This window comes from Hemicordylus capensis, chromosome 11 (assembly GCF_027244095.1).
Source record: "Hemicordylus capensis ecotype Gifberg chromosome 11, rHemCap1.1.pri, whole genome shotgun sequence".
NCBI lineage: Eukaryota > Metazoa > Chordata > Lepidosauria > Squamata > Cordylidae > Hemicordylus > Hemicordylus capensis.
In genome coordinates, this window is record NC_069667.1 from 9,878,231 (window position 1) to 9,942,066 (window position 63,836).

The 63,836-nt window shown below is 46.0% G+C and overlaps 2 protein-coding genes across 2 annotated transcripts; both read left to right on the forward strand.

Moving 5' to 3' along the window:
• Positions 1-5,440: 5,440 nt before the first annotated feature.
• Positions 5,441-34,390, forward strand: LOC128335626 (putative P2Y purinoceptor 10). Its single transcript, XM_053274212.1, has 3 exons — positions 5,441-5,500; positions 14,280-14,518; positions 33,069-34,390. Exons 2-3 carry the CDS (start codon positions 14,514-14,516, stop codon positions 34,099-34,101), a joined length of 1,038 nt encoding a protein of 345 aa, XP_053130187.1. The 5' UTR covers positions 5,441-5,500; positions 14,280-14,513; the 3' UTR covers positions 34,102-34,390.
• Positions 34,391-44,543: 10,153 nt separating this feature from the next.
• LOC128335591 (putative P2Y purinoceptor 10) lies at positions 44,544-55,753 on the forward strand. The gene is made up of 2 exons (XM_053274134.1): positions 44,544-44,596; positions 54,614-55,753. The coding sequence occupies exon 2, from the start codon at positions 54,656-54,658 to the stop codon at positions 55,751-55,753; it is 1,098 nt and encodes a 365-aa protein (XP_053130109.1). The 5' UTR covers positions 44,544-44,596; positions 54,614-54,655.
• Positions 55,754-63,836: the final 8,083 nt, after the last annotated feature.

The following is a 63,836-nucleotide window of genomic DNA, read 5'->3' on the forward strand; positions in this document are numbered from 1 at the left end:
AGGTTAGTGGAGTGAGCGCTCCGCTAACCCAGGTTTCCTGGTTGTGTCCTGCCACCGTGTGGCTCCGTGCCATGGCGACGCATGAAACCCCCTTCAGGGAGAGGTCAGTTGACCTGCTCTCCCTGCAGACCCACTGGAAGCTCTCGCCGATCGTGAGAAGAGCTTCTGTGTCTTTTGGGGTGCAGAATGTGCAGGCCCTTTTAGGCAAAGTTTGACTTGGGCCTAAAAGGCGGGCTTTTTGTAGCAAGCATGTATTGCCTTCTTTGCTAAGCAGAGTCCAGCCTGGTTTGCATTTGAATGGGAGACTCCATGTGTGAGCACTGTAAGATATTCCCCTTAGGGGATGGGGCCACTCTGGGAAGAGCACCTGCATGGTTGCATGCAGAAGGCTCAAAGTTCCCTCCCCAGCATCTCCAGATAGGGCTTGGAGAGTTTCCAGCCTGCAACCTTGGAGAAGCCACTGCTGCTAGTCTGTGTTGACAATACTGAGCTAGATGGACCAAGGGTCTGACTCAGTATATGGCAGCTTCCTATGTTCCTATGTTCATCTTTGTTTCCTTGACTGCAGCCACGCTAACTGTTGCATGTGCAACTTACTTCCTATCTGGGGTCTGGGAACTTGGGGACTAGGATGGAGGTTCCTGCCTGAGCAACTGCAGCAATAACAGAGCAGAGGGAGGTGTGTGGGGAGGGCATCACATGCTGAAGGGAGAAGAGGAGGAAAGCAAGCCAGAAACAGGTTAGGAGATGGACCTTGCCCAAACAACTTCCAACCAGAGAGCTGTGGCACCCCCAAGAACTGGTGTCCTAGACGACCACCTAGGTCTGCTTAGTGGATAGCCCCAACCTGCTTGCTTACTCAACGCTTTTTGATATAGAGCATTCATATATTCAGCTGCCATTCATTAAGCATAGACAGTCCAGCACAGAGTAGTCAGGTGTGGATTTCCTTATGCTTTATAAAGTAAAGTTGTGCTGTCGAGTCGGTGTCGACTCCTGGCGCCCACAGAGCCCTGTGGTTGTCTTTGGTGGAATACAGGAGGGGTTGACCATTGCTGTCTCCCGCGCAATATGAGATGATGATGCCTTTCAGCATCTTCCTATATTTCTGCTGCCCGATATAGGAGTTTCCCATAGTCTGGGAGACACACCAGCAGGGATTCAAACCGGCAACCTCTGGCTTACTAATCAAGTCATTTCCCTGCTGTGCCATATAGATAACCCCTAATTCCTGTGCCCGTCATTTGTGTATTCACAGTCAATTGGGTATTCTGTTTATGCGTCAACTGCATGACTCCGCTACGTAGAACAAAAGCCATCGGCCAGCAACAGCCCACTGAATAGATGTGCACACGAAACGGAGCAAATCCCCCTTGCTCAAAATAAAACAGAGCCCAGCTGCCGTTTCCTATCTGATTTCCTGCAAAGACCTTGAGGCAATTGTCTGGCCGTGAATCCATGTCATGGAAGATGCTACTTGGTTCTGCCGTTGGGTGCGGAAATGTAACTAAGGAAGCAAAGAGAGAAGTTCCTGTTTGGGGGAGGAAACCATAACATAAAAACGGAGCGGTGAAAGGTTCAGAATGTCTCTGGCCCCACAAAGCAGCCTCAGAATAAATTCGTTACAAACCAAATAGCTCCTCCTCCCTCTGCATATCAGTCTTGCTTCCCTTCCCTTCTTGGCAGGACATGGTTTAAAGAAAGAAACATCTGCTGGAGACACAGGGGTTTAATCAGGCAAAGAGACACACACATGTCTGCGAGACCCTTCCTGAAGAAGTACCAGGATGCTAGGATGTCTGATGAGTGCTGTCAAGTATACATCTGTCACAGCAGCAGGAGTTCAACCCGAGAGGGCGCTTCAGGGTACAGGCAGAAGACTATCAGCTGTCCCTCCAGTAACATAGGCTCTGTGTTTACCAGGAAAAGGGCCTGTTTTCTGGAAGCCATCCCTAGTAAATCACTAGGCTGGTTCTCACGACCGACAGCTGGCTAGGAGGGAGAAACAGCTGGCTAGGTGAGGAGAACTGGTCTTGTGGAAGCAAGCAGGAGTGTAGGGAGGCTGGCAGTGGCCCGTTTGCAGCCGCGATCCCCTGGCCCCACGCCCCATGTCTGATGTCAGACTCGGGGCCCAGCTAGCCACACCCCTGCATATGATGTCAGATGCAGGGGATGTGGTCTTCCTCCCAAATGGGGCCCCGTGGCCCCGTTTGGAAGGGAGATTGGCCCATGCTGTGTTGGGCAGCATGGGCCGGAGTGACTCTCCCTGCCTTAAAGGCCATTTGGGACCGAAATAACACCCCCACATCTGACGTCAGACACGGGGGCGTGTCTGGGGCCGCACTTGTGGCCCCTAATTGGTGGTGGCCCGGGTTCTTTGAACCTGTTGGCCCAATGGTGGCCCTACGCCTGGGAGTAAGCATGAATTGTCCCCTTTGCTGAGCAGGGCCCACCCTGGTTTGCATTTGAATGGGAGACTTGATGTGTGAGCACTGCAAGATATTCTCCTTAGGGGATGGGGCCGCTCTGGGAAGAACAGAAAGTTCCAAGTTCCTTCCCTGGCAGCATCTCCAGATAGGGCTGAAAGAGACCCCTGCCTGTAACCTTGGAGAAGCTGCTTCCAGTCTGTGTAGACAATATTGAGCAAGATACTGTGTAGACAAGGCAGAGCTGTGTAGGCAATAGTAGTCAGCTAGTGCACCTGCTGCGTCCCTTTCTCGAGAAGGCAGATCTGGCCACAGTTACCCACACCTTAGTCTTGTCATGGCTGGATTACTGTAAGGCACTCTACGTGGGGCTGCCCTTGAAGAATATTCAGAAACTGCAGCTAGTGCAAAATTATTATTATTATTATTATTATTATTATTATTATTATTATTATTAATTCGATTTCTATACCACCCTTCCAAATATGGCTCAGGGCGGTTTACACAGAGAAATAATCTGGCTACAGTTAAAATGCAGCAGCTTGGGTTTTATCTGGAGCTGCCTGCTGGGATCACATCACACCCATTTTGAAAGAGCTGCACTGGCTGCCAGTGGGTTTCCAGGTACAATTCAAGGTGCTGTTTTTGACCTTTAAAGCCCTTAACGGTTTGGGCCTGGGGATACCTGAGGGACTGCCTGCTCCCAAGGGTCGCTGCCCGCTTGACGAGGTCATCTGAGGGGGCTCTGCTCCGGGTGCCAACAATGAGGGAGGTTCGGCTGTTGTGCACGCAGGACAGGGCCTTCTCTGTTGCTGCCCCCAGACTCTGGAATGCTCTCCTGGTGACTATTCGATCCTTGCTCTCCGTCACAGCTTTTAGAAAGCATGCGAAAACTTGGCTTTTAACCCAGGCTTTTATGTGATTGTCTCCTCCGCTGCTGCTTTGTATTTTCTATGGTATTTTCATAATAAAATTATGCATGTATTTTAAAATCTTTTCAGTTAGATCTCTGTTTTTTTTTTAAAGCTTAATATGTTAATTGTGTGATTTTTATAGTCTTGTTTTAATTTTTCTATGTGAGCTACCTTGGGATTGTTTTCATGAAAGGCGGCATACAAATTTAACAATAAATAAAAGAATACAATAAATAAATAAAATACCGGAGTGGTCTGTCTTGATAGAAAGCCGCTTCCTATGTCTCTATGCGCCTTGGAGGAGAATCCAGCCAGGCTCTAGGTCCCATGTGCACCCTTGAGAAATGGTCATGTGTTGGCAAAAATCAAGGAGGGGGAGAGGAAAATAATCATGTTCCAGCACAATCTGGGTCGGGCAGTAGTAGCCCTCTCACCTCCTGTACCCAGTGCTCCATCGATAGTGGAGGAAAAGCATGCCCTGTCCTGTCCTGCCTAGATTGCGGCTAGCATACGGTCACTTCCCCCTCCTTGATTTTTCTTGATTTTTTGCTGACAAAAAAATATATATTTTTGCTGTTTTTCGGAGCCTGGCTGGAACCACTCAAATCAAATCTTTATTGTTACGGTCATTTGACCAGCAAAACACAAAGTACAAAGGCTTTACGTAAAAGTGAGCTTTACATAAAAACGAACTTGGCCAAATAAAATAATAAACTGGAACAACTGGACAACTTGTCAGTCCTGAAATCCAGCTCATTGTCCCGATTTTGACCCTCTTTTTGCCTCTCGGGGATGCCATCTTCAGGGTTTTCTTTGCACATGAGTTGCGAAAGTCGTTCTTCAAGATTCAGTTCCCTGAATCGACCCCCATGGGATTTTTGCCCATGGGATTTGTCTGCAATCCTGTGCATGCTTTCCTGCAAGTAGCTTCATGATTTACTTCCAAGTGTGTCTGCATCACTGTTGTTATGACCACAATTGCTTACTTTAAAAAAAAATTGTTTTATTTTTGCTCTTGTGCTCTTCCAATTGCTGGGGGAAGGGTAAAATAAGTGATAGAGTGCAAAAACGGTGTATATAGTATAGTCTATAATGGAACTTCACTAGAATACTTGTAGCTGGTTTGTTTCTCGTCCAAACCGGATGAAAACCAGATGCATGATGGACTTCTTTGAGGCCATTATGCCATCCAAATTCCAGAAACATCGATGGGAGAGTTTTTCTGCACACACACTTTGACATTTAGAGGCTTGACTTGCCATTTCAGTCACTGCAATCACCATGATCTCAGGGGAATGAGAAAGAGACAATGAGGCTATTCTCACGATCGCCCAAAAGTGGGCTAAGGGAGGCTAGCCCACTTTGGGGCGATCGTGTGCTGCAACGGGAGCTGTGCTGCTCTGGCAGCAAACCTCGCTAAGTACCCCTCCCCTCCCCTTAGACGAGATTAATGGAGTGAGCAGTCCATTGTCCTGCCCTGATTGCATTTGAATGGGAGAGCAATGTAAGGTATTCCCCTCAGGGGGTGGAGCCGCTCTGGGAAGAGCATCTAGGTTCCAAATCCCCTCCCTGGCAGCATCTCCAAGATAGGGCTGAGAGAGACACTCCTGCCTGCAACCTTGGAGAAGCCGCTGCCAGTCTGGGTAGACAATACTGAGCTAGATAGACCAATGGTCTGACTCAGTATATGGCAGCTTCCTATGTTCCTATGACAAGTGCCCGCCTGACACTGGGGGTTCATCACAATGCACCACACACTTATGCAGTGCACTGTGGGATTTCTGGGGGCTGGGACAATATGTCCCAGCCCCCGCACCTCCCTGGGACAGCGGCAGACCATCTGGGCATGCGTTGTTCATGCCCAGACAGTCCTTGGAGGTTGTTTGCAGGGAAAGTGGCCTTCGGCAGTCGTCCCCACCACCTGACCTCCACTCCGCCTGCTCAATTGTGAGAATGGCCTCTGGATTTAAAACAGGAATAAGGTGTGGCCAAGACTGCATCGGGTGAGAAGCTCCCTTGAAGAGCTTCTGGGATTTAAAGGATATTTTTATAGTTTTAATGGGAGATTTTAACAAGGGTTTTAAGCTGGAGATGACTACACCGAGATGTGCTTGAATATGAAACAGGCATTTGAAAGTTTAGAAGCAGACTATTAAGAAGGTGAGTATTGCCATCTTGTGGCCAAAGGTAAGAAATGTGCCATGTGAATTTTAAAGGCAAAGTGTGCCGTCGAGTCGGTGTCGACTCCTGGCGATCAAAGAGCCCTGTGGCTGTCTATGGTAGCATACAGGAAGCGTTTCCTATTGCCTCCTCCTGCACACTATGAGATGATGCCTTTCAGCATCTTCCTATATTGCTGCTGCCCGATACAGACATTTCCCACAGTCTTGGAAACAAACCAGCGAGGATTCGAACTGGCAACCATTGGCTTGCTAGTCAAGTTATTTCCCTGCTGCGCCATTAGGTGGCTACACATGTGAATTTAGTACCATATTTATCTGAATCCACGACTAGGCTTTGATGTTAGCAATTGAGGGAGGCGTCTTAAATTAAGAGTCCTCTTAGGTAAATACAGGTACAGCCCGTATTTAACCTGTATTTTTAAAAGGGGGTCGTATTAAATTCAGAGCCGTCTTCTATTTGGGTAAATAAAGCAGGTAAGTTTTTTTCTATTTTTGCAGGGGTTCCATTTGGGGAAATTCCTGCCAGTGGTGAATCCGTGGTATTTGAGTGCTTAACCTAACCCCTCCAAATGGGGTTAGGTTTAACACTCAGGTGGTGCAAGTGTGCCAGAGACAAAGAGTGCCCCGATCACTCGTGCCACTGCTACTTCTTTAAGACTCTCTTAGCCCCAGATGAGAAGCAGGGAGAGCGGCCATATAAATGGCCAATCTCCCCATTTCCCAGCTGGTACCTAGGGAGGCTTAAGAGGGGGTGAATGGCCGAAAGCCCTCCTCGCCACCGCTCTATGCCCAAGGCAGCTTAGGAAGGCAGTGAGGGGGCACCCAGGCACTCACATTGCTTCTTAAAGTCTCCCTGTGCAAGTGGAGAGGCTTTTAGAAGCAGTGTGAGTGGCCGAGGGTAGGGATGGGCAAACAGGTTCGACCGGTCGGGGTTGAACCGGACCATCCCCTGTTCGGTCCAACCCTGGACCGATCCTCCCCCACTTTTTAATTTTTTTAAAAACTTACCCCCTTGGGAGAGTCGTTGGAAGCAGTGGGGTCTTGTCTGCAGAGGTTCCCCCTCCCCCCGCTGGCCTCCCTTTCTGCCTCCACTGGCCATTCAGCTGGATCATTGGCCAGTTCGGGCCTTCCCTTTCTGGCACGGTGGCCATTTTGGAGGCCGCCCTGCATGTGCAATTGGCCTCTGCATGGCCTGGGTCCCCGCCGTGCCCCCTAGTCCTGCCCCCTGCATCAGCATCTGACATCAGACGCAGGGAGCAGTTGCGTCTGACGTCAGACGTGGTGGGTGTAGTTCAGCTCCCAAACGGGGCTGCACAGCCCCATTTTCGGAGCTAAATCCAGCCAGCACTGCATTTGCAGTGTGGCCAGGAAGGGCTCTCCCTGCGGCCCTGTTTGGGAGCTAAACCACGCCCCACGCACCTGATGTCAGGTGCAGGAGCATGTCTGGAGCACAAGGCACAGCCCCTGAAGGGTGGTGGCCCGGGTTCTTTGAACCCGTTCACTCAGTGGTGGCTCCACCTCTGCTGGCCACCATTCTAAGCCTCAGAAGGCTTAAAGAAGTGGTGAGGAAGGCACCCAGTCACTCATCCCCCACTTTAAGCCTCCTGGCATGCCCACTGGGCATCACAGAGAGTGGTCATTTCCCTCCCCAGCGGGTACGCCAGGAGGCTTAAAGAGGGGCACGAGCAGCTGGAAATTCAGTTCTGTGGTGCAAATAACTGCAAATAGGTGGAACTACCCCCCGTTCCAATAACTGAACGAGTATGGGGGCCGCAAATAGGTGAATCCGCAAAGGGAGAACTCACAGAAAACTAGGATCTCCTGTCTTAACACATTTAAGGAAGAGAGCAGAGTGCTGGGCTAGAATATCAACATTTCAAGTAGAATAACAATGAAATAGCAGACTGCTATCTGCGCTAGTTTGTCGCCGCGCTTTCCTTCCCCTCCTTTCCCTTTCCCTCCCTGCCCGCCGGCAACCTTCTGGGCCAGTTTGCTCTCCCTCGGGTCTCCCTCCACCTCTCGCTTGCTTCTCCCCCTGCCTCCATCTCACTTGCCCCCGCCGCTGCCTTGCCACCCGCCCTTCAACGTCCTGGGCCAGTTGACTCCTCCCCCTGCCTCTCCGCGAGACTTCCTTGCGAGACTTCCGCTGCTCTCTCCTTCAGAGAGTAGCATGGACTATTTTAGTGAAATAAATATATGGATGAATGGAAAGGTCAAACATACTCCCAGTGCGAAGCTTAGTAAAAATGAGTCTTACGAAACTTCAACCATTTCTTAATATTTGGCCCAGACTCTGAACATAGATGAGATCGATCAGATCCACGCTGGCTGCTTGAATCGGTAGTTCCTCAGAGCTACATCCTGTAGTTCCTCAACAGCTATGCCCCAAAACCTCTGGAAATGGCCAACAAATTTCCCAATTGGACTGGTTTGCGGTGTGTGGGATTGAACCAGTTATTTGTGTGAGAATCATTCTTCATTGTTACACAGCTGGGGGGTTGGGCAGGAATTATTGGAAAAGAGAATCAAGCTCTTTTGAGTGTCCAGTTCATTGAAACATAGGAAGTTGCCTTATACCAAATCAGACCCTTGGACCATCTAGCTCATTATTGTCCACACTGACTGGCAGCAGCTTTTCCAAGGTTACAGGCAGGTTACCTACCTTGGGATGCTGTCAGGGATTGAAACTGGGACCTTCTGCACTTAAGTAGATATTCTACCACTGAGCTGCAGCCCCATCCCCTAAGAGGAATATTGTACAGCAGGCAATGCTCACATGTGGTTACCCATCCAAATGCATACCAAGGCAGGCCCTGCTTAGCAGAGGGGACAACTCAGGCTTGCTATCACAAGACCAGCTCTCCTCCTCATTTGAGACCATCTCTAACCTAAAGTGGTGAGGGAAGAATAAAAATGTTTGTCATTCTATGAATGCTAGGAATATACATACATACATACATACAGTATATATATTTATTTCAGAGTTCAATTATCTAATCGTTGGTCTTGAGCCTTCCTTTTCTTTATTTCAGCAGAGGGAAGGTGTGTAACCACAGGCTGAATTCCGTTGCATGTCTGTGCATACATCTCTACTGTCTCCGACCGCAATGTCATGGTTTCCTAAGAACTTTGTTTCTTTTTCTAAACATTCTAAACAGTCAAGGGGGCAATTGTAAAATGTTGTTTTTGCAGTGCTTTCTCTGTTGCCAGGGTTACAAAAGTGTTGCAGATAGGTCTCTCAGCAAGTGGAGGTGCTTCTGCAGGCCTTCTCATTGTGTGGAAAAATACTTTGGCAACAGTCCCAATGGGCATTTTCAGCAGTGAATGGATTTCACTTTGTTAAAGGTGGCTCTCAACACTGCGTTTCCAAAGTAAACGTTAGTAGGTAATAGTTTAGCTTCCCCCCCGCCCCAACACAGGAGTTCCTAAGAGTGGGGTAGAACCCTCAGTACTTGAAAGGCTCCCAGGGGGTTCTCACAGCCCTCCCTGCCTCCCCACACCACAACTGCGCTATTTACTCCACATCTGAGGATTACTGGATTGAAACTGATGCATCCTCGGCTATAGGTCTACTGCAGAAGGGGAGGGAGGAGGCTTAAGACCCTCCTCCTCTGCTCCTGATTGGCTGGCTACAAGCTGAAGCTCAGCATGCCCCTCCCCTCAGCCTGACTAACGGGTTTCAGACAATTAGCACTCAGTACTCAGAAAAGTACTTTTGGATAGGGATGTGTGAAACAATTCGGGTACAATGGCTGATTCGGGTGATTTGTAGACAAAACAAATCACCCCTGTGCTCAATTGCCCAGATTCGAGTACAAAACAAATGACTTCCGATTTGGACCCCAAAAATTGTGTCAGGTGGTAGTGCCCCAAAGGGCGCCTGCTAACACCCAGATTTCAAATAAATTGGTAAAAGGGGTGATTATTAATTTTTTTCTGAAGTTTCCATGTCTTTAAGCTTTCCCCCCATAGGGAATAATGGGGAATTTCAGCAGCCACATAAATCCACTTGGGGGACACCAGGGTGGCCAAGAGTGGGTGGTGGTGTAGTGCACATAGGGTGCCAACAGCTCCCAGGACAACAAGCCCATGGGACACTGGGTTTTGTTGTTTCTGAGGTGTTCTGAGAGTAGATTCTCTGGTAGGAAGTGAGAGAAATGACAGGTCAAGTTTCCAGGCATCAGAGTGATCATGAATGCCTACAAGAATCCTGAGGACAGCTTATGACAGAAAGAGTACCCCTGTTAAAGGTTGTCGGCACCTGCCCTAACAAATACATGAAATTACTATAACATATATCAGAGCCAGATAGATGTCTTACACATTAAAATCTGGGCCAGGGTGGGGAGGGGGTGTCATACCAATGTTTTAAGCAGATAGCAATGCATGCACTAAAGCTCAAATGTATTTAAAACCTCCTCCTTACAACAAACAGCATTAATGGTTGAAGACGCACTTACACATACACTGTGGTTAAGGCTACATAATCTGAAGAGAGGCTATGTGCCACAAGCACACCGGAAATATTTTGATTGCGTGACCAAACTTGCCCACTTGAAAGAGATAAAGGGAAACGTATTCTTCTGTTGCTGTGCAGAAGCACCAGAAGCACCATTTCTGTCAGGCATGGAGTCACGCCCCAACATTTCCAGAGCAGTTTATGGAAGGACAGAAACAAAACCTTAAAAAACAAAGAATCCTGGCTCCGAAACTAACCTGGCCCCTATTCACCAAAAAAATACTTTAGAGCTCCATGAAGCCTTTGGCACACATCCCTTGTTCCTTTAGTAAACTGAAGTGTGTATACGTGAAAGAATCTCAGATCCGTCTCCGGTTTGTCCACGTCTCAGCTTTCCTCTCCTGGAGGCTTTACACACACGGCTTTTGGTTCGACTCTCCTTCGGGATGGAGCGAGTGAGTCCACATATCAGCTGCCTTTACTTCAAAGTCCCTTCGGGCTATCAGGGACCAGTACAGACAGCACTCTATTTTCCCCTGAATGGAGGCTACGCATTCTGGCTTAGGCCAATTTATGTCCGACTTAAAATAATCCTCTGTTTCTAGCAGCTTTTGGAAAAAAAGCCTGTTAGGCCCTGCCACTTTCCCTTGATGTGTGGAGTGGCATTTTTCAAAATTCAGCATTTTTCAAGTGCGGGTCTTAACATAGGCTTTAGATATGCAGAATGGAGACTACAGCCTGATGTAACAACCTGAGCCCTTTTTCTTTGTTTGAGCTGATTCGCAGGGGCAGAGCCCCCATTGGGCGAACGGGTTCAAAGAACCTGGGCCGCCAACAATCGGGGCTGCGAGCGCAGCCCCAGACATGCCCCCTGCATCTGACGTCAGATGCAGGGAGCGTTATTTCAGTCCCAATCGGGGCCGTGTGGCACCATTTGGAACCAAAATCAGCCCTTGCTGCCTTGGCAGCGTGACCCGAGTTACTCTCCCTGCCTTAAAGGCAGGGAGAGCTGCTTCTAGTCTTGCTGCCAACGCAGCAGGCTGATTGACCTCCCTCCCAAACAGGGCCGCACAGCCCTGTTTAGGAGAGAGAATGGCCCGTGCTGCATTAACAGTGCAGCCGGAACAGTTCAACCTGCCTTTAAGGCAGGGAGAATTGCTCCTGGCCATGCTGCCCAACGCAGCACGGGCCGATCTCCCATCCAAACAGGGCCGCACAGCCCTGTTTGGGAGGGAGACATCATCCCTCATGTCTGACATCAGATGTGGGGGCATGCCTAGCCGGGTCCTTGCGTCTGATGTCAGGTGAGGGGGCGAGGCCATGGCAGCCACACATGGGCCGCCGCCAGCCTCCCTACATTGCTGTTGATTCGCCTGCATTTTTCTTAATGACAGAGAAAGCAATGGTTTCTACTTTAGACTTCCCTGCCTCTGGGGTGTGTGTGTGTGTGGGTGGGTGCATGAGGTGATGAAGGCATTCACTCACAAAGGCAAGTTCATTCTAAAAATCAGCAAAGATTTGGGTCTGATTTGGCAGGCTCGGGTTAAGCGTTTGGCAGTTTGATCCCTTGGCAACCCGTCACGCTGTTCTTCCGCAAGGCGGTCAAAATAACCAAACAAAACAAAAGGTCTCTCACCTCCTCCTCTGTGAGGATTGGCTGGAGGAAAAACCCAGAACCAGCTGGTGTGAATGCACAGGAAAAAGATCTGCCAGGGATTACGGAGAGGAGCTGACACTATGCGAACTGTCCATTTAGTGCCCCGAATTAAACATCAGATACTCTAAGGCATAAAGCCATGTGTGAACAAACTCCTGGGGCATCCTCTCATGGTGTGTCATAGCTCAGTAGTACAGCACCCACTTTACATGCAGAAGGTCCTCAGTTCAATCCCTGACAGCATTTCCAGGTAGGACTTGGGAAGGTTCCTGCCTGAAACCATAGAGTCCTGCTGCTAGTCAGTGCGGACAATACTCAGCCAAATGGATCCATGTCTGACTCAGTATAAGGCAGCTTCCTAGATTCCTGTCCTGCCACAAGAAAACCTTCCCCTGTTCCTTTTAGAAGACGCATCTGCACACAGCCTTAAAAGCATGAGCAATCTGCATTGCCGGATGCCAATATGGCCAACATTTTTGGTCCATCATTTGGATAGATTTGGAGGACAGAAGCTGTGCGGAAAAGTGTAGAACATAGGAAACTGCCATATACCGAGTCGGACCATTGGTTCATCTAGCTCAGTATTGTCTACACAGATTGGCAGCAACTTCTCCAAAGTTGCAGGCAGGAGTCTCTCTCAGCCTTAGCATCGAGATGCCAGGGAGGGAACTTGGGGCCTTCTGCATGCAAGAATCCAGGTGTTCTTCCTAGTGCGGGAAGCACATCCCCTAAGGGGAATATCTTACCCATGTAGTCTCCCAACCAAATGCAAACCAGGGTAGACCCTGCTTAGCAAAGGGGATGATTCATGCTTGCTGCCACAAGACCAGCTCTCCTCGCTGACTGGAAACTGCCAGATGTAGATGCTTGTGCTGCTCAGGTGTGTTGGTGCCTGACTCTTTACAGCTTATAGAAGACGGTGGCTTTCTACTGTTGCTTATTCGATGCCCATGTCTAGTTGGTGCCTGAGGAGGAAACTGTCAGCAAGGTGGAAGGCTCTGTTCTGAGTCATAAACTGTTATCTGTCTTACCCCTCACCAGCTGTGCACACGAAATTTGCATGCGCCTGTGACAAGAACCGCCTGAGACGGAATACCACAAAGTCTAGTTAGGCAAGGTGGTAAGATGGAGGATTCATCCCACAGCAGCTCTGACATGAATGTGGGATGTGGGCCCCAAGTGGGCCAGGTCCCTGTCGATAAAAGAAGGCACCCAGCGTCGTGACTGGATTGACTAAGCATCAAATGGCACTGGTCTGTTGAAGCGCTTGTCCCAATAAATAAGACCCACCTAATTGAAACCCACAAGCAAATATATCCTGAATGAGTGAATGGACTTGCAAAGGTAATGAGGCTGCAGATCAGGGGTAGAGTATCTGTTCTGAGTGCAGAAGGTCTCAGGTTCAATCCCTGGCAGCATCTCCAAGTTGGGCGGGGAGAGACACCTGCCTAAATCCTTGGAGAGCCACTGCCAGTCAGTGTAGACCAGGTGTAAGAACATCCCTGCTGGATCAGGCCCAAGGAGGCCCTTCTAGTCCAGCATCCTGTTTCCCACAGTGGCCCACCAGATGCCTCTGGGAAGCCCACAGGCAAGAGCTAAAGGCTTTCCTTCTCTCTTGCTGTTGCTCCCCTGCAACTGGTATTCAGAGGCATTGTGCCTCTGAGGATGGAGGTGGCCCAAAGCCACCAGACTAGTAACCATTGATAGGCCTGTCCTCCATGAATCTGTCTAAGCCCCTTTTAAAGCCACCCAAGCTGGTGGCCATCACCACATCCCATGGCAAGGAATTCCATAGATTAATTATGCGCTGTGTGAAAAAGTACTTCCGCTTGTTGGTCCTAAATTTCCCAACCCTCAGTTTCATGGGGTGACCCCTGGTTCTAGTGTTGTGAGAGAGGGAGAAAAATGGCTCTCTGTCTACCCTCTCCACTCCATGCATAATTTTATACACATCTATCATGTCTCCCCTTAGTCGCCTCTTTTCCAAGGTAAAGAGCCCCAGATGCTGTAGCCTTGCCTCCTAAGAAAGGTGCTCCAGGCTCCTGATCATCTTGGTTGCCCTCCGGCCAGGTCATGACCTGGCCTCACAAATGGCCCTTCAGAGGAGGAGGAGGAGGCCGGCAGGGGGAGGGGGGACCCCCGAGGATGCCAAACCTGGTGGTGAATTAAAAAGAATTAAAACAATTTCCCAAATGTAGAACCCCGAACTGGCTCGAATTCAAGCCGAGCCAGGCCCCTCATTCAGAGTAACAAAACTAAACATGCCTGGTCTGAGTATTCAAGGTTTGTGCACACCCCTACCTGGAGATGCCAAGGATTGAACCTGGAACCTTCTGGAGGCCACACAGATGCTCTACCACTGAGCTACAGCCCCACTCCCTCCCGGGAACATCTGACCGCAGCCTCTGTTCACATATAGCCACCCATCCAAATGCAAACCAGGGCAGCCCCTGCTTAGCAACGGGGGCAATTCACACTTGCTACCACAAGAGAAAATGTTGCCTAACTTCCTGGAGAAGCTCTTAATGCAGTGAGAAAAGCAGTATTCAAAGTTTGGGGTTTTAAAGGCATAACACTTGTTGGGAGGGTTTTTTGGGGGTGGGGAGTGAACCTGGCCCTGTCTTCATTTCCACCTTACAGAAAGCCACCTCAGCTGTGTCACCATGATTCAGATTGCTCCTTTCACATGTAAACAAGATCTCTGTGGTCGAAGCAAGCCAGTAGAAGCCCTTTCCTTCCTGTTAACTGAACCTGACTCTGGAGTCCTCGACTGGTTCCTGCTTCTTCTCTGGCAACACATGAGTTCTACAACTACTAGATTCTGAAGGCTGCATTTTTCCAAGGAGTCACTTTTGCCGATGCCGGAAAGTTCCAATGAGGTAAGGCTTTCAGTTCGCAACCTCAGACTCCCATTTAGAAAGATTTCCAGTGAATCTCACAGTGTTTTGAATGAGGGTGAGATTTTTATATTTTTGAGAAGGACATTATGTGTAGCTACTTCTTGGTCAATACATTTTCAATTCATGCCCACAGTGCTGAAAATGAGAAATTGCTGTGATACATGTCAGTGTCAAGATGCATTGGTATGCTTCGATTACATTTTTCCTTTCTTGATCCTGTTGTTAGGCGGTCAACTGTCTAAAGTTCTGTACGTTAACCAGCTGCCCTTCAAACAACTGACCGATTGACTGATTATATTTCAATAAATGTGCATATTTCCACCACTTTCATATAAGGAGCCCTTTGTGAGGTGTGCTATTTTGAGAAAATAAATGGTAATGCATAGTGTAATAAGCTTAACATCTTTATCAGCCTTTAAAAGAGCCCTTAAGAAGCATTTTTTTAAAAAGCCTGGCTTTTAGTAATTGCTGAATGTTTTAAATGGTTTACGATCGTTGCTGTTTTAAGAGTTTGTTTTATTTTGGCTTGCTTTTTTATTTATTTGATATATCTACCGCCCTTCCAAAAATGGCTCAGGGCAGTTTACATCAAAATATTATTTTGATGTAAACTGCCTAAATTTATTGTTGTGAGATGCCTAGAGCCTTAGAGTCAGGTGGTATATAAATTAAGTAAACAAACGAACAGAAGTTACTATTCTGCTGTCTCCGGATATAGTAACAAATTAGAATCCACGCAGAATCAAGATAATGAATCTGCACCCTCCCAAATTAAAATTGGCCCCGCAGATACAAGCTTGAAAGAGATAGAGTTGGTCATGTGGTAGCTGACATGGCTAAGCAGGGCCTGCCTTGGTTTGCATTTGCATGGGTGACCACACTGGGTGAGCACTGTAAGATATCCCCCTTGGGGAATGGAGCTGAGTGGAATGCTCAGTGGAAGAAATGCTCAGTGGAAGAGCATCTGCATGCTTGCATGCAGAAGATCCAAGGTTCAGTCTTTGGCATCTCCAGGTAGGGCCCAGAGGGACTCCTGCCAGAAAACCCAGAGAGTCACTGCCAGGAGAGGAGAGCTGGTCTTGTGGTAGCAAGCATGACTTGTCTCCTTAGCTAAGCAGGGTCTACCCTGGTTGCCTATGAAAGGGAGACTTGATGTGCAAGCACTGTAAGATATCCCCCTTAGGGGATGGAGCCGCTCTGGAAGAGCATCTAGGCTCCAAGTTCCCTCCCTGGCTTCTCCAAGGTAGGGCTGAGAGAGACTCCTACCTGCAACCTTGGAGAAGCCGCTGCTAGTCTGTGAAGATGATACTGAGCGAGATAGACCTATGGTCTGACTCTCTATATGGCAGCTTCCTATGTTCCTATGTTCCAGTCTGTGCAGACAATACTGAACCAGACGGACCAAGGGTCTGACTCAATATTAGGCAGCTTCCGATGTTCCTAAGCTTTAGCTGCTTAATCCAGTGCCCTCAAGACTGCAGCACTAAGCAGGAGTTGTCAATTTGTTCCTAACATGGCTTCTGGATTAGTGCCCTCTTTCTGTCCGTTTCTGAGCGCCATCCTTATACTGCAGGCGAAACCTCCACAAACTGCTCTTTCTTCTGACGATGCATTTGAAAGAGGTTTTGTACAATGCTGCTTTTGCTTTTTCATGTGTGTGTTTCGCAGGAAAAGCTGCTGTCACCCACCTGTCCCAATACTGCACGAGCTGACCACAGTGGTGGTCCGAAGGATTGTGGCACCCGAGGCAAGGCTCCAAATGTTGCCTTGGCCCCATGTCATGCCCGGTGGTGGTCAGCCCCCTTTCAAAAGTAGCCTTGGCAAGTTTTGAAAGCGGCATGGAGGACGGGGAGGAGGGGGTGTTGACTGACAGCCTCGTCTTTGATCCTCCTGCTCCCTTTGATCCTCATCCTCTGTGCGGACTTTGCCAGGCTCAGATCTGTCCCAACGGGCTGTTCCAATGGTGGCAACTGGAGATTCTTGCCACCCTGTTGCTGCTCCAATGATCTGCCTCCCCAGTCTGACCGCCTGGGAAAGGCTCTCCAAGCTCCCTATCTGAGACTATTTTTATTCAAAATGTGGAGCTGAAATAAGCATTCCGTAGGAACATAGGAAGCTGCCGTATACCGAGTCAGTATCAAACAAGTTATAGGTTTTTGTTGTTGTTTTTTAAATGCAATTCAACATATCTTTAATGTATGGCACTAATGTTACAAAATACAATATGCATAACTATAAGCAAGATGAATTCACCAATAGATCTTGTCTAGAGAGAAATTCTTCTCCCTCTCCCATAACACTAGAACCAGGGGTCATCCCATGAAACTGATTGCCAGGAAATCTAGGATCAACAAACGGAAGTACTTTTTCACACAACGCACAATCAACTTGTGGAATTCTCTGCCACGAGATGTGGTGACAGCCAACAACCTGAATGACTTGAAGAGGGGTTTGGATAACTTCATGGAGGAGAGGTCTATCAACGGCTACTAGTCGGAGGGCTATAGGCCACCTCGAGCCTCAAAGGCAGGATGCCTTTGAGTCCCAGTTGCAGGGGAGTAACAGCCGGAGAGAGGGCATGCCCTCAACTCCCACCTGTAGGCTCCCAATGGCATCTGGTGGGCCACTGTGAGAAACAGGAGGCTGGACTAGATGGGCCTTGGGCGTGATCCAGCAGGGCTGTTCTTATGTTCTTATGTCATGAGCACAAAATGTATAAATCCTCAATTGATTGACTGACTGACTGACTGACTGATTGATTGCTTAAGTGCCGTCAAGTCGGTGTTGACTCTTAGTGACTCCATACAGTCCTTTAATTTCTGTATCAGGGACCGTACTGGAGATGTATACATTTTGTGCTCATGCCAAGATCTATTGGTGGATTCAGCTTGCTTATAGGTATGCATATTGTGTTTTGTATCTGTAAAGGTAAAGTGTGCCGTCGAGTCGGTGTCGATTCCTGGCGACCACAGAGCCCTGTGGTTGTCTTTGGTAGAATATAGGAGGGTGGGTTTTTTTTTTTGTTGTTTTTTACAAGAAATGAACTATGGACCAGGAGACCTGAGTTCAAATCCCCATTCAACCATGATATTTGCTGGGTGACTCTGGGCCAGTCACTTCTCTCTCAGCCTAACCTCCTTCACAGGGTTGTTGTGAGGAGAAACTTAAGTATGTAGTACACCGCTCTGGGCACCTTGGAGGAAGAGCTAAATATAATTTTTTAAAATAATAATAATAATAATAATAATAATAATAATACCCCCAGTGAGGCACTACCTTGGTGTGGTTGTGGGGCTTATGTGCTCTGAGGAAGGTGAGAGCTATGCCAGAGGTCCAACCATACTGGACAGGACTCACCAGAGGAGCCAGACAAAGAGTGCCTCTCCCATCAACAATATGGTGAGACGTAACTTTAATAAATCTATACCGGATCGGTCATTGCCCGGGTCAACAAGGACCGCACCAGGTGCTACAGTCCCTGGACATCTGGTGGCAAGTGGGCAACAGGACTCAGGATCTTCAGTTGAGCAACCAGGGCTGGAGACAGCAAAGTTACTGGAAGAAACGTCGCTTAACCGAAAAAAATATACGAAAAATGCCAACAAGGAAATAATGATCTGCTATTACAAGTCTAGTCCAACTAGAAGAGGTTATTTAAAAAGAATGTACCAAATTTGGAAAGAGAAGCATCCAGATACAGAAATAACAGAACAAAGGCTAGCAGACCAGAGAAGATTCATAATAAGAAATAAAGTATTCACAGGAGTTGAGCTGGAAGAACTGCAAAGAGCAACACAGGCTCAAGATATGGAAGAAGAATTACCACCAACTGAAGAAGTTGCTCAGGCGCAGGTGGAGGAGGTGTTGGAAATCGAGGATGCCACTGTTGCTGAACTGTTTCAAAATCAAAACCAGGCAACCTCCCCTTTGCCTTCACCTCAAAAACCCAAATGCTGTAACAGAAAAGCAACAAGAACTAAAGCAAAAAATAACTGAGCACATGAACCAAACAACCACCAGGGTTCGACTTCCAGCTCTAAAAACAGTTGCCAAAAAACAACTTGCTCAGGCATTAAAAGATGTCAATGCTGCACTTGCAGAAATAACAACCAAGAATTTGCAAGAAACAAACCAACTAATGTACAGTGCAGCAACAATAACAACACAAGAGCTCGGATATAAGATCAATGGACCTGTAAAAAAAGAAAGTAGTACATCACCTAAATGGAAGATTTGATTAGAAAATAAAATCTCCAGGCTTAGATCAGATGCTAGTAAATTGAAAAATATGAAAGACAAGAAGCTGAAGAATGAAAACACCAAACAGTATCTGATCCAAAAATACCACCTAGATTCAAGGAAAATTAGAGAAGTCCTGGAAATAATAAAGCAGCAAATAACAGCAGTGTCAAAGAAGATTAGCAGATATGAAGCCAGAATTACACAACACAGGCAGAATCTCCGATTCCAGTCGAATCAGAGACGTTTCTACCAAAGTATAGAAGGAGAAACTGCAAGAAATGTAGAAACACCAAATAAAGAAGAAACAGTGCAATTCTGGGGGAAATTATGGGACAATCCAATAGATTATAATAAAAAAACAGGCTGGATGAAAGAGGTCAAAAAATGTAACCAACAAATGCAAGATCTAATAATAACACCAGAATTAATAAGTGAAACAGCAAAGAAAATTAAAAATTGGACTGCGCCAGGCGACAATGAACTGCATGGCTTTTGGCTTAAACACCTAACAAGCCTTCATAAACAACTATCAAAACAGTTCAATCACATTTTGCAAGGCGGTGATGTTGAACAATGGCTAACAACTGGGAAAACTCATCTCATCATGAAAGACCCAGCAAAAGGTGCATTTCCAAGTAATTCTAGACCGATCACCTGCCTTCCAACCATGTTCAAATTATTAACTGGAATAATAGCAGGTGAAGTGATACAACACTTATTAACTAACAAACAGCTTCCAGTTGAACAGAAAGGAAATTGCCCGAACACCAGAGGCACAAAAGACCAGCTGCTGATTGACAAAACGATTTTAGAAAACTGCAAGAGAAGAAAAACAAATCTAAGTGTTGCATGGATTGACTACAAAAAAGCCTTTGATTCATTGCCTCACCCATGGATACTAAAATGTTTAGAAACAACTGGTGTCAGCAAAAACATTCAGATATTTATTTTTAAAAAGCCATGAGCATGTGGAGTACACAGTTAACAATCAATGGTGAGGCACTTGGACAGATTAGCATTAGAAGAGGCATTTTCCAAGGGGACTCACTATCCCCTCTATTGTTTGTAATCGCCATGACCCCACTTTCACAAATACTAAACAAAACAGGCCTCAGATACCAAACATCTAAAACATCAAGTAAAATCAACCATCTGCTGTACATGGATGATCTGAAGTTGTATGGAAAGTCCCAGTCAGAAATTGAATCACTGCTAAACACTGTCCGTATATTCAGTAGCGATATAGCAATGGAGTTTGGACTAGACAAGTGTGCTGCATTAATAATGAAGAGAGGAAAAATAAGAAAAACAGAAGGAATAGAACTGCCCAATGGAAGCAAGATCAAGAACCTGGAAGAGAAAGAACATTACAAATACTTGGGCATTCTCCAGGCTGATAACATCGCACACACTGAAATTAAAAGAAAAATTGGAAGTGAATACATCAGGAGAGTTAGAAAAATCCTCAAGTCCAAACTCAATGGCGGGAACACCATACATGCCATAAACACCTGGGCTATTCCTGTTATCAGATACACTGCAGGAATAATAGACTGGACCCAGGCAGAGCTAGAGACGCTGGATCGTAAGACCAGGAAAATAATGACCATCAATCATGCTCTGCACCCCTGCAGTGATCTAGATAGGCTATACCTCCCTCACAGCTCAGGTGGAGGAGGAATGCTGCAAGTCCATCAAACAGTAGAGGAGGAGAAAAGAGGCCTTGCAGAATATATCAAGGACAGTGAAGAAGATGCACTTCAAATGGTCAATAACACGAAACTATTCAACACCGATGAAAGAAAGCAGGCCTACAAGAAAGAACAAGTCAAGAACCGAGCAGAAAAATGGAGAAATAAGTCACTGCATGGTCAATATTTGCACAATATAAGTGGAAAATCAGACATCACCAAGACCTGGCAATGGCTTAATAATGGCAACTTGAAGAAAGAAACAGAGGGTTTAATACTGGCTGCGCAAGAACAGGCACTAAGAACAAATGCAATAAGAGCAAAAGTCGAAAAATCCACAACAAACAGCAAGTGCCGCCTTTGTAAAGAAGCAGATGAAACAGTGGACCACCTAATCAGCTGTTGTCTAAAGATCGCACAGACTGACTACAAACAAAGGCATGACAAGATAGCAGGGATGATACACTGGAACATCTGCAAAAAATACAAGCTACCTGTAGCCAAAAATTGGTGGGACCATAAAATTGAAAAAGTTGAAGAAAATGAAGATGTAAAAATATTATGGGACTTCCGACTACAAACAGACAAACATCTGCCCCACAATACACCAGATATCACTGTAGTCGAGAAGAAAGAAAAACAAGTTAAAATAATCGACATAGCAATACCAGGGGATAGCCGAATAGAAGAAAAAGAAATAGGAAAAAATCACCAAATACAAAGATCTACAAATTGAAATTGAAAGGCTGTGGCAGAAGAAGACCCAAATAATCCCAGTGGTAATTGTCATCCTGGGTGCAGTTTCAAAAGACCTTGAAGAGCACCTCAACACCATCGGGGCCACAGAAATCACCATCAGCCAGTTACAAAAAGCAGCTTTACTGGGAACAGCCTATATTCTGTGACGATATCTATAACAATTGACAATAAAATTCAGCCATCCCAGGTCCTTGGGAAGGACTCGATGTCTGGATAAAACAAACCAGTCATTAACACCTGTCTGACTGTGTAAACAAGAAATAATAATAATAATAATAATAATAATAATAATAATAATACTGCCCCTTGCACACAAGACCTGCATGCTTTAAAAACACAATCTACTTTGTGGGTCCTGCCTCATTTATGGCTCAAAGCTATTGTTGGGTGAAGGAGGTGATAAACATTTGACAAAGAAAACTATCAGCACCTTTAACATGCACAGAAGATAAGCGATCTACTCTTCAACTGGCTCACAGGCAAATGACTCTTATGTGTGGTTTAAAAGGCTGTTAAAGAGAAACTTTATTTAGAACCCCCAGGCTTCTAGCCGAAGAGCTGCTCCTAAGAACGCCACTGCCAACAACAGCCACTGGAGGGATGTTGTGCTGGGGCTGGATAGGGCCAGTTGCTCTCCTACTGTTAAATATAAGAGAACCACCACTTTGAAAGGTGCCTCTTTGCTTGATTAGCAGAGGTGACTTCTAAATGCACCCGGATAACAAGATGCTGTAACAGTGAAAAGCACTAAAAGAATACCAACAATGCTTGATTGCTGTTTTTTAATTAATTGTTTGATTGATGGAGTGCCGTCAAGTCGGTGTCAACTCTTAGCAACTACATAGATAGATTATCTCCAGGCTGATCTGTGTTTTGCGCAGTATAAGAATGTGTTCAATCAATCAATCAATCAATCAATCAATCTTTCTTCAGCTTTTTAAAATAGTGACAGATAAAAGTGGAAAGCCTCATATTGAAACTGAAAGTGGAAATCTTTACTGGAGAATACAGTCTCCAGGCTGTTTAAGCACATCACCATAAAAAGTCGAATGGAAACCTCTTTGCTCCCAAAGAGGGCAATACCCTCTTCCTCCACCCCCATTTTCTAAGCCATTTTCTATTCCCCTACTGAGAGTCATTTTGAAACTGCCCTACTTCTTCTTCTGCTTCTTACTGGTGTTTCTCTCAACCCTTTCTTTTATGCTGCGAACATGAGAACATTTGGTTGAAAAGCAGTATGTAGATCATCATAATAGTAACAGGAATTCTGCCAATGTTGACGTGGCCCTGATGAAACTGACGTGATGCTTTTGTTGTTGTTGTTGTGCTCCCAAAACATGCAAAGTTAGGAACATAGGGAGCTGCTATTTACTGAGTCAGACCATTGGTCCATCTAGCTCAGTATTGCTTTCCCAGACTGGCAGCGGCTTCTCCAAGATTACAGGCAGGAATCTTTCTCAGCCCTATCTGAAGATGTCGGGGAGGGAACTGGGAACCTTCTGCATGCAAGCATGGAGGTACTCTTCCCAGAGTGGCCTCATCTCCTAAGGGGAATATCTTACAGTAGTACTCACACATGTAGTCTCCCATCCAAATGCAAACCAGGGTTGGCCCTGCTTAGCAAAGGGGACAATTCATACTTGCTACCACCATACCAGCTTTCTTTATCCAGAGCCAAGAGCAAAACTGAAGTAATGTGTGTGTGACTGATGTTCAAACTGGTTGGTCAATGTTCAAACTCAAGATCAAAACCAGTTGTTTGATCTCAGTAACCAAGGCGATCTTCCTCAGATTGTAGCTAAATTACGCGACGTAAATGGGAGAAACCAAAATATGTGAGGAAAGCCTGGCACCCTAACCAAATTTACCGCTACTCATGACTATGAATGAATGTAGTCTCTGCCCCTGTCCTCTCTGCAACCATAGACAAAATGAGTGTTTCATAAAAAGTGATGTGCTGTTGATGATTCCTTCTACTGAGTCAGACCATCTGTCTATCTAGCTCAGTATTGTCTTCACAGACTGGCAGCGGCTTCTCCAAGGTTGCAGGCAGGGGTCTCTTTCAGCCCTATCTGGAGATGCTGCCAGGGAGAGAACTTGGGACCTTCTGCATGCAAACAGGCAGGACTTCGCCGACTGCTATGGCCCTATCACCTTAGAAAAATATCTTACAATGCTCACATGTAGTCACTCATCCAAATGCAAACCAAGGTGGACCCTGCTTAGCTTAATTAACAGTTTATGCTTACTCCCACAAGACCAGGTCTCTCCCTCATGTTAATGAATGCATTAAAAGCTTGTCCGATTTTTAAAATTAAAATATTATTCTTAGATTAAAAAACCAAAGCAGTGCAGAGGGAAAGTGTGAGCACTGTAAGATATTCCTTTCAGGGGATGGAGCTGCTCTGTGAAGAGCATCTCGGTTCCAAGTTCCCTCCCTGGCAGCATCTCCAAGATAGGGCTGAGAGAGATTCCTGCCTGCAACCTTGGAGAAGCTGCTGCCAGTCTGGGTTGACAATATTGAGCTCGATGGACCAAGGGTCTGACTCAGTATATGGCAGCTTCCTCTGTTCCTATGAAAGCACCATAAACATAATAACCCAGTGGTTCCTGACCTGTGCTCCATGGGCTACTGGTCATTCATGAGGGTACTGGAAGTAGTCTGTGGTTGGAGGAAGATAGTTAATAATAAAACAATCATTGGTAAGTCTTACTTTTTTCTCACTGGGTGGCAACAACAACAACAAATATTTATATACTGCTTTTCAACAAAAGATTCCGAAGCAGTTTACATAGAGAAATAATAAACAAATAATTAAGATGGATCCCTGTCCCCAAAGGGATCACAGTCTAAAAAGCAATATAAGAGAGACCCCAGCAACAGCCACTGGAGGGATGCTGTGCTGGGGGTGGGTAAGGCCAGTTGCTCTCCCCCTGCTAAATAAAGAGAATTGCCACGTTAATAAGGTGCCTCTTTGCCCAATTAGCAGGGAAGAGTACTGGGATGAGTACACTTTCTAGTGTAAGTGTACTGGGAGATGAGTGCAACAGGTTTGTGAGTGAGCATTATTACTACTACTACTACTACTACTACTACATTTATATTCCGCTCTTCCTCCAAGAAGCCCAGAGCGATGTACTACATACTTAGGTTTCTCTTTCACAACAACCCTGTGAAGTAGCCTAGGCTGAGAGAGAAGTGACTGGCCCAGAGTCACCCAGCTAGTATTATGGCTGAATGGGGATTTGAACTCGGGTCTCCCTGGTCCTAGTCCAGCACTCTAACCACTACACCACGCTGGCTAATCATAATAAATCATAATTATAATAAATGATTAGAGAAAGCTGAGTTTTTAAGACCCTTGATATATCAGTTTGAGGGTTATTACTGGACCTGTCTCTGCTTTTGGAAGCTCAGGTGGAGGCGGTGGCCAGGGGTGCCTTTGCATGGCTTCGGCTAGTGCGCCAGCTGTGTCCCTTTCTTGAGAAAGCAGATCTGGCCACAGTTATCCATGCCTTAGTCACATCATGGCTGGATTACTGTAATGCACTCTATGTGGGGCTGCCCTTGAAGAATATACAGAAACTGCAGCTAGTGAAAAACACAGCAGCTAGAGTTTTATCTGGAGCTGCCCGCTGGGACCACAACACACCCATTTTGAAAGAGCTGCATTGGCTACCAGTTTGTTTCCAGGTCAAATTCAAGGTACTGGTTATGACCTTTAAAGCCCTTAACGGTTTGGGCCCGGGATACTTGAGGGACCGCCTGCTCCCAAGCGTTGCTGCTCGCTTGTTGAGGTCATCTGAGGGGGCTCTGCTCTGGGTGCTGCCAATGAGGGAGGCTCGGTTGTCGTGCATGTGGGACAGGGCCTTCTCTGTTGCTGCCCCCAGACTCTGGAATGCTCTCCCAGTGGTCATTCGCTCCTTGGATGCCATCACAGTTTTTTAGAAAGCTTGTTAAAACTTGGCTTTTTATCGAGGCCTTTACATGATTGTTCTATTGCTGCTTCTGTGTGTTTTTATCTGTGTACAGTTTTTATGGTTGTATTTTATATATTTTAAATCAGATTTGTTGTCATATTTTTAGCTTCATACTTTTAACTGTCATTTTTATTATACATTTTTTAACTTTTGTAAACTGCCTTGGGATTGTTTTTAATGAAGGGCGGTATATAAATTTGACAACAAATAAATAAAAAATAAATTTGACTCCCATCAGCAAGAGGCTATGTTAAAAATGTCTAAAATGGCTTGCTTACAAGTTGGTCCGCAAAAGCGTTGGATGACGATATAGTGGTCCACATAGGTTTGGGAACCAGACCGGGCATGTTTGGTTTTGCCCCTCAGATGGGTGCTCAGCTTGGCTTGAACCACCAAAGCCCTCGGCAGCAGTAAGTCAATCTTTTTAAAAACAAATTTTAACGGTGCTCGCCACCTTTGAATTGGGCCTGAACCGGCCTGAGAAGTTTGATCTGAACTGGACCCGGTTTGGTCCGATGCTGAGCCCTCGAAGCAAACCAATTTCAAGCTGGTTTGCACATCTCTAATAACCGAACACTGTGACACCTTAACAGGTGACAAACATAGAAACAGCATAACGTGATTGATTAGTGAAATGAATTATAGAGACAGAGGAGGGCCTGTATAGTTAAGGTGGACTGGCCAACCAGCCATCTATCACTGCAAACTCTGCCATTTCTAAATCTAAATACAATCCAAACCGTTCATCCAAACTATCTGAAACTTGACACGGCGCTTCAATATGCTGAAGGCCACCATCTGACCAAATTTCAGACAGAATGGTTGATCATGCCTTCATCTCCTGCTTGTGGACCTCCCAGAGGCATCTGGTGGGCCACTGTGGGAAACAGCATACTGAACGGATAGTTCGTGGGCCTGATCCAGCAGGACTCTTATGTTCTTATGACTTACATTCCTATATGCCCCATCATCTAGACCTGCTGTGTCAGGGGGCTCACATCTATCCTTCTAATGACTCCCTCCTGGGACTGGGAGCGGCTTCTCCAAAGTTTCAGGCAGGCGTCTCTCCCATCCCAATCTGGAGATGCTGCCAGGGAGTGAAGCAAAGCAGATGCTCTACCACTGAACTACAGCCCCCGCCCCCAAAGCCCTTTCAGTGATGTACAGAAGAAGCTGCCTTCTACTGTCAGATCATTGATCCATCTAGCTCAGTGACTGGCATTGACTGGCAGAGGTTCTGCAAACCCTATCCGGAATTGCCGCTTTGTAGGTGGGATCTTTGAAGCTGGGATCTTCTGTATGCAAGCTACCCTGCACCTCTTACAGTGTAGTCACCCATCCAAATGCAAACCAAGATGGTCCAGCTTAGCAAAGGGGACAATTCATGCTCGCTTCTGCAAGACCAACTCTCCTCCCCAAAGGAGAAGCGAAGCAGCTCAGGTCTGCAATCTTATCTTCTAAGATGACTTATTTGTTCATTCCGGTAACTACCTAACGGTGGAAATCCACACCCTTCACCAGAACCATATCCTTGAAACCACATGCTCCGGATGAACATTGCTGTAACAAAAAGAGCAGGTGTGTAACAAGAGGCAGAGTGTTGTGCTTCCTGGGACCCATCAAAAGAGCAACACTCATTTCCTCTGGTCAGAGCAAGAGAGGAAGAGAGCTCGTCAAGCAACCGGTACAGAGCACGGCTGTGCAGGGTTCAGAGTCTGTTTGATCCTTTACGGGAAGACACCTTGCGAATCCTTGCGAATCCTTGCGATCCTTGCGACACCTTGCGATCACACCACTTGTTTGAGAAAGGCCCTCGGAAAAGAACGGAAATCCTTCCCTGACCCCTGGCGGTTGGCTTAGTGTCAGATCCAACTGTGAGCATGAAAATGTAGGAAGGGAATCTTTCTTTCAAAGTTGCAAGAAATATTGAGCAAGAGACTTCGCTCCAGCTCTAGAAAGCAGTTAAGTCAGAGTATTTGAGGAACAAATGAGGCCGTAATAGCTCAGAGGCAGAACCTCTGCTTTGCATGCAGAAGGTCCCAGGTTCAATCCCTGGCAGCATCTCCAGGTAGGGCTGGGAGAGACTCCTGCCTGAAACCTTGGAGAGCTGCTGTCAGTCAGTGTAGACCAGGGATTCTCAACGTGAGGTCCCCAGATGTTATTGGAATTCAACTCCCATAATCCCCAGGCCCAGTGGCCTTTGGCTGGGGATTATGGGAGTTGAAGTCCAATAACATCTGGGGACCCAACGTTGAGAATCCCTGTTGTAGACCAGGGGTTCTCAGTCTGTGGTACTGCAGATGTTGCTGAACTACAACTCCCATCATCCCCAGCTACAATTTAGGGTGGGGTGACGTAGCTCAGCAACATCTGCAGTACCACAGACTGAGAACCCCTGATGTTGACAGTATTTATCTGTCAATCAATCAATCAATCAATCAATAATCTTTTGAAGCTATTCCCACAATCACTAGGAAGAGTGAACCACCAGGCTCACTTGTGGCAACACACAAGTAGACTGATCGTGAGAAGAGCTTCATTGTATGAGATGGACCAAGGCCCTGACTTGGTATAAGGCAACTTCTTATGTTCCCAAGTTGGATAGATAGATAGACTTTCTTACAAATGTTCCTAATAGGGCTTATCCACTTCTCTAGAGCCCCATCCCCAGGTAAGAAGCTGCTATCTGCTAAGTCAGACCATTGCTTCCTCTTAGTATTGTCTACTTTGACTGGCAATCGCTCACCACGGCTTCAGACAGGGATCTCTCCCCTCCCTTCCTGGAGATGCCAGGGATCGAACCTGGGACCTTCTGCATGCTAAGCAGGTCCACTACCACTAGCGCTACGGTCCTATCTGCTTACATCCCACAACGTGGGTCTCTAGCCATCTATCTCCGCAATCTCATAGTTCTGAAATACTGAAGTCCATTTACACGGGCAGGCCATCGTGTTTCCCCTTTGGCTCTTGAAAAGGTGGGATCCTTCCCCACAATGAGAGTCTTTGTCCTTATGACCCAGGTGCTGTTGAATCAGTATCCCATGTGGACTCTTACATCGCTCTTATTAGCATGACGCACATGGTGACTTTCTATTCCCCATCATTGCCAAATTTCCTGGCAGATCTGATGGGATTGGGATCTCTTTGCTTTTATCATCTTATGACTGCTTAATAACTGAAAGGGAAGCAAAATAGTACTGTCATTTGTACCCAGCGAAAGATTCCTGAATTGTGCTTACCCTGAGCCATGTTTTATGTTTTTATGCTTATTGATGTTTCTTATGTCTGTTTGGAGGTTTGTTTGTTTGTTTGTTTTTAAAAAATTGTCTTCTAAAGTTTTTTCTTGTATGTATTCTGTTGGTTATTGGCCTCATGTGGAAGGCATCTTGTATTTTGCTGGCAAATGGAACATAATAAAAATCCTATCCTATCCTACCCTATGCATAACCTATATCCTACCCATAACTACCCATTCTACCTGCCCTGAGCTATTTGGAAGGGCGGTATAAAAATTGAATGAATGAATGAATGAATGAATGAATGAATGAATGAATAATGCCGTGGGAGGAGAAAACTATGTACATTGTGCTGAGCTGCTTGGAGAAAACATAAAAATATAGGACATCCCCCCCGCTAAATGAACAAAAGAAGCACCTTTTAAAAGTGGTAATTCTCTTTATTGAGCAGGGGGAGAGCAACTGGCCCTTTCCATCCCCAGCACAACATCCCTCCAGTGGCTTGCTGTTGTCTATATTGTGTTTCTTTTTTAGATTGTAAGCCCTTTGGGGACAGGGAGCCATCTGTATTTACTTTTTAATTTATATCTATGTAAACTGCTTTGGGAACCTTGTTGAAAAATGGAATATAAATATTCATCATTTTGGTATTCAGAAGAAGAGCCTTGCTGGATCTTGCCCAAGGCCGATCTAGTTTCCCACAGTGGTCCACGAAGTGCCTTGGAAAACCCACAAGCAGGAGATGGTGGCATTCCCCCTCTCCTGCCATTGGTCTCCTGCAAACTGGTATTCAGGGGAACTCTGTCTCTGAATGTGGAGGCCACCCTGTCGGCGTCAGGGCTGCTAGCCGCTGATAGACTTATCCTCCATGAATTAGTCTAAGCCCCATTTAAAGCCTTCCAAGCTGGTGGTTATCACCACCTCCCATGGCAGAGAACGTCAGGGAGAATTTGCATTTAGCAGAATTTAGTAGATAATTTAGCTGGGAAACCCAATCCAATGAGAACAGAGCTCATGATGCGACCTGGAGTCCATTGCTTATAGTCTAAAACAAGCAAGGATTGATTTTAACAAGTTACAAGCTTAGCTGGAAAGCTTGCACTTTGTACTAGCTACCTCATGGTGGAAAGAAGAACAAAGATGAAGGGAATATCCTAAGAGTATCAGTCTACCAATCAGGACTTAGAGCAGAGATTGACAGAGTATGGAGAGGACATGGGGGCAGTCCTTTATTCTCTCTACCTCCACTCCTAATGTCCCTAGTGGTCAATACAGATATCGGTCTTGAGATTCTATGCTTATGGAGTCACATCTCCAACAGATAATTCTATTGATTAGTTATGCATTGTGTGAAAAAGTGCTTCCTTTTGTTCCTATATTTCCTGGGAATCGGTTTCATGGAATGACCTCTTGTTCTAGTGCTGTGAAAGAGGAACAAGAATTTCTGGCTCTCCACTCTCTCCACACCATGCATAGTTTTATAAACCATTTTAATGCCCTTAGATCCCTGTTTTCTAAACTAAAAAGCCCAAGTGTTTTAGCTTTACCTTGTAAGGAAGGTGTTCTTCTCTAACCCCCTGGCCATAGGAAGGATATAAATGTACGAAATGCATGTTTAAAAGCTCCAGTAGGACATACGTGCTATTGACCTTCTAGTCAAACCTTGATTACATTAAGAGGCTATATTATAATCAAATTCTTTAAGGATGGAGAAAATCCAGAGCCCTTTGATAAAAACACGAGTGTAACTTTATCCAGAGACATCTGCATGCCCAACGGAAATGGAAAATCCAATTTTTACGAAATCTCAGACTGACTTAACTGAAATGAATGAACTCCTGATTACCATGAGATTTTTTAAATTATTATTATTATTTTAGGCCATCAAAGCAAAAATACTTATCTCTCTCAGTGAGGTTTCAATGAGGTTGCAAGGGAAGTTGTTGAGCAACTGGAGGGGAAAATGAGCAGATAACTTGTTCTGTTCAAGGAAATGCACAGGAACACAGCTGTGTTCCTGTGTGCAACTCCAAGGGGAGTTGCAATTCTCACCCCATTCACATGTAACATGGAACTATGGGTCCAATGGGCCCAGGGTTCTGCTCTCCACCCCACCCCACACACTCTCCTGTCCGAATTTGGCTGTAACAGAGAGCAGGGAGCCTGCAGTAAGGGAGACTGCAGAGAGGAGGAGGGGCTGGCTGTGTGGGCTTCCTTCTTGCATGAAGGACAGCCTGCACAGCCAATCATAGCCGGAGAGAGGGAGAAGCTTCCTCCCTCAACTTCAGTCACAGAGAACGCAGCCTGAAACTCCGAATTCGGATGTAACGTACGCTGTGTTTAACCTCAGGTTGGCGCAGGTTGGGGCAACTCACTACAACACAAGGGTTCACATTGGAGTTTGAAAACGAAAACCTTGGGTTGCTCGCCTCATGGAACAGGGGTTTCCTGCATTTGGATGTGCAGTTTTAGCAACCTCTGGGCTCTTCAACTCCAGTTTCATGTTATGTGAAAATGGATTTTGTATCCCTCTGTATGATCCCCACTGCACATTGAGGTCATCGGGAGAGGTCCGTCTCCAGTTACCATCAGTACGTCTGATGGTGACTCGGAACAGGGCCTTCTCTGTCGCTGCTCCTGGCCTATGGAATGCACGCCCGGCAGATCTCCGCAGTTTAGGTTCGCTATTGGCCTTTAAGAGAGCCCTAAAGACTTGCTTGTTTGGCCTGGCCTTCCAAGGTTCTTAAATGGTTTTAAAGTATTTTAATTGGTTTTAAATTGTGATGAATTTGTTTTTATATTGTTTGAAGTAGTGTGTTTTAAATGGTGCTTGTTTTTATGTTTTTTAAACTAGCTGTAGAGCCTCTGGATGGGGCAATTTATAAATGTAATAGAGAAGTAAATAAGTAAGTAAGTAGATTCTCACAGTCAGCAAAAAGTGGGAGAAGGGAGCCTAGCTCACTTTTGGAAGATCGTCTGCTGCCACAGGAGCTGCGTGGCTCCCGGCAGCAAACCCTCCTAATTCCCCTTCCCCTTAGCCAAGGTTAGTGGAGCGAGCGCTCCACTAACCCCGTCTTTTTGACTGTGTGTTGCCACGCCGTGGCACCATGCCGCGGCAACATATGAGGAGACCCCTCAATGGGAGGCTGAAACAGGCCTCCTGACCCTGGGGGTCTCTCCAGGATGCCCCACGTGCTCATGTGGGGCATCCTGGAACTTCCAGGGGCCACATGGCCCCCGATCACCGCAGCCCCCGCCAGCTCCATGACGGAGCCAGCAGTCGTGTGGGTGGCTGACCCGGCCACCCTGGGCTGTCTGGAGATCATTTGCAGGGAGAACGGGCTAAGCCCGCTCTCCACGCAAACCCTCTGAAGGCAGGTCTCACCGATTGTGAGACTCGCCTCAGAAAGTAAATGTGCAAATGCAGCCAATAGCTAACCTTTGTTTTTCTTACTAGGTTCAAAGTGGCATATACCATTAAAAATAAAACTGTAAACAGAGAACAAAACAATCAAGATTACAAGCATGGACGGCCCTAGGGTTTCTGATGCCCTTGGCAAAGTTTGTTTTTCCAACCCCCCAGCTGAGAAGTGTAGAGCCCAACCAGGGAATGACCCTGCACACACACACACACACACACACACACCCTGGACACATCATCCACCCAGCCCAGTTCGTGGTCTTATCCCGCTTTCCACTGATCGTGAGAATCACCTCTCTTTCTTATTAGGCCAAACTTTCTATTCTGCTTTCCAAGCTAGTTTTCTCTTCCTGTCCAAGTTCATGTGGCAGGAAAGGCTGGGGTGGCTGGGAGAGGCAGTACCAAGCCAGCTGAAATCTGCAGGGGCGATGACCCTGCACCCCCCTGCACACATGGTCTGATCCAGCCCAATTCCTGGCCAGGAAGGAAGTGCTGGCCTGGCTCCTGGGAGGCTGGAGGAGTCTTCTGCCTACCTGGCTGGACTGACATCTGCTGCTTGTTCTAGGGTAGAGGGGTGGGTGAATGAGGCTTCTTTAAACAATGGAGGTCTTAGAAAACAATGAATTCAGGTTGCAGGATCACACTATCACTGTATTATCAGACACTTTGTTGCAAAGTTCCAGTCTAGTAGATGGGGGAGTGAAAAGGGACGTGTGGGAAATATTTTTTGGGGGAGCACCGCTATCCGTATCTACACCTTAGAGCAGAGCGGCACAACTTGGATCCTCCTGCAGATGTTGGACTACAACTTTCATCATACCTCACTACTGGTCACCATGATTGTGGATGATGGGAAGTGTAGTCCCAAACCAGCTGGGGGCTGAAGTTGTGCAGCCCCACTTGGAAGTCACCCCTGTTGTTCTTCTGGCATGCCTATGGCCTGACCAGTTCCTGGTGGGGTTTTTTTAACAGCTCTGTGCTTTTTTGGGAATCGATTTCATCTGCTGTTCTTGTTTGTGTTTATTCTTTACAACTCACACCGTCTTTTTGAACTCTTTTGGTGTCTGTTGCCTTGGGCATCCCAGTGACAGATCAACAAGGCAGGATATAAATATGATAAGGCAACAGAATAAACAAAGCTTCCTGGACTGTAGCCATCCTGACCGCAATAAACCTTGTGCCATTTTTGTCCTTTGTAGGAACAATCTCTCGGAAGAGCTGGCCCACCCAACTTACCTTGGCCTTAATGGAAGTGCAGAGGCGCGGATGCTGCACAGCACCACACAGGGAAACTGCACCGATCCTGGCATCCACTTCCAGCATTCCCTTTATGCAGTTACATATACAGTCGTCCTCATCCCAGGCCTCCTGGCCAACATGTTAGCCCTGTGGATGTTAAGCTCGTACATCAGAAAGCGGAACAAAACCATCATTTTCCTGGTGAACTTGGCCTTAGCTGACCTCGCTCACATTATGTCCTTACCTCTACGGATATATTATTATATCAACAACGTGTGGCCATTTGGGCTCTTCCTTTGTCAGTTCTGTTTCTACCTGAAGTACCTCAACATGTACGCCAGCATCTGCTTCCTCACCTGCATCAGCATCCAACGGTACCTCTTCCTGCTCTACCCGTTCAAAGCCAAAAACTGGAAACGGAGGTACGATATCAGCATATGCGTCGCCATATGGATCATTTCGGGAGCTAGCTGCCTGACGTTTCCCTTGTCCAGAAAATTTGAAAATCCCACGTCTTGCTTCACCGAACTTGGCATCAAAACAGGCAACAAAGTCACGTCTTTGCTTATGGTGACATTGGCCGAATTCTTTGGGTTTGTGATTCCTCTCGTCGCCATTGTCTATTGCACCTGGAAGACCAAAATGTCGCTTCAGGAACCCCAAATACATTTGCAGAGCACCAGTGAGAAGCAGAAGGCTTTGCGAATGATTGCCATGTGTGCCGTCGTCTTCTTTGTATGTTTTACACCATATCATGTTGTGTTTTTCTTTTATATGTTGGTAAAAAACCAAGTGATTACAAACTGCGCCTCACGCCAAAGTATCCTCTACCTTCACCCGTTTTGTTTAAGCCTTGCAAGCTTCAACTCCTGCTTGGATCCAGTCCTATATTTTTTTACGACATCGGAGTTCCGCCGGATATCGAGACATAGCAGTTTGGCCTTTAGGAGTCGTTTGATGAGCAAGGAAAGTGCTTCGTCTGTTAAGGAATAAAATGATAAAGTCTGACTTTGGGCTGACTTCAGATTCATCAGAGAATTAATTTCTGCATTTGAGTTCCCTGTGCTGAGAGGGTGTGTGTGTGTGTGTGTGTGTGTGTGTGTGTGTGTGTGGCCATGGCCTCGAAGACCTCTTAAGGTCCCTTGTGACTGTAACATGCTATGATTGTGCAGTGTTATCAGAGGCTCTTGGAGCAATTTGAAATGTCAGTGCAAACGCTAGGGTTTTAATTAAATAATTACATCCAATTAAATAAACAGAGCAGGCAAACCCTGTGCATGCACACTCTGAAGTAAATCCACTGGCTTATGTCCTGAATGAATTTCTTCCACTAAAATTAAACGCATGCCTAATGTCTTCTGTTAATTTCAGTGGGACTTGCTCAAGTAAATTATATTAGGATGTCGGTCACTGATTTCAATGGGACCTATTCCTGTTGGGGGCCCACTAACAAATCATGTGGTTCTGCCATCCCCCCCCGTGCTTACCTGTTGGACAGGAGCCAAACTGAAGTTAGGGAGATTGCAGGTAGGAGGGGGCTGTGTGGGCTTCCTTCCGGCATGAAAGACAGCCCCAGCAGCCAATCACAGCTGGAGAGAGGGAGGAGCTTCCTCCCTCAACTCTGGTTACAGCAAGTGCAGCCTGCAATTCAGAATTCGGACATATAGTAGCTGGCTGCAAACCTCAGGTAGGAGCAGTTACTCATTTGAACTGAGGGCTCAAATTGGAGATTGGGAAGGCAAAAAGGAGTTTGTTTCGGTTTTCTGAAGTTTCACAAATTTGTACAAGAAAGTTAACCTCAGTCTCCTTCAACTCCGGTTTCCCATTACGTGTGAATACAGCCTAGGTGTGCATAGAACTGAAGCTTATGCAACATAGGAATGTAAAAGACTTCCTTAAACTGAGTCATACCATTTGTCCACCTAGCTCAGTATTGTCTACACTGCCTGGCAACAGCTCTCCAAGGTCTCAGGCATGCATCTTTCCCAGCCCTATCAGGAGATGTCAGGGATTGAACCTGGGATCTTCTGCAGGCAGAGCAGATGCTCTGCCACTGAGCTGTGGACTTGCCCAAGTAGTGGTTCTCCAGGGCTTCAGGAAGAGCTGTTTCCAGCCTTACCTGGAGATGCCAAGGATTGGGCCCTTCTGCATACAAAGCAGATATTCTACATCTGTATGACAGCTCTATCCAAAAATATCATGTTCCCAAAAGGTCCAACTTACATAAATGTAACTTATGTGGTACATCTGACACAAAGGCTCTGTGTTCCAAGAAGTTCAGCTAAAAATCAATCTTTGATGTCATTAAGCAAGGGGCATTTTATAAGAGAATGCTCTAAATCCTCAATATATCATGGACATATTGGACCAATCCACGGCCCCATGTCACCTTACCACCTTTTCTACAGCAGCTCAGGGCAATGAATGGAAATGTACTTCAGGGAATGTGTATCTTTGTGCATGGAACGTAAATGATTCAAAAGGTGATTCTCCCTTAAAATAGGGAAACCATTTGGCAGATTATTTATGCTGCTTGGACAATAAGCACCGCCTGCTACACCCATGTAAATCTGCAAATTGGCATTCCACTATACAGTTCTCATAGAGGGCTACGCTGTTGATGAGTGTGAATATAATCCAAGTAGCTTGCAAATGCAGAGCCTGGGCTTGACTGCCTGTGAAAACTGCTGGGATCTGTGTGCTGTGGCAGTAAACCCAGTGTCAAAACCTGGCTCTTAGCAAAGGTTAAGGGTGCATATTTCCCCTTAACCTGGCTCCTGAGATTGTGTGTAAGGTTGTGCATGGAACCGGATGGTCTGGTTCGGTTTGAGTCCGAACCTGACCTGACCTGACCTGGCCAGTTTGGTCCAGCACCCCCTTGACCCACCCCCCCTCGGTTCGGTTCAGTTCAGGGGGGTTCACAAATGCTTTTTAACCTTTTTTTAAAAAAATCAAACTTACCCCCTTTGGTGGAGTTATCCAAGGTGGCGGGGGGAGGTTCCCCCTCCCCCCACCAGCCTCCCTTAGTTGCAAAATCAAGCCCATTGCACAGGCATGGCGGCCTCCAAAATGGCCACCGCGCTGGGCAGAATGGTCCAAAAATGGGCCAAAGAGCTTGCAACTAAGGGAGGCCAGTGGGGGGGAGGGGGAACCTCTGCAGACAACCTCCCCCGCACCCCTGCCTTGGATAACTCATCCAGAGGGGGCAAGTTTGGGGGAATTTAAAAAACAAACAAACCATGTACCCCCTGAACTGGCATGGTGGGGTTGAGTTGGACCGAACAGGGGGTGGTTCGGTTCGACCCCAAACAGTCAAACCGAACTGGTTTGATATTGAACACGTTTGACGTCGAACCTGTTTGCACAGCCCTAATTGTATGTCAGCGTAAGCCGCTTGCAACTCGTACTGATACAGAGAAGGGTGGCTAGAGCACTCATCCCCTGGGGGAATCCCCCAGTCCACTGCTGCTACCAGGAGCAGCGAGGATAGTAATCTGTGCTGCTTTTGGCAGCACTGGGCATGTGGGCACATAGCTTGCATGCTGCAGGGGCTCAGAGCAGTCATCTGGGGGAAGGTAGGTTGAATCTTGCCTCCCCCTCACCGTCCACCCGTCCACGCATGAGCATGTGAATAGCCCGCAGTCTCTATATACAACCATGCTTTAAACAATAAATAAAGCCTATCGTTGACAAAAACTGTTTTTCAGCCAACTGTCAGCAGACTCTAAAGTCATCTTTTACCCATTGGACACTCAAATGTCGGTTTTTGAAAATTCGGCTTTTGAAAATTCCAACTGTTAGATTTGTAAAATCTAGGTTTTAAAAATCAGCTTGGGCAAAACAAAAAACAAAAACACAAAAAACCCCCAGTGGCTGAATAATATTCAATTCCAGCTTTGATTGGAGGAGTCCACTTAAAGAAAGCTGTTGATAGAGTGTATGTGTCAGGTTGTCTCATCCCTCTGAGATCATGCAGATTCTTATGCTAGCACTGAGCATTAGAACATGATAAAACGTCAGGCAGAATTACATGGGAAAGTGGCCCAGTTTTTGATCTCACTTTAAATATAAGGGCACTATCTTGGGGGGAGAATATGGGTTTCTTCTGCCACCCAAAATTCTCTGCTCAACTTCAACCATTGGTTATAGATATCAGGTGAATGCTGGGTGGTGGTGGAGTTGGAATTTTCATTCATAGGGAACCTGACAGTTTCCACCCAATATTTCTGGGGTTGGACGACACAGGTTCAGCCCCATTCATGCTTCTTATGATGGGAGCTCTATTCCACAAAAGTTGATGCTTCAATAAATGTGTTAGTTTTTAAGGAACCACATATGTTATTGTATATTTTGTAAAAAAAATTAAAAAAATAATAAAAATAAATAAAAATGTAATAGCCTTTATAGGAAGAAGCAATTCCATCCCTCTGGGCACTATTTTTCCTCCATTTTGCTTTCTTTTCTTTTTCCCCCTTTTTTTTTGAAAAGCCATAGGGAAATGTTTTGATACTGCTGTGAGTTTGGGAGAGAGAGTGGGCTGTTCATTCTTTAGTAGTAAGTTCCTTACTACCTGAGGCCGATCCTGAGTGGCTTTGTTAATAGCTGCTCTCACCTTTGAACCTATAAGATTCAGGAGCTGGCAAGAAAGCTGAGACACCTCAAAGTGCAAGGTTTCTGCTCTCTGGGAATGAAATAACCTACAGCTGACCTTTAGAGATGGTCTTCTATTTCTAACTTCATCCAGTGCTCACCCTGTATCGTGTAAATAAATAAAATATTCCAAAGGCCCCAGTCTGCAGTGACTTTTCTTCCCAGGGCAATCAGAATCCAAGCATGATGCTCAACCCTGGAACTTATTTATACAGTAGTCCAATTTCTATATGGCTTTAATAAAACTCATCCCAAGGCAGTTTACAAAAGTCCAAATGCAATAAAGCTCCATAAAAATCACACAAAAACATTAAAATCAATCCAAAACAATAAGAACCGTAAGAAAACACCAACAAGCCGCTCCTCAATGCTCAGGGAAGTGAGACAACCAAAGCAGCATAACATCAACTATTTCAGGTGCATCCTGTCACGTATTTTTAACTGCTGATCACCGAGAGCTTGCTTTGGCTTTCTTCCTTCCAGTCCTTACAAAGCCAGAAAAGGGGCCAAATCACATATATTTTGCTACACTACTCAGGAACAAAACATGTTTTCAAATGGCAAAATAAAACCATAGCAGGGTTTGCTATTAACTTTGACTTATAAGGTGGGAATTGGAAAATGGTAAATCTTTTCTTAATACCAAGAAGCTCTGGTAAGAACTAATCTGTCTATTTGCCTTTTGCTGTAATCTTAATTGATAATTACCATCTGCACAAGTTACTGTATCCCACTTCCACTTCAAAGATTCATGAACCCACCATCTTGAATTGGGGTGGATGACATCATCACAAACGGTGCCATTGAGAAGTCCCTATGTGTTCCTACAGCTGTAGCAAATTTGGTTCAAATTGGCTGGGCGATTCACAAGTTAGCCCAACTATGTCTCAAATGTTCACATGTTGAATTGGGGTGGATGACATCAACACAAACTATGCCTTGAGGTGTTCCTGTGTGTCCCTTCAACTGTGCCAAATTAGGTTCAAATCAGTCTAGGCATTGTGAAGTTCACAAACACACATACATACGGGATGAGCACGGAACTGGACGGGGGTTGTTGGAAGACAAGGGGGTTGTCTTTAAGGGCAGGGGAGGGTGCACTTATCCCTCTCTGCACTTTCCCCCTGCTGGTGCTTGGTTTTTTGATAGTCTGTCGGGATGGCAGGAAGTACCCGGAAGTACCCAACGTGTGCAGGTCTAGGGAAGTACCTAATGTGCACGCTTGCAAGTGCTCCATATGTGCCTGCGCACCGAATGCACGCAGGTGCGTCGGGTACTTCCAGGTACTTTTGGTCAAGGGGGCAACAGGGCAACAGGGAGGTAATCTGCCGCCCCGACTGACTTTAAAAAAAAACAAGCGCTAGCGGAGGGAGGGGTAAGTACACTAAGTACACCGTCCCCTGCCCTTAAATACAACACCCTGCCTTCAAACTGCCGGTCATTCAAACCTGTTCGGAGGCCCAGAAAGGGCCTCTGAACTGGTTCCATGCATATCCCTAACAGAGAGAGAGAGAGAGAGCTGGGTGATCTCATAAGCTTATTTTCCTTAAGGAAAGTAGGCTTCAAAAAAGGTTGGCATGACATCACACTGCTGTGCTGTGCCTCTAAGGATACTTAAAGCTCATTAAAGGGGCAGAAAGAAGGATATCAATATTCTTTTCAAACAGCTTTGTTATTCCTACAGGACCCCTCTGGGTGGGAGGATCATAGGAAGCAGCCTTCTCAGACCACTGGTCCATCAAGCTAAGTACTGGCCACCTTCAGACATAATGGCAAACTGGAGGCAACCATGCCAGAGGTGAACCCACGGTTTCGTCACTAAACTGCAGATTTGGCTTTTGACCCCAAACCTGAATTTGAACCTTAAGTTTGCATTGAGCTTCGCCGCCGAAACCTCAGGTTTGAAGACGGCATCATGTTGTCCAGATTCTGCTGCTGTGTCCTCTGGTTTGTGCAAAAGCAGAGCTAAGGGTAGGAAGCTCCTCCCTCTCGCCTACTCAATTGGATGCCACAGCTTTCCTTCATGGGTCAGAGAAAGCCCATATAGCCAGTTCCTCCCCTATTGCAGCCACCCGAACTGCAGATTGCAATCATCTGGGAGCGTGCTGGGGGAATGGAAGGAAAATGTGGGGTCTTTTGGACCCATGGTGTGCCATTTGCCATCCATCAGTTTGCTTGCCTGCCTGCCTCCTTCCTTCCTTCCTTCCTTCCTTTCTATTTCTATGTGTAAACCACTTTGGGAACTTTTGTTGAAAAGTGGTATATAAATATCCGTAGTAGTAGTAGTAGTAGTAGTAGTAATGTCCAAAGGCAGCCATTGTCTACACTGGCTGGCAGCTGCTCTCCAAGGTTCCAGGCAGGAGTCTCTCCTAGCCCTACCTGGAGATGCTGCCAGGGATGGAATCCTGGACCTTCTGCCTAGTAACATAAGAAGCTGCCTTATACTTAGTCAGTCCACTGGTCCATCTAGCGCAGTAATGTCTACACAGACTGGCAGCAGCTTCTCCAAGTTTACAGGCAAGACCAATTGTGTAGTACTGTAGGGATGGGCAGGAACACAGTCCCAGTACTTTATTCCCTCCCAAGGCCTCATCAGGGTTGCAAAGCCCTTTGCTTTCTACAGGGAAATAATATGCTCCTCTTGCTGTTCAAACAGTTTGTTACATCACTGAATATCAGACTGCAACTGCTTTTATTACCATCCTTCCTGATTTCTGTTACAAGGAGCATCCTCCACCCTTTGTGGTTGACCATCTAGACTGCTCTACTGGGTGAATCACCGCTTGAGGTTCAAGCTCTGTAGGATGAGGAAACTCCTGTCAACTCTTGTAAGAGAACCACCAAAAATCCTGCTTCCGTCTCAGGGGTGTATGTGGCTGATGGGGTGGGTGTTGCTATGGGGGCTGTCATGAAGAGCACTTGCACTTCTGGATGTTGGAAGCCTACTCTGGAAAGAGAAGGAGCAGCTTCAGGGGGTGAGCCTGCTTTTCTAATCAACAACATCTAACCATTTCCCCCTTTAAACTAACTAACAAGAGGAGGGGAGATTTTGAGGGGCTGGTTTCTCTTTAAGGGATTAGTCCTAGTCTCTGTGTGTGTTATTTGCCAGAGCTAGCATTTGCCAGGGCTAGCAAATTCTTGTGTTTTAGTTTGTCCCTGCCTGGAGGGGGTAGAGTCCGCTAGGGCTGGGGGAGGCCACACATTCCTTTGACTCACAGCCTGTGTCTCAGTTGGAAGACTACTCTCTACATAAGAGGTGAAGGTCCGAGAGCATAGAGAACACAGCATAGCAGACAGAACACAGCGAACAGGGATAGCAAACAGGACGTTGGAGTTTTGCAGGAGTTTAGCGGGAAGTGTGCAGGGGAGCCTCGAACAAGCCTCTGTGATCACAAGGAGCCTGGTGGAGAAGAGAAGGTAAGTACAAATCCCTCCCTCATATTCCTGAGAAGAAAGGCTGTTTGGACAATTAAATAGCTGACCATTACAGCTGAGATCTATCCTTCAAATAAACTATCTCTAAATACTATAAACAGCCAACAAAACCACTATGAAGCTAGAAAGCCAGCAGGAGAGGGGCTTCCCACTATATTGCACAGAGTGCCACATGTATGACTATTTGTTCCATGGGCAGAAGTCATGGGTGTGTGCTCGGTGCAATCTCCTGGCTATCAGGGAACAAGTCCGTTCCCTCAAGACCAAGGTGGCGGATCTGGAGAAGCTCAGAGAGACAGAGAGGCATGCGGACGAGACCTTCAGGGACATGATAGAGACATCCCACTCCAGGGCTGATAGCTCCTCTACTGTCAGGGAGAATGAAGGTCTCGGGCAAGGAGGACATCAGTCTGAGGAATATGGAAATGCTCCTTTAGAAGGGACTCCTTCTGTGGAAGATGAGCCCATATCTTTTCGCACAGGGGATACTCCTCCGGGGGGTGGGGGATTTGATCATTAAAGGTACAGAGAGATGGGTTTGTGACCCATGTGTTGACCGCACGGTGACTTGCCTGCCTAGTGCGAAGGTTGCGGTCATCACGCAGCATCTAGATAGGCTCTTAGGCAGTGCTGGGAAGGAGACAGCTGTTGTGGTGCAACAACGATGTGGGGAAATGTAGTCGGGAGGTCCTGGCAGCCAAATTTAGGCTGATAGGTAGCGTATTGAAGTCCAGGACCCCCAAGGTAACATTCTCAGAATTTTTATATTAGGCTCTTTATAAATTCAATAAATAAACAAACAGATAAATAATCCCCAGCCACAATGGCCATTGTGCCTGGGGACTGTGGGAGTTGAAGTCCAAAGGCCATTGTTCCTGAGGAGTGTGGGAGTTGAAGTCCAAAGGCCATTGTTCCTGAGGAGTATGGGAGTTGAAGTCCAAAGGCCATTGTGCTGGGGATTGTGGGAGTTGAAGTCCAAAGGCCATTGTGCTGGGGATTGTGGGAGTTGAAGTCCAAAGGCCATTGTGCTGGGGATTGTGGGAGTTGAAGTCCAAAGGCCATGGTGCCTGAGGATTGTGGGAGTTGAAGTCCAAAGGCCATGGTGCCTGAGGATTGTGGGAGTTGAAGTCCAAAGGCCATGGTGCCTGAGGATTGTGGGAGTTGAAGTCCAAAGGCCATGGTGCCTGAGGATTGTGGGAGTTGAAGCCCAAAGGCCATTGTGCCTGAGGATTGTGGAGTTGAAGCCCAAAGGCCATAAGAACAGACCTGCTGGATCAGGCCTAAGGGCTATCTAGTCCAGCATGCTATTTCACACAGTGGCCCCCCCCCCCGATGCCTCTGGGGAGCCCACAGGTAAGAGGTGTGTGCATGTCCTCTCTCCTGCTGTTGCTCCCCTGCAACTGGTATTCAGAAGCATCCTGCCTCTGAGGCTAGAGATGACCCACCACCACCAGACTACTAGCCATCAATAGACCTGTCCTCCATGACTTTGTCCAAGCCCCTTTTGAAGCCATCCAAACTGGTGGCCATCACCACACCCTCATGGCAAAGAATGTCCTATGTCCTACCCACCTGCAGGAGCTGTGCACGTTCCCAATTCTCAGTCATGTACAAGTACAAATCAAAGTAGGAGGCAGGGAACTTCATCATCTGCTAAGCCTCAGCTGGGTAGGGTGGTTTTTACTCCCACCTCATTCAGAAGCTGGGGACGGGATCTGGCAGGCCCTGTACCCTGCTGTGAGACTCCCACATGATTCTCCCACTGGGAGGTGAGCTGGTCTTCTGGTGGTGAAAATGAATTGTCCCCTTTGCTAAGCAGGGCCTGCCTTGGTTTGCATTTGAGTGAGAGACTACATGTGAGCACTGTAAAATATTCCCCTTAGGAGATGGGGCCACTCTAGGAAGAACACCTGCAAGCTTGTATGTTGCAGAAGGTTCCAAGTTCCTGCCCTGGCAACTCCAGATAGGGCTGACAGAGACTCCTGCCTGCAACCTTGGAGAAGCCCCTGATAGTCTATGTAGACAATATTCAGCTAGATGGACCAATGACCTGACTCAGTATATGACAGCTCCCTACATTTCTATCTCTTCCCCCTTTTCCTACCTAGGTTTTTACTCAAATACGATCAAAAATCAGGAGCATGCACATATCCCAAGGTTGTGGGACACTTGGCCTACCCACTTAATGGCCTTGTGAACAAGCCTAGCATTTCAGCAGTTCTTATAATATTCATGTAAGGTAGGCCAGTGTGATGATCTTCAGTTTGTAGGTTGCAGAATGGACAGGATGAACCTGAAAGAGGAGTGGGTTTAGATGGGGTGTGCACGGAACCGTTCTTGGCAGTTTGATTTTAATTCGAGCCGAATCTGAACTTAACCTCCAGTCCACAAGCTGGTTTGGTAGAATCGGCTGGAAGAACAGTTTGTGAGATTGAACCAGATTGAACTAGTTTGGCCTGGTTCAACCTGGTCTGGGTGGCTATGCTTGTAAAGGGGAATCCGGGAATCCGTTACAGCCTCTGTGCACGCGTGGAGGCCATTTGCATCACCACACAAAATTGTGTGGTCATACAACTGGCCTCTGCACATGCGCAGAGGTCACACAAATGGCCTCCATGTATGTATGCATGGAGGCTCGAACCAGGCTGTTGCTGGGCTTCGCTGCTGAGGGGGAGCACTGGTGGGCCTTAGAGGAGCCCTCACTGCTGAGGAGCTGACTCCACCACTGCCACTGTGTCCCTAGTAAGGTGCCCTCTTGCCCACCCACCCGCCACCTGTCCTTTCAACCCCTTTAGAGTTAGGAATCCCCTTTTCTTGTAAAGGGGAATCCAGCAAGGATTCCCACCTGAATCGGATCGACTCGGGCCAATTTGAACTGGTTCTGCATACTCCTAGTTCTAGACTGCCCAGTAGGCGAGTGGACCAAGTGGAGATTTCCTGGCCATCGTGGCCTGACTAAGCGACACCACCATGCCAAAAAGCTCTCATGGGATGATAAAAATAGAAAGCAAAATAGGAAATGAAGCACAGATGCTTCAGAAATACAGAAAGTCAATTATCAACGCTGCTTCTCCAAGGGTGAACGTATCAGCTTGATGTCATCTGTTGATTTTTTTTTACTCCAAATGCTGCAGAAAGTACATTTTAAGTGGGGAAGAGAAATAAGATACGTGATTTCCTTCTGTACAGTCATCGCTCCAACCTTTGGACAGTGCAAGCATTTCTGAGGACTTCCTTGAGATGGGTTGAAAACTCATTTACGGTAAAGAGACCTAAGATGTGGAGAAAACTCTAACAGAGGAATTGTCACATGTTGAAAATCAAAAGACTTTTCTGTTGCTGAGGATGGCTTTCATTTCTTTCTGTGGTTGCCACCGTTTCAAAGAATGGAAACTGCAGTGAGGTAAGATTTCGTTCCGTATGTTTCGTTTCTTATGTTTCCTTTTGCAAAACTAAGCTTGCAGTCCTAAATTGGAGCAAATCCCTCTGAACTTTCATGCCTTACTTTCACACCTCAAATGTCAAATGCAAAAGTCTGTACACCCCTACCAGGAAGTAAAGTTTTACTGAGGTCAACACAAGTTGTGGGTCAGCAGTAAGCTATAATGCCTACAAGACTGCATGTTTTTATTTTAAAGGCAAAACATTTTCTCTCAAATAAACATCTATCCAGCAGAGTAGCAGTTTCTTTCCCTCAAGACTGCTGCAGTGTTGACAATCATTTTCCGCCATGTAACCCACATATGTAAGATTTTCCTAACATATAAAAAAGCTTTTAAAGAGCTTGTGATATATATATTTGGAGGGTGTGTGTGTCTCTTTTTCACAGAATAAGAGCTACACTTTTCAGGAAAAGGTATCATCCATTGCTTAGTGAACAGGAGGCAAGAAAGCTATTACTGCTTTAAAATGCTATTTATTTATTTATTATGCAGAAGCAGGGGAAAAAACGGTCTTTTGCCAAAATGTTTACTTATAATTCTAGTATAATAATTCAAACTAGATTGGGCGTTTTCTGCGAGTGGCATTACTTAGAAATTGAATAATAATTGCCAAGAAAAAGATGGAAGGAGAGAGAGAGAGAGAGAGAGAGAGAGAAAGAGAGATTTTGATCATCTTAAATGCACTTTGGAGAAAACTGTATCTCGAGGCAATTCTGGACCACTATAACTATAGTTTATTTCCTCCCAATATCTGCCTAACATCTTGGAATTAGGGTTACTCCCATATTTAGTTACGAATTTCCTTCATTTTGGGGGTGGCTGGAGTCTGAAGATTATTAGAAGTCATCTATTCACACATGGTTAAAAGAATGGCAGCAGAAGAGCTTCAGAGTCGGGATGTGCATGCACTCCTGGGAGGCAGGGGGGTTCCTTTAAGGGGCAGGGAGGGTTCCACCACTTTCCCCCCACTGGCGCTCTCCCCAAAACTGCTGGTGCGGGGCTGCAGTGTACCTCCTTGCAGTCTCAGTCATGACGCTCGAACCAGCTCGAACACTGGACTTTCGAACCGGTTCGGCACTCCATAAAAGCGTCAAACTGGTTCGTGCACAACCCTCCTTCAGAGCTTGCATGTCTGTGAAGAGGAAAAGTTTTAACCACAAACCCACAGAAATGAAAACGAGAGCAGGCCCTGCTTTTCAAATGAACAAAAATGGCACACTCCCAATTCCTTTCCATTGGTTAGTGCCGTCACATTTGGATCAACATTAAGTTTGGCTGGTTCTTTAGTTGCTTTAAGTTTGGACCAAAGTGGGGTTAGAAACGAAAAACATACTTGTATTCTGAGTCTGTTTGAGGCCTGGATCCACACTCCCACAAATACCATTCTTCAGTTCCTCACTACTAAAAGCTGCTTTAGATTAAGCCGGTCTTGTAGTAGCAAGCATGAATTGCCCCCTTTGCTAAACAGGTTCCTGCCTTGGTTTGCATTTGGATGGGTGACTATATTGTAAGAGGGGATGGGGCCAGAGCTCACTGGAAGAGTATCTGCTTGCTTACCCACAGGAGACCCCAGGCTCACTCCCTAGTAATTCCAGGTAGGGCTGGGAGAGACTCCTGCCTCAAGTCTTGGAGAGCTGCTGCCAGTCAGTGTAGACAATACAGAGCTAGATGGACCAATAATCTGACTCAGTAGGAGGCAGCTTCCTATGTTACTATATACAGCTAGTGACTGTGAGTTCCTGGTGATGAATGATGCACTCCTTTCTTACAGCACTCACATTTAGTCCCCCATCCAAATGCAAATCAAAGTGGACCCTGCTTAGCAAAGGGGACAATTCATGCTCACAGCCACAAGACCAGCTCTTCTCCTCAGATCAAGGTCCACTTTCATGTGTCTTCCCCCAAAAGATAGCAGCAAAAAGAAGAGTTCCTCTTCTAATTCGGATCTTATTCATTTTGTCTGAGAAATGTTTTAACTTTTTTTTTTTTTAAAGCCCTATAAAGGCTAACACCAATACAGGTCAATTATTCTCATGTTGCATTTTCTTGGGGGGCTATGGCTGAGAGTAGGTGGCTAACACCAAGCCTGCAATGTAGCCCACTGTTAAATTGCTGCCTAGGGGTGGAGCGGAGACTGGGTTGAGTTGGCAGCCCAAAATGCCCCATGAAAAATGCAGAAGAGGGGACTTTACTAAATGGTTCCCCTCAGATCCCCTCTGAGTCTCATCCAGGATGTATGCAAGGTCACATGAATATTTGCATGGAGTCAGTGTCTCAGTAGATAGGTTTTATTTGCTTTCATCATTACACCATAGAAAAGCAAAACATGGGTAAAAATTTTAAAAAGCATAGAAAAAATAAAAGTGCTCGAGTCCATCAAATCATAGCTGCAATAAAATATCCATTTTAAAAATATAGCAATTAAACATTTTACTCTTTATTTGTTTGTTTTATATGCTGCCTGACTCCAAAGGCTCTAGGAGGTTTACAGCAATAGTCAATAATATACAATAAGAGTAAAAAACATACCATAGCTGCCCAGAGATGGAAGTTTGAGGCAGCATACAAATTGGTAGGTAGGTAGGTAGGTAGGTAGGTAGGTAGGTAGATAGATAAGGCACATAGGAAGCTGCCCCCCCCATCCCTTCAGCCAATTCATCCCCCCCCACCACATACATCCCTTCAGCCAGTTCTGCTGCCACTGCTTTCTTTCAGCCGGCCAGCTGCCGCTTTCCGGCAATCCTCTTCCTCTCCCGGCAGCTGCTCGCGAACTCTCGCGAGAGCTGCCACACACAGGATTAGCCAAGGGCACACCTTAGAGAATTATAGATAGTGTAATGCAGCATTGACTTCAGATTGGGGAAACCTTCATGCAACTCTGTGCTCACTCATGAAGCCCACTGAATACGGCAAATTCTCTCAGTTTATTAATTAATTAAAATTTTCTTATATACTGCCTCCTCCAAAGACTCTAGGCAGTGAACAACAATACCAATAACAGTTAATTAAAATCATCATCATCATCATCATCATCATCATCATCATCACCATCATCTCAGTTCCCCTTACAACCCTCTTGTAGGAAAGAAGGGGAGAGATCTGTGCACACCTGTGCTCTAAGGAGGAAGGCCTGTGAAGGCGGCCCTTTCATGAGGCAAGGTGAGATGGTCACCTCAAGGGGCAGAATATTGGGGCACTGAAGCCATTGAAGCAGCTTTTAGAGCCCATTTGACCCTTACAAGCTTTGCAACAGGGACTTTTCCTCACACTCCCTGCAAAGCCTGCAAGAAGCTCATGAAGAGAAGAGGAGGCTGCTGGCAAAGTTGCCTCCCATCTGGACCACTTTCAAAGTTCAGTTTTGCAATGTTTAGTTGTAAAGTGCCCTTTTGAGAGCCCCCCGCTGCCCCAGGGCCCTGGGTCATTTGGTGTCTCACCTCAGGTGCCAGAAGGTCTTGGACCGCTCCTGATATAAGACATTCAAATGAACTCACATAGAACTTCCTACTTTGCACATTGGTTCATCCTGGATGTGGTGAGGTTTCCTTTGAAATCGATGGTTGTGCATTTTTCCTTATGAACTCTTGTTCCTAAGGGGAACATCAGAACATGTGCATTTTCATGTGGACGGAACATGTGCTTTCCCACACAGCGCATGATTAACCTATGGAATTCTCTGCCACATGATGTGGTGATGGCCATCAGCCTGGATGGTTTTAAGAGGGGCTTAGACAAATTCATGGAGAACAGGTCTATCAGTGGCTACTAGTCTTGATGACTACAGGCCACCTCCAAACTCAGAGGCAAGATGCCTCTCAATACCAGTTGCAGGGGAGCAACAGCAAGAGAGAGGCATGCCCTCAGCTCATGCCTGTGGGCTTTGCAGAGGCATCTGATGTGCTGCTGTGGGAAACAAGATGCTGGACTAGATGGGCCTTGAGCCTGATCCAGCAGGGCTGTTCTTATGTGAATAAATCTAGAGAAGGGGTTCCCAACCTTTTTTAAACAAATGTACCCAAATCTTTAGCTTTACCCCTCAGAGATTGTGTGTGTGTGTTCATACACACGCACATGCACATGCGCACGCGCGTGCACACACACACACACACACACACACACACACTCCAATGTTACAGTTGTGAAACAGGCTACTCCAGTCACTCACCCACATCCAATTAAGTCACTCATAAGTGGTCTAATTAAAGTTAATGCAACAAGTTTACTTCTCTCATTAGTGTCAGCGGGAGTACCAGTGCTAATTTTCTGGAGCCTGTCATTCAGACTGAGGGGAGGGATTCACTGAGTTCCAACATGTAGCCAGCCAATCAGGAGCAGAGCAGGAGGGTCTTCACCTCCCTCCCTCCCCTTCTGTAGGCTTTTTGACATGACCCTGAACAGGGTCAGAGGAGTGCCCAGCCAATGTAGGAGAGCCATACATGCTCCCAATCCATGGGTGTGTGGATTAAAAAATCAAGGTAGAGTGATCACGTGGGAGGCAGGAACTGGATTGGCTGGGCACTCCCTACCCACATTTTGTCACCAGTAGAGATGTGCCTGAAATGAATTTTTTTAATTCATTTCAAATTTGAATTGAATTCTAAAAATTCACTTCGAATTAGAATCAAATTCAAATCTGATCTGGAAATCTGACTGCATAGATCAGCTGTGGATGCAACAGAGATGGAAGGCTGAGATCCTCCTTAGGGGTGTGCAAACATGACTTCAAACATGTTCAACGTTGAACTGATTCGGTTTGACCATTTGGGGTCGAATCGAACCACCCCCTGTGTGGTCTGACCACAAACTGAACACTCCCAAATGTTTGGGGGATTCACAATCTTGATTTTGTTTAAAAAAATAACAACTTTTTAAAACCTTTTACTCCCCTCAGGAGAGTTCCTGGAGGCAGGGGGTGGGGCGTTCCACAGAGTTTCTCCCTCCCCCTGCCAGCCTTCTAAATGACCCCCTTGGCCAGTTCGGCCACTCTTCGGTGGTTTTGGGCCTTCACATGGTGGCCCAGCAGCCATTATGGAGGCCATGCACCTGCACACCTGGCCTCTGCGTAGCCCGGGACAGTAAAACTTTTAAAAAGTTTAATTTTAAAAAACAAAATCAAGATTGCGAAACACCTCCCCCCTGCCACTGAACTGGGGGGGGGTGTCGAGGGGTACCGGACCGAACTGGCCCGGTTAGTTTCAAGGCCGGTCTTACCTCAAACAAAACTGAGCCAGCCAGTTCCATGCACATCCCTAATCCTCAGATGGTGAACAAACAGTGCAGCTGCTGCATGAACAGGCAGAGGGGCTCTGAGTATCCTCTGGGAGCCCTTCAAGTACCCCTAGGGGTGCTAACACTCCCTTTTGGGAACCCCTGTTCCAGAATGCTTCCCTTCACTTGATGCAAGTTTTTCAGTGCCAACTTTGGGCCACTGGCCAGGGTGTGCCCCTTCACCACAAATGCCTGAGTCATTTCTTCTGCAAACTGTTTTTAGCTAACCCCAGCTACTTCTCCACTCCAAAAAATGACTACCTCACAAACCCATCTCAAGCTCCCCCTCTTTCTATTGGCAGATAGCATCACATTTTTCAAGATATATAGGAGGGCAGACTGCACAACAGAAACCGCACGTGTTCCTCATATATTATAAGAGAGCTTGTGATTCTGGAAGACGGAAGTGAGTATGTATGAAAGCGACAAAAATAGTAACAACAGGCTATTAAGGGCCAAAAGTGAATTGAAAGAATGCTGATTTAGACATTTCTCAGAGATACAAAAAGCTCTACCACAAAGATACAATTTACCACAAAGATACAATGGATTACAGTCCTTGTATGTTATGATGTCCTCTCTAAAGGCAATGGGGCTAACTTAAACTGCCCCGGTATAGTTTTGTTTATTTTATTTTATTTTATTTTATTTTATTTTATTTTATTTTATTTCTATACCGCCCTTCCAAAAATGGCTAAAATAGTTCATCCTGCTCATAGGAGCATAGAAAGCTACAACTCCCAATGTTGCTGAACAACAACCCCTGTCATTCACAGCCACAATAAACTGTAGCTGGGGATGCTGGGAGTTGTAGTTCAGTAACACCTGGAGTACCACAGGTTGGGAACCACTGCTTCAGAGCATCTACATTTGAATAACATGCATCACCTCTTTTAAACAATGTGGAGATGGGCATTTACATTCATCCAATTATACATCCTACCATCTGCCAGAACCATCTGGGGACAAGGGATACTCAAATCAATTTGGATTTCAATAGATTCATCTAGAAACTGGGTGATTCAAATTCAAATTGAATCACCCCTTAAAAGGGCAATTCGATTCAAATTCAAATTGAATTTCCTAAATTTGATTCAAATGCGATTCAAGAGCCATTTGGCACCTTTTTTAAACCATTCAGGGCCCCTGATTGGTTTTTTAAAGGTGTGAACACAGGGTCAAATCTATTCAAATTTGATTTGAATTAAAATCAGATTTTCAGATCAGATTAGAATTTGATTAGAATTTGAAAAGAATTTTTGGAATTTGATTCAAATTCTAAATGAATAAAATAATTCATTCTGTAAAATTCATTAAAACAAGGTCAGAGGAGGGGAGCTTGATCATCAGCCAGGCCCCAGCTGGGTGCACATCTCTACTGGGGACAGAATGTGGGTAGGGAATGCCCATCGGATCCAATTCCTGCCTCCCACATGATCACTCTCCCCTCCTCCTGCGTTGAATTTTTAATTCATACAACCATGGATCAGGAGCAAGTACAGCTCTCCTACTATGGCTGGGCCCTCCTCTGGCCTTGTTCAGGGTCATGTTAATGAGCCTAACATATTTTCTATATTTTATTCTTTAACTATATTCACAAATTTGAATCAGCAGATGGGTACAGCCTTCTTTTTAAAAAAACACTTAAGTATTTCTCTAATGATTGTTCTTGGAGTCCTCATCCTTGTAACAAGAAGGACACACATCCAGCATGGCAGAAGTCGAAACTGTAATTTCTGAGCTGGATTCTTTTCTCTAAGAAAACAAAATGGCAACATCACTTTCCCAGAGGGTCCACCCAGTGTGGTCTCCTTCCTTTCACCCTCACACTTCCCAGCTGCAGCCTGTATATACCCTTCCTTTGAATGTGATGAGAAAGCTCTCCTGAGAAGAAACGCTCAAACTTGGGTCCCCAGATTTTGTTGGGCTACAACTCCCATCATCCCCATTGTGCCTAGGGACGTTGGGAGTTGTAGTCCCGCATCATCTGAGGCCCAATGTTTGAGAATCCCTGCCCTAGTCCATTTCAATTCACTTTGCCTAAGGAAGGCTTTCTCAAGGAAGCAGTCTAGAGACAGAAGCTCAGATCTTCCCCCAAGAATCCTCCCATCAGATTTCCTACCTATAGGCTGTTTATACTCTCTCCCATTTTGGATCCCCCCCTCTCCCACCCTTCATAACTTGGTGGTGGGTTTGCTTGTTTGTTTGGTACTTTTCCTTAGGACCTGCATTCGCCCAATTTGAATAATGAGAAACATGCAAAGGGGCACAAATTCCAGCAATATTGCTTTTTTATTTTAAAAAGACAAGTAAAAGTCAATATTTTTTTTAAAAAATTCCATTTTAAGTTGGGATTTAAGGTATTTATCATTTCCCCTTGTGCTTCCCAAAGTGTGGGAACTGTATGTGAGGTGGTAATTTGGCTTCTGTGCTATCTAAAACCATAAAAACGCTGTATGGCCTCTATTGTGCTAGCTTGAAAAGTTAGACTCCATGCACCACGCTTTGCCTTGGTCTTTCAGCTTGACATTGGGCTGGAGAAGGCTGCAGCCAGACAGAAAGTCAACAAGTGCAGCTTCCCCAATCACTTGTGACAGGAGCACCTGTTGCATTTCTGCCTGACACTTCTGTACAAGGTATCACACAATCACACCCCACTGATGTCACGTTCAAGACTCCTAAGACCTCCGGTATTTCACGTCTTTAGCACTGGAACGAATGACAGAATCTCTGAATCATCAGGGAGGAACAGAAAATTCTAAGCAGACACATGAAAATGTCTATAGCTCGTGAGACCCCACCCTTAACATTGGCAGGATCTTTGCATCCTTGCTAAAAATACTTAGACTTCAGTTCCTCTTGCTGCTCTGATCACCCACTAGTTTTTGTCTCTTTTGAAAACACTGCTTATCTGAATTTTTCCTCTAAAGGAAACTGAGCTTGCAAGGAATTCCCAACCACTCAAGAAAATGGGAATTAAGTTTCATTTTCTGCTCCCCTCTCCTAATAACATGCCGAAGAGGGCCCAAATAAGTTTCCTTTGAGTGAGAAAGACGTGTACTGTGATTGTGGTAATAAATCTGAGAGCAGTTCACACACGAGTGACGTTAAGGGGTTGACATCCCACCCCAGCACAGCATCCCTCCTATGGTTGTTGCTGGGGTCTACCTTGTGTTTCTTTTTAAGATTGTGAGCCTTTTGGAACGTCTTATTTGAAGATGACTCGGAAGCTTCCCCTGGCTCAGAATGCCGCACAATTTGCACAATTAAATTCTGCTTATGGGCAGCAGAAAATATGATCATGTTTCACCTTTGCTGTGGACCTTCTAGTGCCTGTGGACCTTCAGGACCGCCTCTCCCGTCCAACTTTGACCCGCCCTGTGAGGTCATCTCAGGTGGGCCTTCTCAGAGTTCCGGGCTCAAGGGAGGTATATTTGTTGAAAAGCAGTATATAAATATTTGTTGTTTTCAGAGGTAGCAGTGTTCCCTCTAAGTCAGGGCTGCTCGACTTTGGCCCTCCTAGAGATGTTGGCCTGCAACTCCCATAACCCCTGGCTATTGACCACTGTGGCCGGGGATTATGGGAGTTGTAGTCCAAAAATAGCTGAAGGGACAAAGTTGAACAGGCCTGCTCTAAGGCATGCACGTATGGACACTAACACATTTTTTATGTCAGCTCAGTTAAGTTTAGATCCTGTTCAGGTTGAATCAGGATGGTCCCACTCTGAATTCACATGTGCACATGCTGCTTTGATGCTGCTGACCAGAACAACACGCATTCTGCACACAGGTGAAAAAATTTAGAGGGAACACTGGTAGGGAGGAGAAGCTGCCTACCTTAATTTGGGAGCTGGGTATGCTCTGATTTTTGACTGTGTGTTTGATAAAAACAAGGTTGGAAGAGGGAAGCTTGATCATCAGTCAGGCCCCAGCTGGGTAGGACGAGCATGCCTTACCCAGGTTCGGGAACGAGGTATGACAGAAAACCCTCCTACACAGCTGTGGCTGTACTGATGATCAAGCTCCCAACCTTGTTTTTATCAAACACACAATCAAAAACTGGGAGCACTTCCAGCACCCCGATTAGGATAGGAGGCTTCTCCTCCCCAAATGTTGATCGTGTGAACTGCTGGAATCATCATGCACAGCCCTCCGTCACCTTCAGCATACCTGCACTGAAAGGTGCTTTGTGCAGTGGTCTGGAGATGGAGGTGGGGCAGGGAATGGTTTTCATGTCTCTCCTTCCCGGGCAAAGCCCTTTCCAGTGGAAGAAATCTGTTCCGGAAAGATTTCTATAACTAGAAAGGGCTTTGGGAGGGAGGAGAGAGCTATAGAGGAGAGCTCCTTCCACCAGAGGGTTGTACATGTTGCAGCATAACAACAACAATGACAATGATGATGAAGATGATAATGATATAAAATATAATAATTATTCTCCCTCCCTCTCCCTCCCTCCCACCTTCCTTCCTTCCTTCCGCTCTCTGTCTCTCCCTCCCTCCCTTCTCTCTCTCCTTTTGCTGTCCCTCTCCTTCCTTCCCCCTCCTTCCTCCCCCTTCTTCTCTCTCTCCCCTTCCCTGATCCCTCCCTCCCTCTCTCCTTCCCTCCCTTTATCTCTCTCCCTCCCTCCCTTCTCTCTTGCTTCGCCTCTCCCTCCCTCCTTCCCCATCCTCCCTCTCTCCCTCCCTCCCTCCTTCCTTCCTTCCATCCTCCAGCCAGCCTGAACTGCCTTCAGGGAGCCCACAGGTCAGCTCAAGATGAAGAATAATTTCTCACAAACTTGTACTGATGCAACTGGAGATTTCCAGGCCACCCTATACGCAGCCACCTACATCCTCCTCTTCATTCCTGGCCTCTTGGCCAATGGCGTTGCCCTCTTGGTTTTGTGCCGTTTCGTCATTAAGAAACACAAAGCTGTCATCTTCATGATCAACTTGGCTGCGGCTGACTTTGCCCACGTGTTGTCGTTGCCCTTACGAATGTATTACTACATCAACCACCACTGGCCTTTTGGGAGCTTCCTCTGCCAGTTCTGTTTCTACCTGAAGTACCTGAACATGTATGCCAGCATCTGCTTTCTCACCTGCATCAGCATCCAAAGGTACCTCTTCCTCCGTTATCCTTTCAAAGCTAAGGACTGGAAGCGCAGGTACGATGCGGCCTTGAGTGTGGCCATATGGATCGTGGTTGGAGCGGCTTGCTTACCCCTCCCTATCCTGAGGAGCCCCGATTCATCCAACAGTACCAACAATACCTGCTTTGCAGACCTCGGAGTTCAGCAGTTGACTATGGGAGCTTCAATCGCGTTGGTGGTGGTAGCTGAACTCTCCGGGTTTGTGGTTCCCCTCACGGTGATCATTTTCTGCACTTGGAAAATGAGGCAATCTCTTCAGACGTCTGACGCTGCTGTCCAACACGCCAACGAGAAGCAGAAAGCTTGGCAGATGATCTTGGTGTGCGCCGCTGTGTTCTTCATCTGCTTCACGCCTTATCATGTCAACTTCCCCATATTTATGATGGTGAAGCAGAACGCCATCACAAACTGTGCCATTTACCAGAGCACTTTGCACTTCCATTCCATTTCCTTGTGCCTTGCCAGCCTGAATTGTTGTCTGGACCCGATTCTCTACTACTTCATGACATCGGAATTCAAAGAAAGGATATTCCAGCAAACCGGGGCTGCCATCTGGCACCGTCTCGCCAGCCATGACAGCAGTACTGGCGTGATTTCGGCAGGGGAGATGGGCGAAGGTGGTCAACAAAATAAAAGCGTTCTGTTGGGGTATTTATGGACTCTTCATCCACACCGTTTCGAAGGAACTGGAGGAACTGGAACAGATTCGAAGGAACGTTGACATGAAGCGTCCTCTGTCTTCTTAGCTAAATGAAGGTTCAAACATGAACATAAGCACATAAGAACATCCCTGCTGGATCAAGCTAAAGGCTATCTTGTCCAGCCAACCAGCTTCACCTGGGAAGCCCACAAGTGTGGAAAAGTAGGCAATTTCCCCCTCTGGTTGGTGTTCCCTAACACCTGGAGTTCAGGGGCTTGCCACCAGTGGTCCTGGTGGAAATGCAGGCGAGTAGCCATTGATAGCCCCTCCTCCATGAATTTGCCTAATCCGTTTTTACAACCATCTAGATTGGTGGCCCTCAGCACACCTGGCAGCAGCAAATTCACATAGTGTAAATTTCCACATTGAGTAAAGAAGAACTTCCTTGTGTCTGTCCTGAATCTCCCAGCATTTTGCTTCAACAGAAGCTCTCTTCTTTTTATCCACTTGATCCACACCATGCATGATTTTTACACCTCTGTCATGCCCCTGCCCTTACCCACCTCTTTTCTAAATGAAAAGGGACATATTCTAAATTATTATCAGGAATTGTCAAGGCTCGAAGTGAGAACTCACAGATCTCTGTGCTGAGCCATTCTTTCTGGGACAGTGAAGTGTTGCTAGTGACTCCACCCACACAGGCCAGCCATTGCATTATTTTCACTAAGACGGTACAAAGTCAGATTGGTAAAATTGGACATAGTCTGATTTTACCAAATTGGAGGGGTTCAGAGAAAGTCCAAACCTGAACTTGCTCAGCCAAGTTCAGATCGGACTTTTCTGATCCTCTTCTGAAAAAAAAAGCTTTCCAGAGCTCAAAGCAGTGGTGAGTCTACTTTTTAAAAAAGTGATTGTGTCAGAGGGAGGGGAAAAAACATCTCCTGCCCACCTGCCTGCCTGCCTGTGTGAATCCACTCCTTTTAAAACAGATTTTTACTTTTTTTTTGGCCATTGAACGGCCAAAATGAACGGCCGATTTCCAGGTTTCTCCTGCAATTCTCTGCTGTTACATCATTTCCTCTGCAACTCTGGTGTTATGTTATTTTTCTTCTGGGTTCATAGTGAGTATCTGTGGCTACTTAAATTTTTCTTTTTAGCTTTGTCCAATCCCAACCCTGACTCCAACTTCGACATTCAGAAGGCTCCAAAGGAATCCGAACCAACATTTGCAGAGTCAGATCAGAGTGGTTCGGACTTGCTCCCAACATTCTCATTTGTGCACAGGTCTACTTTACAGACTCCAGAAGGACTAAAAATGTTTCCAGGTCAGGCTGGAACTTGGGTCAAAAATAGTCTTTATGGTCTGCTCTGGCTTATTTGCAGGTATCTTTGCTGATAAAGTCAATTGCATCTGGATATTACCTGTGGGGTAATATTTGCACCAAATTTGCTTGGGAAAATGTCGGGGATTTTAGCTTGAGGAAGTGAACAGGGTGCTTGAAGGGATATGATATACCCCACTTCTGCTTGATCCTTGCCCATAATAGGTCCTAACCTCTAACAGAGATGTATGGTCACAGGCAATCCTTTCATGAGGCGCAGTGAGGAGGTTGCCTCAGGTGGTAGACTATTGGGACTCCAGCAGGGTGACAAGGATGCTGCCCACCGATGTCACCAGAACAACTCTTTGGGACCACTCTGACCCTTGCAAGGAGTACCTCTCCTCACACTCCTTGAAAAACTTGCGAGCAGCAACTAGTCTGTGAGCCAGCAAGCCGCAACCATTGGCAGAGCGGGGGGAGATATTCATGGTAAATTTTGATATCTACACCCCTAGAGATAGGAAAGAGCAGATAGCATTGCAATATTTTCAGCTCTCGTTGTGTTCTCGTGCTTTTCTTGTCCTCCTGACCATCAGGCCTGCAGTGGCCAAGTTTGCAATCGTGTTTTAAAAGCTTTAAAAAGTGTTATAAAACTGAGATGACTACAAAATGTTATTGATGTCGTCTGAGGAATGGAAATGAAGATGGGCAGGAATGTCCTCCAAAGATGACTCCATGGAGAGAGGACAACAAGGTGTTCATTGTTACCCTAACCCCAGGGGTGTAGTGGAGGGAGGGCGGAGTGCCAGGATTTCTTGGCTTCTCTGGCTGTTGGGGTGAGCATGGCCATGGAGAGCACCTTCTACACTCTGAATTTGCAGCTACTAGGGATGTGCACGGAACTGATTCGGAGGCCCTTTAAGGACCTCTGAACTGGTTCGAAAGTCCGGCGGTTCGGCTGGTTTGAAGGTGGGAGGTTAGGTAGTGATGTAGTCGCTAGGTATGTGTATTGAACCAACGACTGCCAGTTCAAAGGTGGGGGTGGGATAACTTTACAGACTGGGGAGGTGGTATAACTTGTTAACTTTAAGGACTCGGTAACTTTAAGTAATCGGTAACTTTGCACTCAGTAACTTCCGCTTTGGTACTCGGTAACTTCGCACTCAGTAACTTTAAGGACTGGGGAGGGTGTTCTCTCTCCCCCACCACCACGTTTCCCCCATTGGTGCTGTAATTAAAATTGTCCCCATGGGTGTACCTCCTTGCTGCAGTGTACCTACTTGCTGTCCCAGTTTGTCGCGGAACAGAAGTGGCTGGAACACACATCACAACATGCATGAGAGCGATTGCGGCATGCATACATGCAGCGGACACTTCCGGTCAGCTATGTACTGGGGTGGCAAGGTGCTACGCTGTTGCCCCGTGGGACCGATTTTAATGACAGCACTGGCGTGGGAAATGTGGGGGGGAGGAGAGCATACTTTCCAGTCCTTAAAGTTACCCCCCCCGCCACCGCCTTCTAACTGGTAGTCTCTGGTTCCATGCACATCCCTAGCAGCTCCATCACGACATAACCCTGACCCTAACTCTTTCATCTGTGCAAAAATGATTGCAATTTTACCCTAAGTATTGGGGGTTGGGATAAAGAAGGGGTGATAACACAGAGAAAGCTGTAATTGCAACAATGAGATCATCTGTTTTCCATCTCTAGGGACATTAGCACAAATCACTCTGAGCAGTTGTCCCCTGAGATGGTCCCAATGGCCAAAATTTCTGGGCCTGCCTATGGAGAGAAGAGGCATCTGCTGGGAACCGTCCCCCCACCCTGCACTATTTCCAAAGCTTGCAAAGATCTATTTTGAAAGGGATCCAGCCCTGCCAGGGTCTTGGGGCAAGGCAGCATTTGGCATCTGGCCTTAGGCACCACAAGACCTTGGACGGATCCTGGTACTGGTCACTTTAACCCCCTCAGTTGCTTGTGGCAAAGATTATTTAAGCTCCCCATGAACCTGCCAGATAGTTAAGGTCTTCTTTGGAGGCCCCTTTTGATGCTCCTGCCATTTATGTTAGACAAGTACTATCCAGGGAAGGACCTGCACTGTGGTGGGCCCCGTCTAGAGACGACTCTGCCCAGATAGGTGTGCAAGGCACCAATATTTGCTATTTTTGATTGAGAGGACTGTTTATTCTCCAAGGTTTTTGATGGAGTCTTTGGTGATTTTTATCTTCAGCTTGAACTTGATTTCATTGTTTTTATGATGACTTGAGCTGTCTCCCCATATGTCCCAACCTGGACCTTAAGATCTTCTTCCAGGTGCCCCTGCCAAATGAGGTGAGGAGAGGGAGAGGGCCTTTTTGGTGGTGTACGGAATAGCCTCCTCAGTGAGGTTCGCCTGGCTTCATCACTTTGTTATTTTAGGTGCCAAGTAAAAACCTTTTGTTCACCCAGGCCTTTTAAATTTAGGTTTCAGATTTGATTTGATTTGATTTTTAATTAATTTTAAAATGAATTTTTAAGCAGCTTTCTATTGTATTTTGTATTTTCTTTTCTCACAGAGAACAATTTGTTATGGGGCGGCTAGCAAATAAAGTTTATTATTGTTACTGTTATTGTTACTTTGGATTTTTTTTTAAAAAAAGAATAGAATTCAAGATTTAAATAAAGTGATCAACACTGTGTCTGACTCCTAAATTCAAATCAAAATCTTTATTACGGTCAATGACCAGTAACCAGAAAGACATAATACATACTTCAGTAGAGTATACTGTACATTAAGACAAATGCTAAACTTCTGATAAGAATCATTTGCTGAATTTTACACACTGCCATACAACATTTGGTGACTTTATATGTAATATTAGAGTTCTGATGAGAGAGCAAAAGGAGATATAGAAGTGATCAGAACATCCTGACAGTTTAGCTAAAAAGGGGGGTAACATGTTGATGTTACCAATGTCACCATAAAATCTGCAATACAGGAGAACATGCCCCATTGTCTCAACAATACCCACATTGCAAGGGCATATACACTCTGAAAGGGGGACTTTCAAAATCTCCTTCCATCCCTGCTGATGGAGGTGTGCTACAATTCACCAACCTAAAAGCCCTCCTATATCTGGGAACCACTAGTTACATAAAATAATTGACAAATGTTATGCCAATGCCTTTCCCCGCCAGAATAATAAAGTTTGTTGCAGCCCCAAAATATATCTGGCACTCCAGATAAATCAAAAATTTGATTACTTGAGGAATACCTAGGCTTACACAGAGCCTAAAGAGAGGGGAGCTGGTCTTGTGTTAGCAAGCATGACTGGTCCCCTTAGCTAAGCAGGGTCCACCCTGGTTGCATATAAATGGGAGACTAGAAGTGTGAGCACTGGAAGAGATTCCCCTCAGGGGATGGAGCTGCTCTGGGAAGAGTAGAAGGTTCCAAGTTCCCTCCCTGGCAGCATCTCCCAGATAGGGCTGAGAGAGATCCCTGCCTGCAACCTTGGAGAAGCCGCTGCCAGTCTGGGTAGACAATACTGAGCAACATGGACCAAGGGTCTGACTCAGTATATACAGTAGCAGCTCCCTATGTAAAGTTCTCAGAAATTCAGGAGAGAAGACATAAAATGAGGGTTTTGCCACCAGGCCTTGCTTCCTTACAACTCCTTAATTCAGATTCCTGGTTTCTAGCCCTTGACTTGCACAGTGGCTTCCTAAAGCCAAGCAGGGGCAGTCAGAGGCACTCTTACCCCGGGGCCTCCACACACCCTGGGCCCCCCAAATCCGCGTCTGTCCTGAGTGGTGTGGTTTGTGCCCTCAAGAACCTACACATTAAAAAATGATGCTTAACTTGCAGTGGGTGTGGGTGGGTGTGCTCCAAAGACCTTTAGGTTCAGGCTCCAAAATTATGTAGGTGCACCTCTGGTGGAAGTTACAGATATGCATGTGTGAGCCAATCGTAAGGATCTGTTTTGTAAATCAGACCTGGGGCTGTCCCTCTGTAGCCGATTCTGGTTCAGCCTGCAGACTTGTGTTTCAGGTGCATCCTTAGCAGAATGGGTTATAGCTCAGAGTAGAGCATCTGCTTTGCATACAGAAGGTCCCAGGTTCAATCCCTGGCATCTCCAGGGCTTGGAAAGCCTGGAGAGCCACTGCCAGTCAGAGCAGACAATAGTGAGCTAGATGGACCAAGGGTCTGACTCAGTGTAATACAAAACAAGAAACTAAGCGTACTGGACTCTAAATATCACAAGTACCTAATAAGGAGAATCTCTTGCAGAGTACATGTGTATATTTAATCATATCAATGAAACAAGGCACCTATATACAATTACAATCAACAAGATTTTAAAATACTATATCTTTTAGGGAACAAAAAAAAAAATTCCATTTATCTACCAAACCCACAAGTCCATGATGGTGCCCAGTGACCTCTGTTTTGAAAAATATCTTTTTCAAGTTGATGAATATTCAAAATTCGAATCTCCAATCATTGTTAAAATAAATAAATAAATAAATCCCTTATTAAACAAATCGTCTTTGGGAACTCTAGAAGACTCTTCAATCCTCCACAAAAGTTATATGAATAAGAGATTTTCCATGGAGCTTGTGGGCTTAGGACACTCCAAATTCACTAAAATCTCCTTACTAAAGCTCCAGTCTTAGCTTCTGATACCATATATCTGAAGGTTTGAAAATACGGATGCTGAGCTAGATGGACCAATGGATGGACTCAATGGCCTCATTCACATATAATGGGGGACTGGAGTTGGAGGGACCCGTGGTTTCCTTACTGTTACATCCGAACCCAGTCAACTCTGGTCCTGTCGGCAGCACAACCCATGGCCGTGCTGACGAGACTCCAATTTGAACTTTCAATTTGGTTTAGCTGTTCCAGATCAAGGGTCCAGGGAGCCTCCTTTTCATCTGAATGCCGCACTGGAGGCTGCATGAGCCAGACTGAAGTTGATGGAGGAAGCTTCCCCCTCTCTCCCTCCCTGAATGGCTGTGTGGTCTGTCCTTCAAGCAAGAAGGAAGCTCACACTGCAGAGAGGATGTTCTTCTGAACATCCAAATGTGGATGGGAGAGTGCAAGGAGTGAGGGCCCAGAACCGTGGGCCCATTGGACTCGTGGTTCCACGTTACATGTGAATGTGGCGATTGTAAGGCAGATTCCGATGTCCCTATGCTCCCTCTCACTAAATGATGTTTTAATGCTGCATTGCAGTTCTTCATCCTGCCACTAGGTGCTGGCAAAGAGTTGTTTGCTGTCTACATGTATGTGCAGGCTTCAGCATTCTTCCTCATACACCGCTGGCAAACACAGAATTGTGGAGGCACCTAATGGCAGAAGACAGCATGAAAGCTCATGGCACACCAGGCCACTCAGTGCCAAGAGAATCCTGCAGAATGACTCCTTTGAGATGGTACCAGCTATTTCAGTTCTGCAGGGCACAAATGGAAGTATTGAACACAAACAAGAGAGTGCCGGTGGGGAGAGAGAGAAATTCAACGGTCCAAGAAAATGGACTTCTCCCAGCTGCAGCAGAAACACTTTTTAACCCATGAGAATTTTAATGCCAACGGACAAAGATTCGTGCAAAATACAGATAAGAGGTGCAATTCCAAATAGATGTTTGATCAAACAAGTAGTAAACTGTTTCCGGGTGGTAATTTCCAGGTAGCAATTTCCAAATAGTGATAAATTGCCAGATGTGTAAAGCTTTTTGTATAAGTTCCTCGATTGATCTTACAGAGTGATCTGTGCACATACAAAGCAGGGACCTCACACAATTTTCACAGCGCCAACTGCTGGCAGCCCTTGAATTCTGTGTAGAGCCCACCTTTCCCCCTCAGGTGCCAAAAATGTAGAAATGAAAGTGCAGGTTTTTCTCAGGATGCAGTCCTGGTCTGACATGCTAACCACTACACCATAGTGACTCCCAGTATACATAAGATTTTTAAAAAATCTTTTATTCTCTCCATATATCCCATACTTTCCACCTTAGTTGTTTGTTTGTTTGATTTTTATACCACCTTTCATAGGACATCCCAAGGTGATTTTCAAAAGCTAAAATACAGCAAGACCATAAAAATAATTTAAAAACTTAAAATCAGTTAAACAATAAAAATCATAAAACACCTAATTAATTAATTAATTAATTAATAAGACGGCAAACAGAAGCAGGAAAGCTGAGAGACCTGGCAGCCCTTAAGGGGTATAGTCCTGAACAAATAAAAAGGTCTTTAATTATTTTTTTAAGAGTAGCCACATTCACTGGGAGAGTGTTCTGGAGCCTGGGGGCAACAACAGAGAAGGCCCTGTCCCACATGCATGAAAATTTAGCCTCTCTCAACATTGGCACATGGAGCAAAGGCCCCTCTGACAACCTTACTGGGTGGGCAGAAACCTTTGGGAGTAGGTGGTCCTTCACATATCCAGGACCCAAACCGTTAAGGCTTAAAAGGTAATAACCAGCACCTTGAATTGGATCCAGAAACAAATTGGCAGGCAGTGCAGCTCTTTCAAAATAGGTGTAATATGCTCCGAATGAGCAGTTCCAGAGAAAACCCTGGTAGCTGCATTCTGCACCAATGGAAGTTTCCGAATAACTTCAAGGGCAGCCCCATGTAAAGTGCATTGCAGTAATCCAGCCTTGACATGACTTACATAAATTAAAACCTATCTCAAAGATACAATGCAGGATGATGATGTGTGTGTGTGTGTCTGTGTAGAGGAGGAAGATGTTTGGAGCTCACTCAGGCTTTGCTGTGTGTGTGTGTGTGTGTGTGTGTGTGTGTGTGTATTTAATGGCCAGTTACTGAACCTGTATAAGTATATACACCACATTCA

Coding starts and splice junctions, on each gene's coding strand:
- LOC128335591 (XM_053274134.1), top strand. CDS start 54,656: ATGAAGAATAATTTCTCACAAACTTGTACTGATGCAACTGGAGATTTC.